This window comes from Plecotus auritus (genome assembly GCF_963455305.1).
Source record: "Plecotus auritus genome assembly, chromosome: 6".
Lineage (NCBI taxonomy): Eukaryota > Metazoa > Chordata > Mammalia > Chiroptera > Vespertilionidae > Plecotus > Plecotus auritus.
Genome location: NC_137773.1, coordinates 176,049,604 through 176,117,971, shown reverse-complemented (window position 1 = coordinate 176,117,971; position 68,368 = coordinate 176,049,604). Strand labels below are relative to the sequence as shown.

Sequence of the window (68,368 nt, the reverse complement as noted above, 5' to 3'; positions counted from 1 at the left end):
GGGGGGCAAGGGAGGGCTGCAGGGCCTGACCATGGGGGGGGCAGGGGAGGGCTGCAGGGCCTGGGGGTGACCATGGGGGGGGCAGGGGAGGGCTGTAGGGCCTGGGGGCAGTGAGGGGGGGCAGGGGAGGGCTGCAGAGCCTGGGGGTGACCATGGGGAGGAGGGGAGGGCTGCAGGGCCTGGGGGTGACCATGGGGGCAGGGAGGGCTGCAGGGCCTGGGGGTGACCATGGGGGCAGGGAGGGCCGCAGGGCCTGGCTTGAGGATCTAGGGAAAGTGTGCCTGGGCCTTTGCTGCTGCCAATCCCTCACAGGAGCCCCAGTCCCAGCCCGGGGCCAGGCTGCCGCAGCTTCAGGCTTACCTCGCTGCGGGGTGTGGTACAGGATGCGCAGGGCGCAGATTCAGGGGGGCTAGTGAGGAGGGTCTTTGGGGAGCAATGCAGGAAGGCCGAGCAGACAGTGAGAGGGAACAGACGGAGAGCAGGCCCTTCCCGCAGCCCCAGGACACAGAATCCACACTCCAACCATCCCAGACATGAGCCGGGAGCAGAGAGGGCCCCCCGCCCCCACAGGCTGCCACTGGCTCCTGGCTCCTCCTGGGACAGAACCGAGTCCCAAGGCTGAGGGCCAGGCCCCTCAGGGTCATTACTCTGTGCACATGGGGAAACTGAGGACTGAACGGGGGGGGGGGGGGCTTGTCTGAGCTCAGAGCAAGCAGCAGTGGCTGTCCCCGAGGTGCCCTCTGCAGGGGGTGGTCACAGTCCCAAGGCCTCTGCCCAGAGGAAGGCCCTGCCTCCTGCTTTCTCCCCTCAGAGCCCCGGGGCCCCCGCAGAGCGGCCGGGGAGCCGAGGCCCGAGAGCGGCCACCAGGGCCGAGCTGCCCGGGAGTCTCCAGCGGAGCGAGGACCGCAGTGCCCCGCTCCTCTCTGGGTGTTCGGCGTGTGGGTGCACAGTGAGGGGGGCAGGGGAGCGGGGACTCCCTCTCCCAGGCCAGGCTTCCGCCACGGACCCACGCACGTCCTGGCTGAGACCCGCCCTTCTGCTCGGCGCGGCGGCTGGCATTCGGGCCAGGGACCGGAGTGGGACAGCTGGGCCCCTCCCTTCACCCCACCTCATGGGCCCCACCTCCCAGGAGGCTTCAGGCCGCTGCTCCTCTGCCCCCCCACCCATCGTCCTCCTGGCCCCCTGGCCCCCTCCCTGTGCCCTGCCCTGCACACGTGTCCCCCGGACTTTCCCACGCAGCAGCAGGAGGTCTTTCTGAGACAAGCAGACCCCGGCCCGGACCACAGCCCGGCTCTCCCCGTCCAGCCCTGGTGAGGGGTCTGCTGGCTCCTGGCCTGCCGCAGGCGTGGAAGGAGCGGGCAGAGGAGATGGGTGTGGATGGCGATGGGGAGCCTGCCCGGAAGCTGCAGGGTGGGCAGCGGGGAAGGGGCTGGCTGCCTGGGCAAAGGGGTCCTGGCAGGGGCTGCATTCCCGGTCGCCTGCCTGTCGGGGCTCTGACCCCTCTCAGCCCTGGGGTGTTGCTAATGCCGGTCTTTAATGGCCTCCCTGGAGGAGATGCCCTCACCCCGCCATGCTCGGGTACCAGAGGCTGGAGTCAGAGGCAGGCGGCCCCTCCATCTGAGACCTGCTGGGTCTGTTCCATCTGAGAAATGAGGGGGCCGTGTGTGTGTGTGTGTGTGTGTGTGTGTGTGTGCACAGACACGCGTGCGCACAGAGTATCTGGTCCTTCACAGGGCCGGCGGGAGAAGCTCCCAGCCCGATGGAGGAGGCAGGATCTGGAAGGAGCGGCTCAGGCAGCAGGTGGGGAAGCCTCACTTCTACCTGGTCTCCCTCTGACCGTCTGAGCCTCTCTTTCCCGTCCGCACGGGGCTGGGGGAGCAGCAGGATTCGGAACTCTCCCAGGCTCTCGGGTCCTCCGGGTACCAGCAGTCAGAGGGGAGCGATCCAGGGGGCCTCTGGGAAGAGGTGGGAGGGCTGTGCCCAGAGGAGGCCCAGAACCCGTGGGGAAACGTGTCAAAGATCAGACCACAACCCCGCCCCACCCCCCAACCCCCCCACCCCCACCCCGCAACCCAGGCTCCTGGGTGCGGGAGGTTCATGTGAGCACCTCCCTCCGGGCGCAGCTGCTTCCTGCCAGGCCTCTGGCTTCTGAGAGGTTCGGTGTGGGGGCTGATGTTGTGGCCACATCCACCCTGACCGGAGGGCAGCCCGGTGCAGACAGGGCGGCGGGGGGTGGGGGGATGGGGAGGGGGCAGGCCTGAGGTGCCAGGCAGTGGCGGCAGCAGGGAAGGGGCTGGGGCCACATGGGCTTCCTGCCCGCCCCCTCCTGCCCCATCCATGAGGATGAATGGCTGTGTTTGCTCGCTGGGAGGGGCTGTGGGGGTGGCGGCTCTCCTGAAGCTGCCCCCCCCCCACCGCTCAGCAGACCCACCCTAAGGAAGTGCTCACGTCTGTTGTGGTCTTGTCAGACCTCCCGCAGGTGACTATGCCACATGCTACAAGCCTGTTCTTGTGTCTGGCCTTAGTCACTGCTGCTGTTGCACCTGATTCATTGTCAGAGGACAAGTGAGGGCCCCATTATCCTGCCGCCCAGCCTGACATCACTGAACCCCCTGGGGCATGTTCCCACTCCCGGGATGGCCCAGCCGGCACCGGAAATGGCTGCGGGATGAATGTGTGAGCGGGTGGGTGGCTCAGGTCCTCCTCCCGTGAGAATGCTAAGAGGTGTCTGAGCAATGGATGAGGGGTCGCTGGGAACTGGGCTGGGATGGAGAAGAAACAGGGGCCCAAAGGGAGGCAAAGGGTCAGGAAGGTCCGGAGGAAAGAGATGGGACTGAAGACACAGAGACAAAGCCAGTTCCACCCCAGAGCTGGTGTCCAGGAGCTCGGGGGACACAGGCACCCAGGGCCTCAGCCAAAGGTGGCCTGGGCTGCACAGGGCCCATGGGGGGGCGGGCGGGGCAGGAGCAGGTGGGATAACCGCTCCGAGGGGACCGTGAGTCAGAACACAGGGACCACGAAGCGAGAACCTGGGACTCAGGGTGAGCACAGAGTAAGCATGGCCTAGCCCAGTGGTCGGCAAACTCATTCGTCAACAGAGCCAGATATCAACAGGACAACGATTGAAATTTCTTTGGAGAGCCACATTTTTTAAACTTAAGCTTCTTCTAACGCCGCTTCTTCAACATAGACTTGCCCAGGCCGTGGGATTTTGTGGAAGAGCCACCCTCAAGGGGCCAAAGAGCCGCATGTGGCTCCTGAGCCACGGTTGGCCGACCACTCCCCTAGCCCCAGGTCACCAGTGAGGACCCAAGGTCACAGGTGAGCCACCCAAGCCAGGACCTGGCCCTCCATCCCCGGGCAGGCACAGGGCTGATGAGGACACTGAGGGTCAGAGCGGCCACCTGGCCTGGGGCGGGCCCTGTGGGGGAGGCCTCTCCCCTGAGGCTGCCTCCCTCCCTCCATACCGTGCTTGGGCACGCTGGCACTGCCAGGAACTTACTCAGCCTGTCGAGGGCCCAGCCCCCAGCCGGGCACCCGCGGGCTTCCCCAGCCTGGCCCAGGGCAGTGAGAACGAACAAAGGCCCAGTCTCTGCCTGCCCAGGCTCCCACCCCCTCGCCCGCCCCTGGCACAGAAGGACCAGGGCCCTGAGGAAGTGCAAGAGCTAAGGCAGCACCCACCCCTTTGCCAAGGATACAAGTCGTCCTCCCCCCCCCACCCGCCCCCAGCGGGCCTGCTGGCTGCACAGCAGCGCTCACATTCCAAGTGGGAGGGGTAGGAGCTGGACGCGGCCCAGGCCCCTTTGCTCAGAGCCGGCCCTCTACCCTGCACCATGGGTTTGCCAGTGCAACGATTCTGGGGTTCTGGTCGGTCCCTCCAGGCAGAGAGGGGGCAGGGAGAGCAAGAGCCTGGAGTGACCCCTGGGAAAGGTCACCTGGAAGGAAGGGATTAAGTCACGTGAGAGGCAGAGATGGGGAAACTGAGTCAGCGCCCAAGCCTCCTTGTCCCTGACTGGAGAGTTAGAGATGGAGACGTCAGCCCCTCTGAAGCCCCGTCTCCCCGTTTGTAACATGGGGCCGTCACCCACTGGGGCCTCACTCCCCGGCATGGAACCATCCTTCTGTGGGCCCCTCCCAGCTCCCTGCGGGCCTGTCCCTGAGCCCCAGAGGGCCTGGGGGGATGGCCAACTCCCCCCGTAGGCCCAGGCTGACCAGGAAATGGACACTGGGTGTCTGGCCCCCCTCAACAGAGATGGGAACAGGCTCAGGGAGGCTGAGGGACCTGCAGGTCACCTAGTTCCAAAGGAGCAGCAGGTGACCCATACTGCAGGGGTGGGGGAGGGTGAGCAGTGTGCACCCCGTCCCACCCACAGGGCCCGGGGCTGCAGGGCACAGAGCCCTGGGCAACGTCCCAGCGGACAGACTCAGGAGATGCTGAGCAGGGCTCAGCTGTGGGACCTCGGTCCACAAAACCTCCCCAAGCCTCCTTCTCCTGTCAGCCAATCAGCGAAAGCCGATGGCCGGCCTGCCAGTGCCCGGGGCCGTGGAATGCCCACATCCTGCTGCTCCCCGAGGCGTGGCACTCCTCCTGGCTGTGGGCACCACCGACTGAGCGGAGCAAGTGCCGGCAGACCCGAGCCACCAGTTCACACAGAACAGGCGCTGGTCCCTGGCCCTTCAGACACCGCGATTCATTTTAAAGAAAAAATAATATTTATTTGCAATATAAACAAAGTCCCGTCGCTGGCTCGGGATATGTGTGTGTGTGTGTGTGTGTGTACATACATGTAGGGTCACAAATTTTCCTTCATAAGGTCATAAAGCAAAACTGGCCCTTCTTGGCATACTCTCAATTCACACAGATCTGATGCATCTTTCGGGGTTTTCTTTTTAAAAGTAAAAAAGAGAGAGAGAACCATGTACAGCACGGAACCTTTTTGTCAATTTCTCGACTGTGGCAAGATTTGAATCTGCTGCCTTGAAGAATCCCTGAAAACAACCCCCGAGAGGTAAGATGCAGTGGGGCAGAGGGGCCACGGGGCCACGGCCCCGCTCAGGGACCCGGCCGCCCGCTCCCCACCCTGGCCCCACGCGGTCCCGACACCCGGTAGAACTGAGGCTGGAGAAGGAACAACACTGGAGAGGCTAACGGAATCCGTGGCTTTGTTCTGTGGATACTGGGGGTGGGGCCGGAGGACAGAGCCCTGCACCCCTTTCACTGTCCACCCACCCTCGCCCCTCTGCGCCTGTCCGGGACGGAAATGGGATGGGTACGAGGTTCCCGGTCGCAGAAGGCATGGGCAAGATGAGCGCTAGGCAGGCCTCCGTGGACAAAGGGGCTGGAGTGGCAGCGGACCCAAAGCAACAGCCAGGGGGAGGGACAGGCACCTGGGAGGCAGGGCGGGGCCCCCACCACCGGAGCTTCCCCCAGCCACTGGACCTCCACTGTCACCAACACACAGAGAGAAAGAGACAGAAGTAGTGGGTTTGTAGAGAAGAGGCCGGGGCCCAGGCCCTCCCAGGGGCTGAGCCCAGAGGGCTAATGCTGCTGCTTGCGTCCCCGTGGCCCCCCTCCGCAGTGGCCCCCCTCCGCAGCCGCCGCTGGCAGGGCAGCCGCAGGGCCTCCGGCTCCTGTCGGGGTTAGTCTGCAGGACCACCTGAGGGGCGGGAGGGAGGGCAGAGAATGCAGAGACCACTGGCCCAGCCCCATCGCAACCGGCAGCTGTCACCAGACCAGCGGCAGCTGTCGCCAGGCCAGCGCAGGGCCACGGGGGCGGGGCCGGGTTGGGGGACGTGGGTGCAACGGCGTCCCCCCTTGGAGACGGGCCCGCTGCAGAAACAGGCTTCACACGTGTGCAAAATGCATTTGGTCAAGGTCAACATGGGGTTCGTCTTTTCCGTTAAAAAAAATAAAACAAAAAGCCAATAACGGCAATTTGGAAATAGAAAGAAAAACAAAACTGAGAACACGTCTCTCTCTCGCAGGATCAAGAAAGGGATGAAATACTGGTTTATACAATCCACTGCTGCATGTGGCCTGAAAATAACACTTTTCATTAAAAAAGAAAAGTCAAGAAGACGTGGCCTCAGGTGCCCCGGGGCTTGGGTTCACCTGCCAAAGTAAAAAGTAAACTCGGTCCGTGGTGTCTTTAAAAAGCGCCGACTGGCTGGGCCATTCGTAGGAAGTGTCCTGCGGGCAGACAGGGCGAGGCCCTCTGGCTCCGCGGCCCTGAGTCTGAGGCAGGGCCCCTCCGGAGTCCTGCGCGGGGCGCGCGGCTGGGCTCCGTCCCCCGGGCGGTGAGCGCTCAGCACCCGCGGGCCTGGCCTCCGGGCACAGGCCATGTCCCGGCTCCTCGGGCGCCCGGGGGAGGCGGCGCCTGCCCTGGGTGCCCGGCCTCACGTGGACTCCAGGGTGTTGAGGGGGAACAGGTTGTGGTTGGTGGGCGTGGAGAAGTACAGCTGCTCGCTGGGCGTGTGGTTGTCGCACGGGCTGCTCAGCCCCAGCGTCCGCTCGAAGTCCAGCAGCTGCCCCATGAAGTTGAAGTTGGGTGAGATGTTGGACTTTTTCCTCTTGACAAAGTCGTAGGCGTCGTTGAGTGACAGGTTCATCTTCTGCATCAGGTAGGCCACCGTGACTGTCACCGAGCGGCTAATGCCCGCCAGGCAGTGCACCAGGACGCCACACTTCTTGGAGCGCGCCTCGTCTGAAACACACGGGCAAGGGTCAGGGGGCGCCTCCCCCGAGGAGCCACGGGAGGGCAGGCACCCGGGGTGGTATGGGGACTGGCTGGCGCTGCCTCTCTCTTGCGGGACCTGGTGAAGTCCCACATGGCGGGACCGCGGGGAGGGCTCTGCCAGGCGTCAGCACCAGGCCACTGGACACCGTGCCTCAGCTGCTCATCCTCAGGGCAGGCCCGTGAGCCGGGCTCTTACAGGGACCCGAGCCAAGTGAGGGCCCCACAGACAGGGCTGTGGCACGGTAATCCCTGCTGGTCCCTCTGCTGCCACAGTGAGCTGAGGGCGTCACCTGCACCCTCTCGTCACCTGCACCCACGGCTAGTGAGCTGATTTTCCAGGTGGGGGCACAGGCACAGGGACAGAGTGACAAGCCCCAGGCTGCAGAGGCTCCTCCCAAGTCGTAGCACCCACTATGGCCAGGCCATGACCCGCACCCCATGGGTACCCCCTCAGAAGGGGACTAGGGGCCCCGGCCCCGCAACTGGCTCTGGCTAGCCAGGGAGGGACGAGGGCCTCACCTGAGGCTTCACAAGTGGGGTTTGCTGAAATGGGCCCCCTTACTCCTCCTCCCCAGGCCTACAAGCCAGTGACATCTTCCACCAGCCAACCAGGTCCTGCCCCCCCCCCCACCCCCCGCCAGGCTCCTCTGCCTCGGACAGAAGGAGCTCAACAAATACCCACTCGCCCTGTGATGTCTCCTCCCCTAGACCCAGGGCAGCTGCCCCTCTCGGCGCCACAGCCGTGCCCAGTTCACAGACTAACAAGAGGCAGCCCAGGGCCCTCACGGCTCCCACTTCCCTGCCTGTGAGCTCACTGGGCACCAGGCATACAGTTGGTGCTCAATCAGTGCACACGATGACCCGGGGGTCACAGATCGCCCCTCACCTGGTGCCCACAGCCTGTGGCCTGCAGAGCTTCCCCTCCCCACCCCCAGGGCTACGCATACAGTAGGTGCTTAATGCAGACTCAGGGACTGACAGGGGGCAAGACCAGCAGGGGGAGGCAGATGCTGTGGCTTCACGTGGAGCTGTGTGGTCTGACCTTGAGATTGGGGGCAGAAGGCAGGTAGAGATGGGCCTCCAGTGGTGACATACAGGATATGGGCAACGCCTGGCCCCCAAACCCACTCCTGTGCGATCCAAAGTGAAACCACTTCCGCGCTTTATTTTTAGCCTCCAGGGTGTGGCTGAGCGGTAGGGGGCTGGTGCTGGATCCTGTCCCGCTGCGTCCTATGATGCCTGGGCCTCAATTCCCTCATCAAGTGGGAAATAACGTTCCCCCATTACAGCCTGTTCCGTCCCCTCCCCAGACACAGAGGGGCTTTCAAGAAGGAGAAAGGCATCCACAAGCCGGACTCAGCCCCTGGGAATCCGGGGTCCCTCCACTCCCCTCCCTCACTGGGGACAGCACAGACGCTGAGGCAGCACCACAGCAGGGGAGGGGGGCCCTCCTGGGCAGCCCCAGCCCCTCCCCCAGGCCTCCGCTTCCTTCCTTCCTCCCAGCCAGGCACCTAGTTCTGGTTCCCAGTAAGCGGATGAGGCGGGGAAGCCTCCCACTTCCTGTTATTAAAGCCAGCCCAGCCCAGCCCAGCCCAGCTGACACCCAAACGCCCTCACAGGACACGGCCGCCCGCAGGGAAGACTGCCCTGGCCACCCTCCCTGCCACCGGAGGCGGCACAGGCTCTGGGTCACAGGCGGGGAGAAGCCCGGGTCCCCATTCACTGGTCCCTTCCCCACTCCTGGGTGAGGGGGCCTGGGAAGACGACCCACCGTCCAGCAGCCCCCAGCTGGCCAAGGAGGAAGCCGGATGGGGGTCAGAGATAAGGCGGCCCATGGAGACCAAGTCAGCTGAGGCTGGGCTGTAGCAGGCTCTAAGCCACACAGCAGAACACGCTGCTCTGGGGGCAGCCTTCCTCAGCCTCCCCCACATTCTCTCTACACCCCATTTGCTCCAAATAAGCGCCGGGGAGCATCTGGGGCCCCACCAAGGCGCTCTGGGTCCCCACATTCGAACAGCTGCCTGTTTGGGGTAGGCCTCTGGCTCCAGAGCACCCACCCCCCCGCCCTTGATCTCACTCAGGTGTACAGTAGGGCCCACGGAGGCACCGTGACAGCCCCAGCCTGCAGACACGTGTGCTGGGGCGTGAGGCAGAGCCAGCGAGACCCGTGGGAGGCCTGAGAGCTGTGATGTTCCAGCTCATTCAGCCTGAAACAGCAGCCAGAAAGGCCAGGCTGGACAGGAGGGGCCTGAGGTGCCCGAGACCCAGGGACTGCTCAGACTAGGGGGCCTCGGTGACTCACAGCGGGCACGGGTACACCCATGGGCACACGCTGGCACATGCAGGGCGCACACAGGCCTCGGCAGGCCCAGAGGTACCCAGTCAGGCGTGGGCTACACCCAGAGTCCTGTACACATCTTGCCGCGCCTGCCCACCCTCCCCACCCAAAGCACAGCAGCACCTACCGATGAAGCTGATGGCCTCGGGGAAGAACTGGGAGAGGTTCTGGCTCCAGTGGTCGGAGATGGGGATCTGCTTGTAGGTGAACTCGCCACCGTGCTCGAAGGCGTTGGGCAGGTTGGGCGTGACGTTGAGGATGTACTTGATGCCGTACTTGCCGAGCACGTCCAGGTTGGTGGAGTCCTTGGCGCAGCCGAGGTAGAGGTAGGGCAGGATCTGGACGGGGAAGGCCGGTTGGCTGGACGGCACAGGACTGCCGTCCGACTCGGTGGCACTGCTGGGCAGCTCGCGGTCCGACTCCCCGTCGGAGCAGTCAGAGCTGATGCGCAGGCCCCCCAGGCCCAGCACGGAGGTGGGTGGCGAGCTGCTGGGCGAGGACGAGCTGTCCACGTTGGTCTCGCAGTGCTCCGAGTACTCGGTCTGGAACTTGTTGAAACCACCTGTGGCCAGGGCAAGACAAGGCCTGGGTGAGGGACTGTCCATGCCCCTGGCCAGCGCCCCGGCCCAAATGGGGGCCGCACAAGACCAACGATAGTCAGGGGCCCCCATGTCAAGCACCATCACAACAGCCAAATGGGCTGTGCCAATAAGTCACACATGTACCTTCTCCTGTTTTCCCCACATCTGTCCTATGACCCACGTCACAGATGAGGAAACTGAGGCCCCAGGAGGTGAAGTAACATGCCTGAGCGCCAAACCCTTACTCACTGGGCTTCAGGGCCCTAGCCACACCACCAGCATTAGGGCCCTGAGCACAGGCCCCAGCTCCTCCCTCCTCTGCAGCTCCTCTGCGCACCTGGCCCCGGGTATGCCCAATAATGGCTAAGTGGTAAGGAAAAGCAGACAACCCCATTGCAGGCCAGCACTGGTAGGTCTGCAAACCGCTGAGAGATGAGACTGCAGAGGCCAGAGCTGTGTCCCGGTTAGAAGCAAAGAGGCCTGAGCCTTGGATTGGGAGTCCAGAGCTGGCCCCCACCCCCAGCCAGAGTCTGTGTTGGCCAGTCATTTCCCCCTCAGGGGCAGATTCATAAGAGGCCCCAGCTCCACCTCCCCAAAACCCTCCCTCAAAACACAAGACCCCCCTAGCCTTGGACCCAGGGAGGGGGAAGGCCACCAGGGGCTTTACAGGGAGGAGAGGTGGGGAGCGCCTGCAGCTAGGCACGGGCCTGAGGGTGCCGCAGGCCTCCCCTCCCTCCCGCCTGCCCGCCTGCTGCCAGCGAGAGGCCATTTTGGAATGTTAATTGGAAACACCGGCTGCAGCCACTCGCGCTCCCCCCGCCGCCAGTGCTGCTCCCTCTTCTGCAAGCTCTGGGGCAGCAGTCTGGGTCGGGGGCCCAGAAAACTAAGGCCAGGGCTAGGAACACTACTCACAGCCCCCCGCCCCCCGCAGAGGCCTCCAAGAGGGGGTGATCCCCAAGCAGCGAGCTATGCGGGAATGCTCAGTCCCCCAACCCAAATGTCCCTGTGCCCTGGGGGCGGCGATGGTGCTGAGAGGCTCCTGTCTTGACCCTGGCCTTCCAGGGACACGCATTCCAGGCTGGAGGAGCGGAACTTGGGTGCCTCTCGCCTTTGAGGGTCCCAGGATGGTTCCCTCCCTCCTCCGAGGGGCTCAGCTGGAAGTTGGGCGCTGCTATGGCGCCAACAACAGTTAAAAGGAAAGCCCAGGCGGGGGAAAGTTTGTTCAGTCCTCTCGAATCGGACCCAGAAAGGGGTGCAGAGGCGCCCCCCGCCCCCCACCACCACCACACACACACCAGGCTAAACCTTAGGGGCCGGGCTCCGGAGAGGGGCGGATGCGGGCCGGGGGCGACGTGGCGCCTGCGGGGCAGGCTGAGCGCGAGGAGAGAAAGCCGCCTCCGGCGGCGGGGGCGTCAGGGAGCCGCGGGAGACCCCTAGCCCCGGCCGGGGGTCCCAGTGCCGCCCTCACCTTGGAGGTAGTAGGCCTGGCAGCCGTCGTCGCGCAGCTTCTGCAGGAGCAGGCCGAGCACCGAGGCAGGCGCGCCGGGCTCCGGCTGCCACTCGGCCGTGGCCTCGTCGTAGAGCAGCACGGTGGCCGCCTTGCAGCGCGTGGCGAAGCGCTCCTTGTCCGCGTGGTTCGGGATGATGGAACGGATGGGCAGGTTGCCCTTGCGCAGGCGGCGCAGCATGAGGCCGGGGATGGCCAGGTTGATGGCCGTCTCGATGTGCGACGACTCGAAGAGCTCGTGCGGACGGCAGTCGAGCAGCAGCAGGGACGCGCCGCCGCGCGCCTCTAGCTCCTCCTGAAGCCACTCGGCGCTCTTGCACGGCATGGTCCCCGCACCCGTCGCCGCGCCCGTCCCGGTGCCCGCGCCGGATCCCGCCCCGGGCTCCGACCCCGCCCCGGTGCCCCCAGCCGCCGCCGTCCCCGAGGCCGACATGTGCGCCCGCGCTGGGGGGCCGCGGACTTGGTTTTTCATGGGGAGCGCGGGTGGCCCGGGGCCGGGGCCGGGCAGCCCTGCCCAGGGACGGCGCCCCGGCCGCGCGGGCCCCAGCCGCGTCTCCCGGCGCCCGTCTCCCGCCTAGCTGCGCGCCCTCCGCCCCGGCCTCCCGGCCTCCGTCCCGCCCGGCCCTCCGCGCGCGCCGCGGCCTGACAGCCCCAATTAAACGGCGGCTCCGGCGGTCGCGCGCCGAGGCGTCCTCCAGGGGGCGGGGCCGCAGGGCCGGCGCCTGGACTTAAAGGCGCCGCGCCTCCGCCGCCCCTCCCCAAACGGTACGCGGGCGCGCACGCAGCCGGTGCGCCCTGGCCCTCGCCCTGACTCGGCGCCGCCGCTGTCTCGCCTTGCCCGGAACCCGCTCTGACCCGCCTAGAGGGCCCGGCCAAGACGCCCTCTTGGGTCCTCTATACCCGCGCTCCCAACACTACAGGGCCCTACGGTGAAGGGCTGCCTTGGGGGCGTCCTGCGCCTGGCACCCCCTCTCCACATGAACAGAAGCAGAGTCCCCCGGGGGAGGGGCGGTCACGCTGAGCCCACCTCCCCTCTTCCTGTCTGTCAATCCCACTCATTCATTCTCTCAATGAGTTCATTCTATAAGAGGAAACACCGCCTACTACGTGCCAGGCAGTGTGCTTAGCGGTCACCGTTTCAGGTGACTGCACAGTCCCTTTGATGGCCACAGGCTTCGAGACCTGAGTGAGGTCCAACCCCAGCAGGCCTGACCGGGAATTTGCATCTCGACAGCTGGCGGAGCAGGACGGCCCAGGGCCGCGCCACCCTCGGCGGGCAGAGGTGGAGAAATCCTGAAAGGACCAGTTCTAGGAGATGCGAGCCCTTTAAGAAAGCTTTCCAAGCGGAGTGGTGACAGGCGCCGAGCGAAGCGCCACGTGACTTTTGCACTGGGGCGGGTGGGCGGGGGAGCGCTCCTTTATAATCGGCTCTTCTCCGAACCCCCCCTTCCCAATGCACCAATCAGCTTTCGTGGTGGGCGGGAGTGCGTCGCGCAGATGGCCAATCGCGGCCAAGGGAGAGCGTGGTGGGAGGGAGGTAGGGCCCGCTGCGGGTTCCACCCAGCGCGGGAAGTGGGCGGGGCCTCCAAGAGCGAGCCGGACCCGTTCTCCGGCGGGCGGGGCTGGGCGGGGCGGGGCGGAGGCGGAGGCGGTGAATGGAGCCGCAGGTAGCGCTGGAACAAAGCGGCTCGACCCGAGCGGCGCGCGCGCCGGGACCGACGCGCTTTTCCTACGGAGTCGGGCTTGTCTACCCTCGTAGAAGCTCGCGGCCGGACCCCGTGGTCTGTCTACCGTCCCCTGCCTGGCAGAGCGCCCCCACCCGCTTCGGGCTCACCCCTCCCGCTCTGTCCGAGGCCAATGGGCTCACAGCCACCTGGCCTCCACCCCGAGCTGGAGGGAGTCCGGGCTGTCAGGGGTGGGGGCCGAGGCGCTGAGACTTGCCTCTGTAGCCCGGAGGGGTTGAGCTTTCCGCTGACCCGAAGGCACGAAGAGAGTGGCCCTGGAGTAGTCCCCGCTTCCTCAGTCTTCCCTGCGAAGGATGGTCGGAGGGCTTCCTCCCGGGCCACAGGGCTGTCTCGCATAGAAGCAGGGGCCTCTCCCACAGTCAGCCCCAGGAACCCACAGCATTACAGTCAGAGATGCTCTTATCACCCGGGGCTGTGCTGGGCTGCTGGGCGGACTACCTCCCTGGGGTCCTAGGCCCAGTGGGAAGAGCTTCCAGGGCCTGCGAGGCCGGGACCCAGATTCTGCCCTGCCCCTTGCTGCCCGGTTGTGTGGTTGTCACCTCCCTGGCCCTGGGTTTCCCAGCTATAGAAGGGCGCTGGCCAGGACAGCACCCAACCAGTCGGCACACACCTCTCTGTTTGGGAGATGCTTCTCCCAGGCCAGGGCAGGCGCTGGTGGTCAGGGATGGAGGCAGCACTCAAAAGGGAGTTCTGAGGACCCACGGGGCTGGAGGGACCTGCTGGCCAGAGAATCGTTCAGGACTGGCCAGTGCTCTCACTAGTGAGGGCACAACTGAAATGACCTCCCCTGCACCCCAAAGTCCCTGGCCCCGTGCATGAGGGAGAACCGCCCTGGAGAGAGGAAAGGAATTCCTACCACCCTCACATTGGCTGCCACGGCTCCTGTCTCCCCCTCTGCTCTCCTCCTGTGCAGACAGACCCTGGAGGAGAGACCTGTGTGGAGCTGGAAGAGGTCCCAGGGGCAGGATGTAAAGAGAGGTGGGGTTTGGTTATGTGCAGGAGAGCATATGGGGAGGGGTGACAATGGAAGCGCAGGCATGGAGGAGAATGAACGTGGCCACGTGCGGGGCCCCGGGCCCCCATCACAGGGTTCCTGAGCGGAAGCCCAGCCTCCAGCCTTGAACGGCGGGACAAGTGCATAGGATGGGTCAGAGGGTTGCCCCTGGGTGTGTGGGGCAGGGGTGGGGGGACCCGGAACCCTCTGATATACAAGCCTGCCCAGGGTCGGACAGCAGGAGGCTAGCGTTGTCCCCGCCCAGGGACTTGCCCCGCTGCTGGAGTGTCCCTCAGGATGCTGGGAGAGGGAACCTGGTGCCGGGGCACAGGCCTGGGGATCCGAGACAGGCCTCCTTCTCAGGACGGTGGCCTTTCCTGCCCTCAGAGGCAGGCCCTCTCTCACCTGCAGCCCCAGGAGCGGTGCCTGCTCACAGGCCCATTCCTCCTCCTGCCATCTCTGTGGCATCCCCGTTCACCCAGGTGCCAGGCCCGGACCTGAGGCATGTGAGGAGCCGCCCCGCGCACACGGTGGAGGACCGTGCCAGTGGGCGAGGCTTGGCTGCAATGGTGGGATGTTTGATGTGAGCTGAGACGTGCACCGCATCCACGTCTGCATGCTTTAGTGACCCGGCGCGGTGTCACCAAGAATGGTTTAAGCATCTTAGCAGCAGATGCGCCTTTTCCCACTGGCGTCCACGGATCTCTCAGAGACAGCACCATATTCTGAATGGCATATACTGGGGGAGGAGCAGGAAGCAGAGGAAGAGAAGTGGGAGGAGGAGGAGGAGAGGAGGGGAGAAGGGCCGGTCCGTCCTTGCCCTCCTATCCTAAGAGGCCAGCACTCATTTAGGGTGACTCCTGCTTGCTCCCCAGAGGGCAGCTTTCTGAGAGGGGCTATTTCCCATCCCACGGTGAGTGGAGAGCAGGGGCTGGGGCTGAGGCTGGGCCCCCCAGCCCATGATGCCAGCCTCTGCCCAGGGCAGCTCCATGGTGGGGGTGCCATCGGAGCCCTGCCTGAGACCCACACGGGGGGGGGGGGGGCCTGGAGAGCAGGTGGAAGAGAGGATCTCGCCAAGGAAAATCAAAGAAAAGGACCTGGCAGGAGGGTCGCCGGGGCCAGGAGATGGAGGGCTCCCCCCGGCTGCCTGGAGGAGGCAAAGGGGGAAGAATGAAGACAGCCCCCCTCCATGTGTGCAGACCTGTCCCAAGCACCTGCCCTGGGCCAGGGAGTGTGTAGGACAGGGCGTGGGCCTCAGAGCGGGACAGACCAACAGCGTTGCTCCCTCTCCCAGCTCCTCACCAGCAGTGACCCCAGGCCCTTGGTCAACCTCCCCACAGCCACTCTCCCAGCCACATACCCAGCCCCCACTCTACAAAGCTTTGTCCCTGCAGACATTACTAGTCAACCCCAGCACTTTCTCTCTTGCTGAGCCATCCGCCGGCTTCCAAAGCCTTCTAAGTAGGCATGACCAGTGGATTGACTGTGGTAGACAAGGGATTTCAGACCCAGGTGCTAAGGCCTCAATTCATAGCCAGACCAAGCCAAGGCCTCTCTGTCCTCACCCCCAGCTCACTTCACCCTGACCTGCTCCCTCCTGCGCCCCAGACTCAGCACCCGGCCTCCACCACTTCCTCATTCCCTGCCCCCACCTCTGAAATCAGCGTCAGCTTCTCAGGGGCACCACCGCACACTGCCCCACCTGACTCATGCTCCCCGTGGAGCCCCTGTGCCACCCTCTCTACCCATTTAAGGGCAGTTCCGTCTGCAGGGGGCTGGGGTGGGGCCTCGAGCCCCACCCTCCCTCCACTTCAAGCTCCTGTTGGGACAGGTTCCCTAAGGGGGCCGGGGCCCCGCTGGGTTGGGCGCCTGGCAGGTGAGTCTTGCGAGCTGTGCACGGGGCTGACTCGGGACTGATGTCAAGCGGCCTGGTTTCTGTCCTGGCGCCAAGGCCACTCCCTGCGCCGCAGTGCCCACCTCCTCCACCCTGCCTTCACCCCAGTTTCCCCAGGGAGGTGGCGGAGCGGCCCGTCAGCTCTACAGATGGGAACGCTGAGGCCCAGGAAGGGAAATTGTCTAGCCCAAGGGCCTGGCTCCAGCCCAAGCCGGTTACTCACTTACCCACGGGGCCTGGGCTGAGTCATGGTGGTGGCCCAGGTGATGGGAAGGAAACATAAACACAGCGAGTGGGAGGAGGTCTGAGGGAGGGTGGATGCGCCCGCCCCGGGTTCCCAGCTCTGAACTTCCCACCACAGGCTCTGGGCGTCCTGGGCAGGCACACACCTGACTGTCTCACGTCATGCTCCCTCTGGCCCCAGGTCCAGGCTTTGCATCGGCTCTGGGAGGGCTGTCCACACATTTGACAGATGGGGAAACGGAGGCCCCCACGGTTATAAGTCAAGCTGTGGCAGGGGGCTGAGCCCCAGACCGAGACCCCGGCGCTGGCTCTCGCTGTGGCCCCTGCAGGAGGAGGCCTGGGCATGGCCGCAGCGAGCCCCTGGCTCTACCAGCTGTTCCCATGTCTGGGCCACCACTGCAGGGGGGCACACTGGAGGTAGGGCAGCCACTCGCGCACAGTGAGAGGGGCTGGGCGTGCACAGCTTAGGTGCTGTCTGCCAAAGGCCTTCCATGTCCCCGGCCGGTCCTTCCAGGGACCAGGTGCAAACGCTGCTCCCTCTGGTCTCTACGCAGCCCAGGCCCCTGCCCTCTCCTGGACCATCTCGCAGCCTCATCTCCGCTCCCTGCTCCATCCTCACAGTCGGCCGCTCACAGCCGCCGGAGGCATCAGGGAGAATGCGAATTGGACCTGGCCCTCCCCTGCGCCAAAGCCTTACGTGGGTCCCAGCGCAGTCCCTTCTGTGGCCAACACGGCCCTTGGTCTGGCCCTGCCCCTCGCCCCACTTCGGGCACCCCCTGACCGACCGCTGCCCAGCCCCTCCATCGTCCTGCCGCTCTCTTCAGGGCCTTTGCACACAGGGGCCCCTCTTCTCGCACCCTCCTCTCCAGCTCGTCCCTCTGCCTGCCTTTGAACCCTTCCCCACACCCACCTGCCCCAGCGCTCCGGCCTCCTAGGCTCTCGTCCGCACTCGGCCCTGAGATTGAAGGTGCCCTTGGCTCTCCCCGCCACGCGGGTGGTTCTGAAGCCCCTCACTTGCGCTCCCCTGCGGGCCTCAGCCTGTCCGGCATGACCTGCAGTGAGACAGACGCCCTGTAGCCAGAAGGCCCCACCAGGCCTCCACCGGCCTCAGGCCATGGCCAGCGTCTCCGGCTCAGCGAGAGCTCTCCTCTCCCATCCCCGAGCCGCCTCCTCCCGCTCAGGCCTGGGTTCCAGTCCTGTTCACTGCCACCTGGAGGAGGGGCCGGGCCGGGTGGGGGTTCTGACTCCGCCCAGAGCCCCACTTACTGGCACTGAGGCCGTGGAGGGTCAGAGAAGCCCCCGGAGCCGGGGAGCTGGGTCCAGTTTCCCGCCCCCAGGCCCCAGGTGAAGGCCAGAGCCCTGTGATCTTACATCTGCTCCCCGCTGCAGGCCTTCTGGGCGGCACCCCATGAGCCCACACGGACTCTGAGGACGGAGGCCTGGGCATTGGGGAGCAGGGGTCCTCAGCTGCCTGCCCGTCTGGCCCCCAGGTCACCCAGGCCTCCTGTTCCAAGATTCTGATCCTCCTGAGCGCACCCCACTCGCCTCCAGAAAGGGCCTGGGTCCCGGGTCTGAAGCGGGGGTGGGGGTGGGAGAGGCTGGAGGGCATGCCAGCCAGGGAAATGGCAAGGGGCTGGGGGGAGGGCCCGTTCTGGCTTTGCCCGACCAACCTATAGTTTGGGATCAGGAGGGCCAGTGGCTCCCACAGTCAGGCCCGTCCAACTTGTGAGGCTGGGAATTCCCGGCACCTGGCGGGCGGATGTGCCAGGGCCTGGGCTGGGCCTGCTGAGGGCGGGCGAGAGGCGGGTGCGGGTAGGTCTCTGTAGCTGCCAGGCCTAATTGCCTCATTAGCGTCTGCCTGCTGCCCAGGCCTGTCTGATCCTCACCCACGGCCCACACAGCCCTGTTTTTCAGGAATCCCTCCTGGGAGGCGCTGAGGCATCGTGGTGACAGTGACGGTAACCACGTGGCCGTGATGAGGCTGAGAAACGTCCTGGGAGCGGGTGCCTGGTTCAGGGGTGAGGTCGCTGGGTTGAGGCCTCAGTGCCCGCCCCGCCCCGCCCCGTCCAGGTTTCCCGGCCAGTGCCAGCGGCCCAGTACCTGCCTGGCGTGCGGCTTTCCCGTTCCCAGGCGGGCAGCCCGCAGCACCAGGGAAGTCTGGGGACTCTCCTTCCTGGCCTGGCCCCACCCAGCCCTATTCTTGCCACAGGGGCCCCACGACCTGCGAGACCCCCTTCTTGCAAGGACAAGGGTCTCCTGGGAGCGAGGAGGGGTCCAATGAACTCTGACTCTCAGGGGTCCTGGGCCAGCTCTGCCTGAGGCCCCAGTCCTGGCTTATGCCATCTCCCATCAGAGAATAGCACTGCCCTGCCCGCCCCCCCATCTCCAGATGGGGCGGCCCCTGGCCTGAGCCCTCAGGGCAGCGCAGAGCCCAGGGCTGGAGGGGTGAGGAGAGGAGAGGGCAGTTTGGCCAGAGGTAGAGTTCTCCCTAGAAATCTTCCTGGGAACCTCAGGGCCCCCGCCCCCCGCAACCACCAGGCCCAGCCCAGGAGCTCAGGCTGGGGAGCGGGCTGGATCCCCCACAGAGCTGGGGACACAGCCGACTGCCTGCTGTGGAATCGGTGGCCCCTGGAGGTGCCTCGGCCTCTCCATCCCCAGAGGGGGGCAATACTTCTGCCCACCTAACTCCCAGGGTGCAGGGCCGCCGGCAGGGTCTACATGGGACTGTCGGGGGAAGGGGCTCCTCGGCTTAAGGTACTGGGCTCAGAGCCCCACCCCCCTGCACTGCAGGTGGCAGGTGGCCTTGGCCTGGTCACCTGCACCAGACGAGGGCAAGTGCTGCCACTTGCCAGGCCTGCACTGGACATAGCGGGACAGTCCCACGTGGCCCTCGGGTGACCAAGTGAGTGCTGGGTGTGCTGGGACAGGGCTGGGTGAGATGTGGGGGGCGGAGGTGGAGACTGGGGAGCTTGACCTAGACTTGGTGCTAATACTTACTTGATCACTGCCCCCCGCCCCCTTGGGCTTCAGTTTCCTCCTCTATATCATTCGAGAATGCCGTGATGTCCACCGTCCATGGCTCAGTGGTTGAGCATTGACCTGTGAACCAGGAGGTCATGGTTCGATTCCCGGTCAGGGCACATGCCCGGGTGGCGGGCTCAATCCCCTGTGGGGCGTGCAGGAGGCAGCCGATCCATGATTCTCTCCCATCACTGATGTTTCTCTCTCTCCCTCCCTCTCCCTTCCTCTCTGAAATGAAGACAAATATATTAAAAATAAAAACAAAAGATTTTAGTGAGGCAGGAGGAATGACACCAGGTGAGGGGCTCAGCCCTCTTGTGCCTGGACAGTGGAGAGAGGGCCTGAGGGCAGGCAATGACCCCCCCACCCCCACCACGGGCAGGCAGGGAGTGTGGGCAGAGTGGGCTCCGAGGAGAGGCTGGCCCGACGTGGAGGGACACGGAGACGGGACCGAGCGGCTGCCCATGTGTGGCTGTCGTGGTGGGGGTGGCACAGGGACACTCCCAACACCCGGGCCTGCCCGTGCAGGTCCCTCCCGTGGGGCAAGGCTCTGCTCACAGCCTCGTGCCTCTGCCTGTGCCCACGCCCGCCCGCTCCTGCGGAAGGGGAGGGAGGACCTCAGTCACCGGACCCTGCGTGGTTCAAGTGGTCCTCCCTGCACGCCGTGGCCTCACCAGCCCGGCCTTCCCTCCCTTCGCTGTCAACCCATTCAATCCGCACCCTTTGCTCAGACCCAGCAGAAACCTCCTTCTCTGACCTCAGGGAGCCCTTCCCTCCAGGCTCTGACCCAGGCCTCCTGCCTCCTCAGGGCCCTTCCTGCGGCGGCGTTGTCCAAAGTGGGATCGGTGGAACCCCTGCCCGCCAGGTGCGCCCCGATGAAAAGGCTCCTGTGGTCAGATGCCTGGGAACCGCCGTGAACGCTGTGGCCCCGGCCGCACAGCACAGGAGTGTGTTAAAGGCTCTGACAAGTACTGCAGGCACCGAGCTGCCTTTATTTTGTTCATTTGGCGTTTCCCGAACTCTGGTGACCACAGCATCGGTTTTCCCACAACCTCTACGCCCAGCTCAGCTCATGGGCTCACGCGCCCAGGGTGTCCTTCGGGAAACAGTGGCCTTACGCTGCCTGGTAGCTGTTCACACCCCATTCTCCTCTCTGGACGCCCCTCTGCGTTTTCAGGTGAGAAGCCGCTCAGAACCCCACAGCCTACAAGGGGTCCAGCTGCCCAGTGGGACCGGCTGTCCTGGCCTGGCCCCGGGGAGGGGGCGATTAACTGGGTGCTGCAGAGCAGGCTAGAGAGGGGCGAGAGGAGCCGGACGCCTGGCTGGGCGTCCCCAGCCGGCTCCTGGCCGTGCCCACCCCCGCTCTCCGCCTGGGGGCTGTGGACAGGGCCCCTCCCCATGTCCAGGCCCGAGCTGGGTTGCGAGCCCCGAGAGTCTCCTAATGAGTTCCACATGCAGCGGATGCCTCCGAGAGGAAGTGGGAAGGGGCTGGGGGGGAGAGGGGCCTGGGCCGGGATTGGAAACATGTGCTTTGGAGGAGGAGGAGGAAGACAGAGGACGAAGGGAGAGGAAAGGGCAGAGAAGGCAAGAGCCCGGAAGACTTTATCCCTAGAAGTCCACCCCCGCCCCCAAGGTTGACCCCAGCCTCCCAGGTCCCTGCAGAAGGCCCCAGGGGTCTCTTGGTGTGGGGAGACCCCTTAGAAGGCCCAGGCCACTCCTTCAGGCAGAAGAGCCCCCCCATCCCTGGCTCTGCTTGGCTGGGTTCTGGGCCATTAGGGGCAGGACTGTAGGAGCCGGGGGTGGGGGTGGGGGTGGTGGGGGGCGTGGCATGAGGAGGCCCCGGTGCAGCCAGTCAGCCAGCAGCCGTGGCTCATTCACATCCACAGCCCCCAAGCGGAGAGCGGGGGTGGGCACGGCCAAGAGCTGGCTGGGGACGCCCAGCCAGGCGTCCGGCTCCTCGCCCCTCTCTAGCTCAGGGTTTACCGAGGCCACTGACTGCCAGCCCTAACCCACACCTTTGCCTGCCCGCCCCGCTAGCTGGTGGGCAGGGAGGTCTGGCTTGTGGGTTGGCGGCCCCATCCTCCCTCCCTGTCCAGTGGGGGCTGTGCATGGGCACCCAGATTGGCCTGGCATCCGAAGCCTCCTTAGGGAAAGGCTGTGTGGGCGCCAGGCTGGTGTGTGGGGTGGGGTGCTCAGTGGCGATTAGGGAGTGGAGCCTGAGGGCCTCATGGGGTACAATGGGTCCCCCTCGCAGGAGCCCCAGGTTTCTGACATGACATCTCTGAGCCTGGAGTGGGCCTTGTAGCTGGCAGGACTCTGATGCTGGGGCCTCGCCCTTCAGCTCCACCTCAGCCCCTTCCCAGGTCGTGGTCCGGAGCCCAGCAGGGACAAAGCCTGCTCGTAGAACTTTGTGTAAATTGAGCAAATCTTCCGGCACCCCATGCTATGGAGCAAGAGGCCGAAGCACAAACTGGTGAAGTCAGAGCATTCCTGGCAGTGGGAATGGCAGGTGCAAAGGCCCTGGGGTTGGAATTGGCCTGGTGTGGCCGGAGGGACATGAGGGGAGTGACCAGTGGTAGGAGATGGGGATCCAGAGGTGTCATGACTGTGGCGGGTGCTGGAGCCACTGGAAGGCGTTGAGCAGGATGGCACGAGCTGTCCCACAAGCCTCTTTAGTGTGTGTTTTACTCTCACAGACTCGGGCTGCATGTGGAGCAGGGGGCTCACCAGGGTCAGGACAGCCACATGGAGGGGATGACAAGGCTGGCCCCACAAGCTGTGTGCCCTCAGCAGACTTGGGGTTGCCCCGACTCCCCGCGAAAGCCTCCAGGGATGGGGAGGCCATGACCTGCCCACCACACACTGGCAGGCCCCCCCCGGACTGCAGCCTCCTCCCCACCCACTGCTCGCGGGAGCACGTCCTAACAGCTGCCCGTCCTAGTGGGGCTGGTGGAGGTGGGGCCTCCCACAGCACCTGCCAGGCCGGTTAGGGCAGCACCCAGCTTGTAGCCACCTGCAGGGGGCTTATCATCACCACCACTTACCACAAGAACCTGAGGCTCAGAGAGGTCATGTCGCCTCGTGGAGGTCACACAGCGGGCCAAAGGCAGAGCCTGAGCCTGAGCCTGAGCCGAGCCAGCCTCGGCTCCCCACCCAGCTGGAGGCACAGCTGCCTCATCTTGTCACTCAGCAGGCGTCTGGCTCTGCTCCCACCTGGACTCGGGAACCTCACTAGCTCAGTGGCTCTGACACCCCCTCCCCCGCCCCCAGGACAGGTGTGTTGGAGGATGAAACCCTCCCGGGCTGGCTGGGCCCCAGCCCAGTGCCGAAGGCACGGACATCAGGCACAGGAAACTGGCCGGGCTTTCCCACGGAGGCAGAGGGCGGGGCCTCTGGAAAGCCCCGGAGCCAATGGGAATCAGATGCCTGCAGTGGGGGAGGGAAGCTGGGGGGGGGGGGGAGCAGCCAGGAAGGGGTGGTGTGTAGGGGCTCCCACTGTCCTTGCTCCCCAACACCTTGAACGGCAGCAAACAAGGGTGTCCTGGCCTCAGAGCGGACTCGTGCAGGGACGCACCAGGGCCATCTTTGCCACATGGGCCCTGGGGATGGGGCTGAGGCCTTACTCAGAATGAGCCATTTCTACGACAACCTCAGTGAAGTCTGTTTTAATTTTGATTCGTTTGCCCTGGTGAACACGGAGGGAGAAATCAAAGCCACCACAAGGCCGGCGTGCTTGTTCCTAGACCCACTGAGTCAAGTGGGCCCGCACGGGCGTCGGTCCGAGTCAGAGGACACTCAGGCTCACCCAGCCAGGAGTCCACGCCTAGGCTGATGCAGGAGCAGCGGGCACGTGGCAGAGAGAAGGACAAGGCCCCGGAAGGCGAGGGGAGCAGGGTGGCTTGGGGCCACTCCTCGGAAAGCTGGGCTCTCAGGACTCAACTCCGAAGTAGCAAGCATTTCCAAGTGGCTCCTCCACCGACCGGACGTGGTCCCTCATGCCTGTGCACTGCGCCGTGCCGACGGGCGTCCATGGCTAGGCGGGGCCGCCAGGGGCGGGCAGCAGGGTGGGCAGAGGCATGACCCCTGGGCTTGGGACGGACCGGATTCCTGCAGAGTTGAACCCCGTTTATTTACCCGAGTCCCACAGTACAAACCCCGGCCCGCCACTCCCCGAATCAACCGAGCTCCTGATTCCAGCCCCGATCACGGTGTCACTCTCTGCATGATTAGCTGCTGGTTCTCCAGACACTGCTTCAGCTTGTCCTCCGTCAGCGTCAGCCGCTGCTCCAGGATGCAGACCGTCTGCAACACAACAGGGGGCAGGCTCAGAGGGCGCGCCACCGGCTGCCCCGGGACCCCTCAGACAACCCTGCGCTGTCCCACGGCCAGCTGTCGGCTCTTCCCACCCAGGGGGCGGCCCTCATCTCTGGTGGCTGCTCGGACAGCTCCTGCCCTCCTGCCCACCCCTCCCAGCTCTGGATGGCTGTGCTCTGATGTCGTGGGCCAGGTAAGACACCGCGAGGGAAAGGAGGGGGCGGGTCCCACAGCCCTTGTCATTCCCAAGACAACCAAGGTCAGGAATCCCTGGCCTGGTGGCCTGGCGTTTAGACTGGAGTCCAGGGCAGAGCCACCTCCTCTGGGGCCAGCTGTCCATCAACAACCGGACACCAGCAACCACCTTCATGCCAAAGGTGAGGGCATGGCGCCCACAAACGAAGGCCCCCCCCCCCCGCCCCGAGGCCACCCACACCTCACGCCCGGGACCACTGCAGGAAGAGCCGCCTTGGGGAAGACTAACTCTCATCTCTGAGCCTGTTTTCTCGGTGACGCGAGGGTGGCGCCGAGCTCAGAGCAGTCCTGGAGCCCGAGGTGGCAGCACGGGGCCAGGTTGTTGGCTTGGCCCACAATGCCTGTCACCACGACGGCTCCCGGAGGCTGAGCCCTTGCTCCCAGCACGCCCGGCACAATGGCTGGCCTCCAACGCCCGCAGCTGCTGGGGCTGCACGTCCTTCGTGGGCCAATCTTGCAGACGTGGCCCGGCTGCGTGGCTCAGTGGTTGAGCATCAACTCATGAACCAGGTCGCCCATTCAATTCCTGGTCAGGGCACATGCCCAGGTTGCAGGCTCGATCCCCGGGGGGTTAGGGGAGGAAGCGTGCAGGAGGCAGCCGATGCATGTTTATATGTATGTTTCCCTTCCCATCTCTCTAGAAATAAAAAAATAAGACTCGTGGACCCGCTCTGGCTCAGGACAGTGGGTCTGGGCGCTGGTGTGCTCCCCAGAGGGGCTGGCCCACGCCCTTAGTCCTCTCCCACTGGCCTGCCCCACCTGTCACCGCACCCCAGCACTGCTCAGCCCGACCCAGGCCAGCCATGACATCTGCACCCCCCCACTAAGGGAGCCTGTGCATGCCAGGCCCACACCCAGCACTGGCCAGTCTACTGTGGGCAGGCATCGAAATGGGTCAGATAAGAAACAAACTTTCTATGAATTTTCCCCGTTTGTCTGTGGCTTTCCCGAGAGGTTCCGCCACCTTCCCCGAGGGCTCCGAGAGGCACTGGGCTTCCGTCTAGTCCCTTCGCTTAATAAAGCGCCGAGACCTCTGGGAGGGCGCTTCCCACTGAGGGGGCTGTAAATCCTCTCAGCGCCTGCACCCCGGCCGCAGGGGCCCGCACCCCGGCCGCAGGCAGGCCCGAGAAGTGCTGCGTGGACTGTGAGCAGACCCAACCCCGAGAGGCAGAGCTGAACTGGGATGTCACTCCCTCCGGCGGGGGAGGGTCTGCGTCTCAGAAAAGGTGGTGGAAACAGCCCCTGGCTGGTCCAGACCAACCAGCATTCCTGAAGTTTCCACTGCTGCTGAGACACTCACAGTGAGCCAAGCCTCAAAATCACTCTTCACCCAGACTTTTTCCCACAGCCCCGGGCTCCAGGCCACGGCGGGGAGCCAGCCTGCCTTTCCCTTCCTTACCCTCCCCCTAAACCGCTCACAGGGACCCACTTTCCAAACACGGAGGCAGTGGATGCCAGGCCACCACAGGCGTGGGGTGCTGAGGGAGGCGTTGGGGACCAAAACCAAGATCACGAGCCAGGGGTGTCCAGCATGACCCCCCAACCCCCAGGGAAATCCTCCTGGGAGAAGCTGCCAGGGCGTCTTACTGAAACCCCATGCCCTGCCGAGGGGAGACACTGTCCTCTGTCCTCTTGGGGGCGGCATTACCAGGGCCAGCGCTCCTCCCTCACGGCTCAAGGTGCGTAAGACGCTTCCTCTGACACCCTGAAGGGCCTCCGAGTGCAGCACAAAAATAACAGTTTATTTTTAGTCCTCAAAGAGCCGTAGTGAGACCCAAAGAAGCTGCCCCACGCCAGTCCCCGGTGGCTGTCCGCATTAGGTCCCGACTCCGAGTGGGGAGCACAAGGCAGGGTCCGGCAGACCCTGCTCCGAGCCTCCCGGCCTCCTCTCTCTGGGCACGGAGTTTCCAGGAGTCTGCCCAAGACGGGCTCAGGGTCCTCGGGGCTCTGGGACCCAGAACAGGGGAGCCCCACTCCCACAGTCCCCCACACCCACCGATGGCCCAAATTGGCCAATTCGGATGCCCTGTGTGGGCCAGGGCCTGGGTGTGGATCTCTGTTGGCCTCCAAGTGACAGAGGGTGAGCCTCCACTCCTGGCGTGTGTGTGCAGGGCTGTGAGGGGCTCGGGGGCGTGGCCGTGGCCAGGATTCTCCCTGGGCTCCCAGGGTGCAGGGTGGAGCCTGACCTGCAGAGGCAGCCAGGTGTGCCCCGAGGAGGAGGACCCCGGTCCGGTCGGTCGGAAGGGGGAGCGGCCCAGGCCCTTCATGCCGCTCTGTCCCTGGCCAGCCGAGCTGTGGCGCTCTCCCTGGGCTGGGCTGCTTGCCTTTGTGCCCGCCTCCTCTGGGCCTGTTTCCCAGCCCCCACCGCCTCTCGCCCGGTTTCCTCTGGAGGTGGGTCTGTCCTCATTCTCTGGCAGCTTTCTCAGTTCTCACTTCCACTTCCTTTCTGGCCTCTTTCTCACCCCCTTTTCACGTGTGGCTGTTTGGGGTGCAGGGTGTCAGTCTGGCCCACAGGGACTGAGCTCCGAGGAGAGCCTGGGCCCCTGGCAGAACCTCCTGCTCTGGGGCTGATGCCTGGCTGGCAGCCCTGGAAGGAGAGCTTCGACCATGACGGGGGCTTGGAGGCCGTTGGTCACAAGATCTCATTAAGTTTTCTGAGATATCAAACTTTTAAAAATGCTTTTAAAATAAAATTCAAATGGTAAGTTAAAAAAAAAGAAGACACTCCAAGATGAGTTGAGGGAAATGCATTCCAAATAAAACATAGCAGGTGCAAAGGCCCTGGGGCAGAGAAGAACATGACAGTCTTACAAGTGCCAGGAGGCTGGAGTGGCTGAAGAGGGAAGAGAATGTGGTGGCCACAGGAAGGTGGAAGAGGGCTCTAGGGCTCAGCCAAAAAGGGGCAGGAAAGGGGAAGCCTCTACTCCCTGGCCTGTCCCCCAACTCACAGGTCTGAGCAGGCGGAGCCAGGGAGGATGGAGTCCTGCAGGCCGGTGGCCAATTTTCGGAGCGCTGGCTCCAGAGTGAGCTCTGGGGAAGGGGCTTGGCCTGGGACTGACCAGGCTGCCCAGCCCCACCATCAGCAGTGAGCCGAGGGAGCGAACAGGCACTTCCACGCCGACCAAGGGCGCGCCCTCTGAGCCAGGTCCTTCTAGCAGCTGCTCCTCCTCCCACAGCCACTGCCACCACCTCCTGCGTGTGCCCCACGAGCTGATGTAGTGGGAAAACTGGAGCCGTTGCTTCTACAAAGCCTGAGGGGCCAAAGGCCACCCACTAGCCCCCTGACGTCACCCACTCCCACACGTCTCTCAGGTGCCTGCCACGTGCAGCAAACAAGACTGGCTCCCAGGCTCCCAGGCCTGGCGAGGCCACAGGACCGGTCCTGTCTGGGCTGGCTTTGGGCAGAGCTGCTCCCCCAGGACTGACACATTTTGGAGGAAGGAGGAAGGAATGATGATCAGACAGCCACTCTGTCTGCGTCTCTCAGATCTCTGGCCAGGGCCTTACAAAATGCTTCTGCGGGTGCAGCCTGGCTCTCGGCCCCCGCTGACCCCTAATCCCGCCATCTCGGGACTTCTCCGCGCCCACATCCCGCCCCAAGCAGGGCCCTGTGTGGGAACCACCGGGCCTCTTAGGTGAGCACTGGTTCTGTGGACCAAGTTCCCTCCCGGCCTCCTTGGAGCATGGACACGGGCGACACAAGTGGACAGGGCGGCTCGGCCAGATGACGATGGAGGCACAGGGCCGCCCTCCGTCCACATGTCACCCCCTCAAGCACCTGCTGGGCGGGGGGCACAGTGGTGAGGGGAACTGAGACTGCCTGGAGTGCCAAGGCCACGTGTGGGCAGAAGCTCAGATGGAGAGAAGTGTTGGGCGAGGCAGTCGCTGGGCAGAGGCCAGGGCGATGGGGAGCTCAGCAGGGGCTGACGGGGGTGAAAACAATACCACGGTCAGACCCCAACCCGAGACCCCCGGCTGCTGTGTCTGGTAGGACACCTCTGCCCCAGGCGCCCCCCTCAGTCCCCATCCTTACACCTCGCCTTCCTGGTGATTCCTGGGGCCTCCACGCTGCTTCTGCCACGTCCCTGCCCTTCCGACAGCTCTGGCATTCGGATGGTGTGGCATTCGCCTGACACTCAAGGCCTGTGCTGCCTGCGGCTGTGTTCTTCCTGCCCAAATCCCGGGAGCCTACACCAGTCCTCCTACCCGAGAAGTCCTCCAGGTCACAGCCGCAGCCTCAGGAGCTTGCCCCGCCACCCCGCACATCCCGGGGGTAGCGCGGCTGTGGGTCCTTGGGAAACGCTGCCAGGGTGTCTCCTAGTCCCCACCCTAGTCATGCATGGCGAGACACGGGTGCCAGAGCTGTAGCGCCAGGGTTCGAATCTGAACCTGCTGAGTGGACTCGGCTCAGATCCCTCATCTGTCCACTGCAGCTCGGAGGGCACTGTGATCCTTACTGACGGCCAGTATTTAGGTGGCACTGGTCTGTGCCAGGTTGGGCACAGGGCTGCAACATGGCTCCGCACCTCTTACCCTCACGAGGGCCATGGCTGAGCTGGGCCCCTGGGGGAGCTCTGGGCCCCGATGGGCGTGATGAGGCCCGGAACACGCCAGCCTGTGGTCAGGCCTGGGAGGGTTGGAATCACTGGGGCACGTGGTGGTCTGGCTGCTTCTGTGACGGAAAGTTCCCTTTAATCATTTCCAGGCTTGCGGTGGATCTGTGCTCCTCCGAGCCCCCCAACACAGGAGCCAGATTACTGGGGGACAGAGGGTCCCAGGTGTCCTGGGTCTCAAGGAGAGGGCACAGTCACTCAGCCGCATCACCGGGCACTGGTGCCAGGCCAGAGAAACACCCTGGGCCAGCCACTGGCTCAACGCCCGTCTCGACTGTGCCACACAGAATGCTGAACTCGCCTTTGGTTTCATTGCACAAACGGGGAAATGTGGAATTAATCTCCCTCAGCATGGTTTACTTCACTAGGATTCTAAAGATCTAAAACAGATGCAATAAAAGGGGCTCTCTGCTGGGGAGTCTAGTGAGCTATCAAAACAAAGGGGCTGCTGGGCCCAGCGCCTGCCCGGCTCCTGCTGCTCCAGCTCTGTCGCTCGCTGCATGTCTGTGCGTGTGCGCGCGCACGAGCAGGGCTGGCCCACTGCCTCTCAGCCCCGGCCGGGCCCAGACTATGGTCTCCAGCCCAGGGGCAAAGGCCAGCACTCAGGCAGCTTCCTGCCGCAGTCTGACGGCAGCAGCACGGGGACAGGTTTCCTTGCTCCCCACTGGCCTCCTGCTCTCAGCCCAGCTCCCTGCACGATAGGTGCACGCTGCGTGCCCGAGCCCTGGGGACAGAGGGCAGGCCCTGAACCCGCCGCCCAGGCCTGAAGGCAGCCCAGGCCTGAAGGCAGCCCAGGCCTGAAGGCAGCCCTCGTCGGGCGAGCCCGCCCGGCTGGGGAGGAATACGCCCCCAGCTGGGGTCTTGGACCTGGCAGGCTGGAGAGGAGACACCGGTGGGCAGGCTGGAGGGAGGAAACTCCTGGCCTCCACCGGAAGGGGGTGTACCCAGGGGGGCAGGAGTCCAGGAAGTGCTGTTCCTCCCCTCGCGTCTCAGGACTGACTTGAGGACTAAATGCTCCGAGGCCTCCACTTCCGAGGGGAGGAGTGGAGACTCCCCTCGTGCTGACGCCTGACACGCTCCCTTGCCCAGGATCCCCCACAGCTGCTGTGCACAAAGCGGAGTTTCTAACGCAATTCCTCCGCATCTCTCTGGGCTCAGCGACTCTTTTTAACCGGCCCCTTCGCCCCAGTCTGCTGCTAACAACACACAACGAGCTTGTCCCTGGAGCGCCCCCCCCCCCCGCCCCCCGCCGTGATCTCAGGGCACAGGGCTTCTCTGCGCGGCTGCGTCCCGGCCCTGCCTCTGCGGAGGTCAGCTCTGCGGGAAGCAGCCAGACACCATCTTCTGCTGTGGATTAGCCACGGGGTTAAGGAATCCTGACTAATTTACCTTCCTCGTGGCCTTATAGCAACTCCTTTGAAATAAACACAGGCTTTTCCACACTACCCCAAAGGAGAAGCTATAAAAAGTGGGTTCACTCCCCCCACACCCCCCAGAAAACTGGATGCTCCGGGACCCGTGGGGCACTGTGCACCGGGACCTGAGCCCCACGCCGCCGACACTGGCCTGCGTTCACGCTCCTCTGTGCCCCTGTGCGCAGGCCCCCAGGGAGCCACGTGCGCCACGGGCAGGCCCCAGGGTGTGGAACACTGGTCACTGCTCAGCCACGGGCTCTGCTGTGCTCTGACTCCAAGGCGAGTCCCAACAGGGCTGCGCACGGCGGGAACCTTGGCCTTGGCCACCTCTACATCGTTTCTTCACAGGCTGACCTGTCCGAGCATCCATATAAAGGATTCATTTTCCAGGACCTCATAAAACACAACTGTCCTGAGTCAGAGACGTGTGGCAGCGCCTTGGACCGGGAGACCTGGGGCAGCAGACAGGCCAGGCTGTGGCCCTGTGAACCCCCGCTGGGAAACGGCCTCCCGTGGACACACCAGCTGGGCCCAGTCGGCTCTCCCAAATGCCACGTCCTCCTACGTTCCACGCTCCCTTCTGCTGCTTCTCCTCCATCCAGCCATGGCTACTGTGGTCAGGCCAGCCTGGACAGCCCTCTGCAGAGCAGCGGGGAGGCGGCAGGCCCGCCCGAAGCTGTCCCCCACCTCCTCCAGCGGCACTCCACTCGGGAGGGGGCCATGGGGCTGCAGGGTCAGCTGTCACGTGAGCAGCTCAGAGCCATGCAGGCCCATTTGGGGCTGCCTGTCTCACCACCGCACTCACATAGCCCCTTCCCATGCCTGGGCTTCACTCTTCCTGGGGGCCACGGGGGTCCCCAGGAGAGCGAGAGCAAATCCGGAGTCCCCGCTCCCCTCCTCCCTGCGGCCTTCCCCGCTGGGGCCTCCCAGGAGAGTCTCAGACGCCTGACCATTCCCAGGCCCAGCAGGCGGGCGGGGCCTTCGCGCTGCAGCTTGTCTGGGAGGGGGGCTTTCTGTCACGGTGCAGACGATGGAAGACAGAGCTGCCCCCCAGCCCTCAGCGCTTCTGCATGTGCAAAGCCAGGGGAGCCTGCGGATCAACTGCCACGAAGAGTCAGGCTGGGGACCGCTGGCGCCAGACGCCAAGTGTGTACAGCGCAGAGCAGAGGGTGCCGAATCCTGGCTCCGGGGAGCAGCGCTAACAGAGGAGTCTCTCCTGACGGAGGCGCTGGCCCGAGGGCGGCCCTATCCGTGCGGGAGGGAGGACCGCAGACCCAGGCCCGGCCAGGTGGCCACGTGCTCATGTGGAGGGGCTGCTCCTGTGCAAACAGCACCCACCGGCCCTGCCTGTGGCACTGCCGCCTGCAAGCGAGGCAGAGTCTGCACACACGACACGGGCCCACAGGGGGCGGCGGTCTGACTCACACTATACCTTCCCAACAAGCTGGGTCGGGGCACACCTGGAGGACTGAGCTCGGCCACCTTCCCACCAGCGTGGAGCGAGACGCCTCGCCTGAGGAGCCCATCAAATAGGGAACTGCCAGGACCATGGGGCGGGGGTCACGGTGTCTCGAAGCAAACGGGCCATCCTCGCCAACTCCCCGAGCCGGCTTCTCAGTTACTACCATTCCGAATGCAGACACGGAACGAGCCTTCCATGCGCACCCAAAACAGCGACAGGAAGCATTTTTAGCGTTTTACTCCTCTGGATCCAAGGGAGCTATTTTTAATCATCTTCTTAGACTTCGGAGTTCTGAAGTCTATCCTCGGAGGTTCTAACGGAGTCCACCTCCCAGCCCCTCCCTCGCTGCAGAGAGCACGTGGCGGCGCAGCTCCCACAGGTCGGAGGGGCCTATTCAGTCTCAGCGCCTGCTCCCCTCCCATCCCCTCCCGATGCCTGAGTCTCAGCACCTGCTCCCCTCCGGGCACGGGCCTTCTCAGGCTCACAGGCTCCAGAGGTCTGACGATGAGCCGCGGGCCCGCCCACCCCCTCCGTCACTGATGTCAGCCTTTCCCTCCTGCCTTTCCTTCCGTGGGTCCAGGTGTGCAGTCCCAGCTGGGACACTGGGACACGCTGGAGGCCGTGTGACACGAGGGGGCTTCCTCCCTCGCTCCAGGCCAAGGCAGGGAGGAGGCTGTGGCCCTGTGTCCGTTTCATCACAGACCCAAGGGTCCTTTGCGTCCCTCCCACACCCTCACTCTACCCAAGCTGAACCAAGAGAGGGGTCTGCACCCGAAGCCAAGGGGGGAAGGGGCCTGAGGACGTTTAAACCTTGCCTCGTCCGCTCCCCCCCTATCTCCCCCAACTCCTGCCATGTGGGGCTTGGCTCGTGGCCTGAACATGCTCAGGGCCCCCAGGCCTGCAGGCGAGCTACTTGCTCAGCCAGGACGCTGCTCCCCAGGATGAAATGCCCTGCTGGCCCCCCGCATTGCTGGCCGCCACCTCATCGGGGCCCTTTACGGAAGCTACTGCCCTACAGGCTGTTAGGAGCTGCCGGACCCACGCACGCTCCACGGGGCGGGCCCACGTCGATCCTGTGATGAGGGTGGTCAGTGCCACAGCGCCCCAGGGCCAGGCACAGGCCAACACCTCCCACAGGCTCACCTCCTTCAAAGCTCACCACGAACACGGGGGGCAGAGCCCACGCCCACGCCCCTCGCAGACGCACACCAGGTGGCTCCGAGGATAAGGGCAGTGCCAGCTTGAACCAGAGCCTGGGCTCCCCCACCTTGACTGCAGCCGAGTGTGGGCCGGCGGCCGCGTGGCCTACCTGGGTGAGGACGTCCAGCTGGCCCACGATGTGCTCCAGCGTGCTGGTCAGCGCCTGCGGCGTGCTGGCGGGCTCCCTCGGAGCGCTCTGCACCGACTCCTGGCTCCTGGCTCTGCCCGGGATGTGGAAGTCCACTTCTGGCTAAAGACAATGAAAGGAGGGGGCCCTCAGTCCTGGCTGAGCGTGGAGGGGACACTGAGCGAGGAGTCGCCCCTATGAAGGGCTGGGAACACCAAGGGCAAGTGGAGGAAACGAATCCGAAAGTTCAGGAGGAACGGCCACAGGCGGGACCCCACCGCCGGTGCACCCTCTGCAGGCCTCCCCTTCGGAGCAGCAGGAGGGGAGCAGGAGGGCCGGAGGGCACCCTCAGGCGCTGGAGGCCCTGGGCTGCTCCTGACAGGGCTGGGTTTCTGCCGAAGATCCTTCAGACCCCAAATGTAGAAGACATTATTCCCCCAACCCCACCACCACCGCGGGCAAGTGGCTTCAGGAGACTCCTGCCGGTCCACAGTGTGGCCCCCAAGCCACCGACCCGCGGACACAGCGGTAGGTACCCCAGGTTGGTCTGGGAACCTACAGTCCCTCCTGGACTTGCCCCTGCGGGAGGGACGTGCTTCCATGGGCCCAGCTGCTCTTACACCGCCCCCCCGGCCCCCGGAATGCCTGCTGGGCACAGGGCTGAGCACAGCACAGGCCCTCCACAAACACTCACACTTCAGACAGCCAAGCCCCCCCGCCCCAGCGGCATTCCTGTGCAATGACACCTCCCAGGCGAAGGGCCCGCAGCCCCACCCGGTTCTTGATCCCGCACCTGCACTCCAGCACCGACATGCGGCATTTCCCCAAGAGCTCAGCAAATAAGCTAGGGCCGTGGTCGGCAAACTGCGGCTCACGAGCCACATGCGGCTCTTTGGCCCCTTGAGTGTGGCTCTTCCACAAAATACCACGGCCTGGGCGAGTCTATTTTGAAGAAGTGGCGTTAGAAGAAGTTTAAGTTTAAAAAATTTGGCTCTCAAAGGAAATTTCAATGGTTGTACTGTTGATATTTGGCTCTGTTGACCAATGAGTTTGCCGACCACTGGGCTGGAGCAGAGCTAAGATGGCGGGCAAGGGTGGGGAGACACCCCTATCAGGAGACACTCATCAGCGCCTCGTTGAACGTCAAAGCTAGGTAAGCGAGGCCTTGCCCAGTGGCGTCTGTCACGACTGAAATCCCACGAACCCACATGCACTCACCTGTGGAGCTGCCCCCACAGGCAGCGATAGGAAGCTGCGAGCTAATACTTGCAACAACACAGGTGAGTCTCAGACTAATCGGACTGAGTGAAAGGAAGCAGACTGAAAGGACACGTAACCGCGTGATCCCCGCGTGCCGCGTGCTGGAAGTGCGCACGGGCCTGTGACAGCAGGTGCTGCCGTGGCTGGAGAGGGGGCCGTGGGCTGGCTACAGGAGGCACGAGGGAACTTCAGGGATGGCGTCACCCTGCACCTGACATGTGGTGATTACATGCGTGTGTGGCCCCTTTTACACATGGTGGATGTTACTCTTTACATATTACGACGACTGGCTTTTTAAAAAACGGTTACAACTGAAATGCCCCTGGGAGCCTGATCTGCCGGCCACATGACGCCACCTGCTGCCACTCCGTACCCAGTGTGCCAATCCCCTCTTCAGGCGCCAGCACCGGTGGGCAGGACCCAGGCTGAAGACCCGAGGGGAGCCCACGAGGTCCACCCGGGCCTGGGGTACCGTTTCCCAATGCAGAGCCAGCGCCACACTCCAGAGCTTTTGGTCCCCAAAGCCTCGCCTCCCCAGTCGTCGGGGGAGCAGGCGTCCCCGGGCAGGACTTCCCAGCAGTGCTGTCCAGTCTGTGGACATTGGGCCTCAGCCACTTAGGGGGCCACACACCTGGCCAGCAGCCAGGAGCGGCTGGAGTTTCCCATGGAGAGGCCAGGGGCTGACCGGACAGAGCCCCCTCTGGTGGGTGGGTGGTAACTAACACCTGCCCCAGGCTCTTCTCTTAATCCCTCACCCTGGACCCTGCCCTGCCCGGCCGCTCCAGAAACAGGCTCTGTAGCAGGCCCGGGTCCACGGCTTGAGTTGGGACATGGACAGGACAGGGAGGGGCCCAGGCCCGAGATCTGGGCTCTCCCTGGTGCCACCTCCTTCGGCGACAGGCAGGGAGAGCCTGGCCTCTGCCCACTTAGAACACCAAAGCATTCACTCTTTCCAAAGCAGAACAGGAAGACAGGACACGGACACACACCCCCATGATGAGACCTTTTCAACGGCGTCTTTCGACCCGTCAGTCCAAGTGAGGGTACAGAGGCTCAAGGCCAGGCCTTTGCCAGTCGGCACCCCTGGCCCTGGCCCTGGCCCTCGCCCTCATGGAAAATTAATGGCGCCCCTGCCTGGCCGCCTCCCTGCTTGCTCCTCGGGCCCTGGCGAGGACAGCAGGGCGCAGAGCACCCACTCGGGCTCACCCTCACCTCCAGCGTCTTAAGTGGAAAACAGCACGGCTCTTTTCTCAAGTCCAAGCTCAAAACACGCTGCTGTATCCCCACATGGACTGTGGGCTAGACGCACGACAGCCTTGTCTGCCCTGTAATTTAGGGCTCCGGCCTGGAGTCCAACAAGAGGAAACTTCTGGTTCTAAACAGCCCTGAACCCAAGAGGAATTCTGGTTCTTAAAACCTTCAACTTGCTTGGCAACCTTGCCCACGTCCCCCGGAGCCAGCCTGCTGGCTGAGTGAGTGCAGATGGGCAGGGTGCTTCCCGCTGACCACCACCTGTGCCGTGAGGGCGGCCCTTGCCCGGCTCCGTTCCACACACACGACCGAGGGCACTCCCGCTGGCGCTAAGCACCTCAGTCCCCCACTCCTGCCTCTAGACAGACACACCTCGGTCCCACATCGAGACTGAGGCCGCCACACAAGGAGCTCAAGGCTTCTGATCAAGCCCAGGTATTGACTGTAGGTTTTTAAAAAAATTAGGCTGCTTTAAACTAATGTTAGGCTTAGAAAAAATCTGCAGCCCTACCTGGTCTGGCTCAATGGATAGAGCATCGGCCTGCGAACTGAAGGGTCTCACGTTCGATTCTGGCCAAGGGCACATGCCTGGGTTACGGCCTTGATCCTCAGGAGGGGGCGTGCAAGAGGCAGCCAATCAATGATTCTCTCTCATCAGTGATGTTTCTATCTCTCTCTCCCTCTACCTCCCTCTCTAAAAATCAATAAAATATATATTTAAAAAAAAAAAAGCTGCAAAAAGTGGTAAAGAATTGTCATCTATTCTTCTCCCAGATTCCCCCAGTATTTTTTTAAAATATATTTTTATCGATTTCAGAGAGAGAGGGAGAGGGAGGAAGAGATAGAAATCAATGATGAGAGAGAATCATTGATTGGCTGCCTCCTGCACGCACCCTACTGGGCATGTGTCCTGACCAGGAATCGAACCGTGACCTCCTGGTTCACAGGCTGACGCTCAGCCCCTGAGCCACGCTGTCTGGGCAGGTTTCCCCGGTATTAACATCTCACATAACCATCAGGACAACGGTCGCCCCAGGAAATCAACACTGGGTCAATGGCATCAGCCAAACCGAGGGCCCCACTGGACACCCCAGGTTTCCTGCTAACGTCCTTGGATCCCGCTGGCCCAGACCCCGGCCAGGCCCTCGGGCTCTGAGTGGTTTCGCCGCCGCCTGCTGCAATCTGTCAGTTCCTCCGCGACCTTGGCGCTTTGGGAGAGTCCTGGTCCGTTATATGGCCCGATGTCCCTTCATTTGGGTCTGGTGTTTTCTCACAAGTGGGGTGAGGTCATGCATGGTTGACAGGAACACCACAGAGGCGGCTCGTGCGAACAGGACTGGCTCTGCGTGGCGCTGACCTGACAGTGGCGCTGACCTCTGCGGGTGTCCCCCATGCCAGGTTACACGCCCCCTGTGGTTCATCTCAGGGACTGTGGCTCTGAACGGGAACGTGCGGCTGCCCCGCAGAGGCAGCATCGAAGATGAGCGGCAGAGCGACCTCTCTGGAAGACGCTGAACAGTAGCATTTATTTATAGACCCACTTGCAGACAGCTCAGTGGAACTGCTGCAGCTGAATCTTTAAAGCCCGGGAACAAAGGCTGGCTATTTTAAACTCTCCTTGCACTCAGTTCGATGGAGAGCGTTAGGGGCCCCTACCGCACCCGGGCACTGCTCCCAGGCGTGGCAATTCCTATTTTGTGCAGCATCTCAGGACGCGAGCAAAGCCGGCTGAGACAGATAACCCACTGGCCCTGCCTCCACCGCAGAGGCGTGGGCTGCAGAGGAGCCAGAGCCTCACCCCCCGCTGCCCGAGGGCATCCCCGGGTCTCACAGCGCCCTGTCCTAGAAAACCAAGCAGCATGGAGCTGGGTGAACTCAGGTTCCATCACCTCTCCATCCTCCCCTGCAGGCAGCGAAGAGAAACAGCGCCCCCAGCGGATGCTGTCCCCCGCCCCCCCCCATCAGGCAGCTGGCAGGAGCTGGCCACCTGCGAGCACATCTTCGCTAGAACAAGGGCTCCTGGGGCTCACAGTCACAACTGTCCTAGAGGACAGAGGGGTGGGCCCTGAAGCTCCCACAGCCCCCCACAGCGCATCTATGACCACCAGGACCTCGGTGGAGAGGAAGCGGGTTTTCTCGAGGTCTCCCTCGTCCTATATGACATACACAATGTGGGAAACGTGAATATGGACTAGGCACTGGTCCTAAGGAATAAGTAATTTTGTTGGAGGTGATAAGAGCACTGCAGTTATATAACCGAGGAATGCCTTTATTTGGGGTAAAACGATTTATCTGGGATCAAATGAAAATCCTCCAGCTCTCCTAAAAACGCGGGAGGTGACGAAACGCGTGGTAAAGCGCTGCAGCTAGAGATGGGTACATGGGGTTCCTAACACCGTCTCTCCACTGTGTGTGCAGCTCAGAAATCTCCACAATGTGGTTTTTTGTTTTGTTTTAATAATAATAAAGAAGGCTCCCGGGCAGTCGGAATGGTTGCAGAGCTGAGGCCACACAGTGGGACCCCCAAGGGGAAGCTGAGGCACAGGGTCACCCCCGCTCGTCCTGGCCTTTTCAAGCACAGGAGGCAGATCTGCCTGAATCCACGCGTGTTCAGAGCAGCCAGGCACCGCCACAGAGAAAGCCCCGAGGGCACCTGAGCGTCCAGTGAGCCCGCAGCAATGTCTGCACCTTCAAAGGAACTCATTTAAAGAAAATCTCCATGGAAACTGTCTGTTCTGATTTTCCCATGGTAACCACTGAGAACATAAACACGAGCATCACCCAGCACCCTACACCACATGGGCCCGGCTGCCATCCAATCTGGAAGACAGAAGCTGCAAAGGGCTTATCCCCACTGACAACGAAAAGGACGGAAACTTCGTCCAGAAACGCAGATTCCACCACCCTCCACTGCCCAGTCACTGCCCAGACCACCCCACGCCACCCCCCCTCAACAAACCAGGCAAGACAGTTCCTTCATTTGGTCAGGGGACCCTCCAAATGCCAAGGGACATTTTGCTAGAGCCGCCTCTAGCCTCACGCTCCCCCACGCTGCCCACAGGCACGTGTCCACTGAACTGACGTCCTGAGCATCCTGTTCCAGACACATGCTGGGCACCACGGGAGAGCAAGCCCCGGCCCCCAGGACACGAGGGAGGCTTCTAAGTAACTGCCTCCAGAGAGAGGGGCTGCCCCAGCAAGCAGAGTGCCGGGGGCGGGGGCGGGAGGGGGGATTCACAGCTGCTGGCATCCTGGGAAGACTGCACGGAGGAGGTGCCACCTGCAAAGGAGTGTAGCTCTGCGGGGGAACAGGAAGATGGCCTAAAGAATCAGTGAGACGTAAGCAACCGGGGCTGTTCCACTTGTGAATCCCTTCTTCCACTTACAGGTTTCTGGGATTGAAAAAGCAGCATGTAGGAAGACAGAGGAAGGAGGGAGGGAGGGAGGAGGGAAGGAGACTCAGGTGCCAGGGGCCTCAGGTTGTGCCCACCTCTGCCTCTGTGTCACACCTATGACCTCTGCTGGCTCTCCTGGAGGGGACTTGTCAGCGTGGCCTGACCAGGCTGTCAGCACCCAGGTCACCTCAAGCTCAGGTATCAGACCCTGTCACCTGCCCGCTCCCCCAAAGGCCCACAGGCTCTGGAGAGGGGAGCCGACCCAGGTACCACATCTGCCGGGCAGAGGGCAAAGGGCAGAGGGCAGGAGGAAGGTGACCTGTGGATTCAAGAACAGGTGGCTATGCAACGACCTATGAGCCAGGAGGTCATGGTTCAATCCCTGGTCAGGCCACATGCCTGGGTTGCAGGCTCGATCCCCAGTAGGAGGCGTGCAGGAGGCAGCTGAGCAATGATTCTCTCCCATCATTGATGCTTCTCTCTCTCCCTTCCTCTGAAATCAATTAAAAAATATTTTAATGAAAGAACAGGTGGCTGGACAGATGCGCAGCACTGATGACAGGACAGAAGAGGCCGCAGGCCCAGGAGGGCTGCGCTGGCCCACCCTCCCTCCGACACCCTGGGTGGAAGTAAAGCCACGCTCTCCCGCCGGCTGTACACAGAGCCGCAGGGCCTCTGGGCTTGGAGCCCGCAGCAGCACGGGCACCACACGGGGAGCAGACCCAGCACACCCCTCCTCTGGGTAGAGGCCGCCCGCAACGCCCAGGGCCTCTCCTTGCTGTCGCCCAAGAGCCTGCACACGTCCTACGATGGACAGACTCTCCTCCCACCGCGGTCCTGGGTGCCAGCGTCACAGTGGGCTGGCTGCCTCTAGCAGCATGGCTGGCAGTGGTCCCTGGGCCAGCAGCAGCATCACCTGGACGCCTGTTGGAACGCAGACTCCTTACTGCGCCGACTGGGGCTGCAGGGCGTCGGGAGGGAGGGGGGAGGGCTGGGCTCACAAGCCGCCAGGGAGACTGCACTGAAGCTCGGGAGCCACTGCTTCTCACCAGGCTCTCGTTCACAGGGACGCAGGGCACTGGGGGGCCGCTCCTCAGCCAGAGCCCAGCACATAAGAGGCCCATCTCGGCCCCACAGAGGCCGAGCCCAGGCGCAGAGGCAGGCGACATGCGGAGCCTGGGCCCTGGGCCCGTGGCACCAACAGCGCACATGGCTTCCTCTGACGCACCCGCTGCCAGGAGCCCCTTGTACAGTCCGAGAAGCTCAGAGAACAGGAATTCGGGGAGGAAGGAGCGGCTCCTCTCTAAGACATTTAAATTGGGGGTTCATTCCTGTTCCCAACACCCACCGCCCCTCATCTGCCAAGCGCTCCCTCAAATCCACATTTCTCTCCCTGGAAAGCAAACGCCAGCCAGAAACCTCCGTTGTCAGGAAGGGACCCACGTCTGCCACGTTCCCTGAGGAAGCGGATCTGCTTCCCGCACCTCAACGCCGACTCCTTGGACCCCCAAAGCCTCGGCACAGGCAAGGTCCGGGACCAAGACCCTTGGGGCCAGGAATCGGGCCCAAGAACCCCTAAGTCAGGCCCAGCCCTGTGCAGCACCCCAAAACAAACCGTGGGAGCGCAAGTGAGGGTGCAGGTGTGGCTGGGTCTCCACCCTCAGAACCAGAGGAGCCGGAAGCAGAAACAGACCATCCTCAGGGAGGCGGAGGCCTCTTCCTCAGGGGGCCGGGTCCTGAGCACCTGCCCTGAGGCCCCACCCTGAGGCCGGGGTCCTGAGCACCTGCCCTGAGGCCCCACCCTGAGGCCGGGGTCCTGAGCACCTGCCCTGAGGCTCTGCCCTGAGGCCGGGGTCCTGAGCACCTGCCCTGAGGCCCCGCCCTGAGGCCTGGATCCTGAGCACCTGCCCTGAGGCCCCGCCCTGAGGCCGGGGTCCTGAGCACCTGCCCTGAGGCCCCACCCTGAGGCCGGGGTCCTGAGCACCTGCCCTGAGGAGCAGAGGCCTGTTTCCACCCCCTCGAGGGCTGGCTTTGGACGGGAGGCAGAGGCCTGTGGGCCTCCCCTTGGGTTTGAACACACAATCGCCCTGACTGGGGGTAGGGGTCATCCAGCTCTTGATCGGACAGAGGAAGGAAAAGGAACGTTTTAAAAATAGCTAACGCTTGCTGAGCACTCGCCAGGTGCCAGGCACGGGGCCAATGCCACTGGCAGTGCCACTGGGTGGGATGTCAGCAGGGAGGGCCTGGCTCCCATGGGAGGCGAGGAGAAAGGGCCTCGGCCCTGGAAGGTGAGCTCGCTGTCTGCACTGGAGGACAGCCAGCCCCAAGAACTTACTAAGTGGGTGTTCAGCTTTACTGAGTTACCCAGAATTCTGTACTCCCCCTCCCACAGCCTGCCCTCCCAATTGCATAACAGGCTCAGAGACGTGTGGAGGGAGGGCAAGGACAAATCAGAATAGATGAGTCTTTGCTACTCGAAGTGATTTTAAAATGCTTCCGTGGTTGAGGTAGACTCAGTCCTGTGGCAGCTGGGACTTGAGGGGCAGGTGCCAAATCCAAGGTCAGCCAAGACACAGTGGTCCTTATGCCTCAGGGACAGGCCCAAAGCACAGCCAGCAGGAGGGAGGGAGCGGGCGCGGACCGGCTGCACTAATGCTCGCGGGCCTCACAGCCCCTCCTGAAGGCCTCCTGCTCGGAGCCCTCCAACCTCGCTCCAGCCTCGCAGCTTCCTGCCCACCCTCAGCCCATCCTCTGCAGCCCCCCAAGCAGAGAAAGCTCCCCAACCACAGCAAAAAACCCCCCCATCACAACTCGGCCAAGAGAAGAGAGAAAGTGGGACCCATTATTCACATTCTGAAGGGCTGGGAAATGGCTTTTGCTTTTCAACGTGGAAAGCGCCTAAAAATAAGCTGTGAATTCCCCCCGAGGCTGAAAATAGCTGCGCAGTGAACAGGGCCCGTTCAGAGCAGGCTCGGGGACGGCCTTCGTTCCAACAGGAGCTGAATGCCTCAGAGCCGGGTCCTGGGCGGGGGTGCAGGCAGGGGGGCTGTCTCGGCTCATGGGGCTGCGCGCCCTTGTCTGCCCCCGGCTTTGAACTGCCACACTCTAACAAGCCACCGTCAGGAATTCGAGACCCAGCACCTGGCCCGATGGGCTTCCTAGTCCTCAAGTGCCGGGGTGTGACTCGAGGCTTCAGGGCCAAGGCCCCTGAAGTACCTATGCAGAGCCGGGGGCGGGGTCACAGATTCGAGAGCTGGGGCGGGGTGGGGGTGGGGTGGGGGGGCGGGGCCCACAGCGCTGGTGCTCATGGGCTCCCTGAGAAGCCAAGCCCCTGGCAGCCACCACACCACGCACTAGGCCTGACCCCGTGCAGGCGAGCCCACAGGCGGGACGGGCAAGGACAGTCTCCATGGGCTGGAGCGGGATCTTCACTGAAGAAAACCAGTTGCTAGAGGTCCTTGTTATTTACCGTAAATCCAGGCCGGGGAAGCGGGGTCTTTGCCTGGAGCCACACAGCAGGGTTCAGACCCCAGAGCCCACATGCTTCCCTCCACTTGAGCCCCCGTGGAGATGCCCACCCTGCCCTGTCCTGCTGGCTTCCCGCCCACAGGCCTCTTCCCAGATGACCAGGCCCCACAGTTCTGGGAAGCAAGGGTGCCCACCCCCATCTCTGAGCCAGGACGGAAGGGCGAGAGGCCCCGCCGCTTGTCCAAGTCACTCTCCTAACAACTCCAAGAAGAGGGGTATGGGGTCCTCCCCTTGGTGTTACCAGCCTTCCCAAGAGACAGGTGGCACCCTCCCCCGGGATGGGGAAGGGCAGGAGTGTGGGGAAGAGGGGGTCCCTAGTAGAGCCCAAGGCTGGATGGACCAGGCTTCCTGGTTCTATTCTGGGCAGCCTTGGCTCGCTGGGGCCTTGGACAAGCCACTTCCTGTTGTCCGGGCCAGCTTCCGGGGGTGGGAGAGGCCACGCTGCCTCCAGGGCCAGGAGGGAGCTCCCGGCCTGCGGCCATTGGGGCCTGAGACCCTCGGCTTCGGTGTGGGTTTCAGCCAAAACTGAATGCACCCCTTATTCAGTTATCAATTTCCCCCCAATATCGTTGACTGTTTTAACTCAGGAACACGGAATGCCCTCTCACCAACCACGGTGCTGAAACGGCTTGTAGCTGAGGAACTTCCTTTCTGCGGTTTAGACAAAAGGAAGTGAGAACCGCAGGGCCCAGCTGTGGCTGCAGCCTGCACCCTCCAGGAACCGGGGCCTGGCCTCACACAGGCCCCTCGTGCCTCGGGCCTCACCCCCGCAGGAGTGGGTGCCGTGGCAACACCCTGCCACGTGGGCCGCCGGGCCCAGGCACAGCAGCCTGCCTGCTCTGCGGCCCTCCCGCCGTGGCTGCTCACCCCAAATCGGAAACAAAGCAACACCACGAGGGCCGAAGTGTATTCGCTAAATGACAAGGTCTTACTAGTCCCTTCCGTGACCAGCCCTGACCCCCACCGTCTCCGAGCCCAATGCAGTTCACCGTGACCCAGGCCGCCAGGCTCACCCCCGCCTGCAGGCCACTTACCAGGTTCCTGGAGGAGCTGGCCAGCACGGCCGGAGGCCTCTGCCCTTTCATGACGTCTCCATAATCCACATCAAAGTTGCTCTTCCAGACCATCACCTGCCGAGACAAGCAAACAGAATTGGGGGAGACGCCCTCGCCACTCCTTCATGGAGAAGATGGGCCCACAGGCCACCCCCATAGCTCAGGGCCAGAGGCAGGACAGTGATCCGCACCTGACACCCCAACTCAACTCTGGGACCTGCCCCACCTCCGCAGAACGGGCCTTTTGGACAGGTCTGGAGGGGACCTGGACAGGCCACCACCAGGCCTCTGCACTTGCTGGTCCCCTGCCTGGGCTGTCCCGGCCGCTGCACTGCCACCTTGCTCAGAGGCCTTCCTGGCCCTGCTAATTCTCACCAGGGCCCCTACTTCCTTCAGAGCACTGGGGTCACTGCCTTATCTGTCCCTTTTCCTCACTTATCATGTCGCCCCAATAAAACAGGGGTTCCAAGAGCGGTGCCTGGCCTGCGGCCATGAGAAGTGGTGGACATGTGGACTCCAGCCCAGACCACAGGAGTGAAGATCCCGGTTCCACCCAACTCTAGGCAAGGGACTCAGCCTCTCTGTGCCTCAGTTTCCTCATCTGTGAAAAGGGCACAATCCTAGTTCCCCCCCACAGGGCTGCAGGGAGGCTCACAGCTAGGCACAGACACCAGCACCAGGGAGAAGTGGGTAACACCGCCTTAGCTCACCTCCCACCGGGAGGACCTTCATGTTTGGAGGCTCCTGGGCGGCAAGAGCGCCCCCTGCTGGAGGGTGTCAGCCTCATGTGGCTGCCCTCGGGTAGGCCCACTTCCAGGACAGTGGCCACAGTATCCACACAAGATGCAAACTCAACGTGCCCCGGGCGTCCCACTGCTGGGTCAATTCCAGCAGCAAAAGGGCCCCCAGGACAGGAAGGGATGCTGGCAGAGGTCACCCGAGGCTCTCAGAACCGACTGCAGGGAGGCAGTGGGCGCTGCCGGCAGCAGCCGCCTGGGGACGGGCCTAGAAGCCCTGCGTGCTACCAGGTGCCTCCGGACCGTGTGCCCGTCTTCACCAGGACTTGCCGTGTGCTGTGAACTCGCTGGCCTGGTTTCCCTGGCTCCCACGCGAGCCAGGCCTCCCTGCCCAGGGAAGGCTCGGGGTCCCCCTGCTCTCCTCCTCCCTCATCTGGTTAGTGCAGGAGAGTGCAGGTCTGGGAAGAGCTGTGCCGGAAGTCCCCCCGGCCCCCAACCCCGATCTCCTGGCAGAGACACAACCAACACCGGTCCACGGGGCTGGAGCTGGGCTCCCTGGGAGGGTGGCCGAGCGGTCGGAGCTGAGGCCCGGCATCAGAGGAGAGGCCTCCTGGGCGGCCCACCAGGTCAGGAGTGGCTCAGAATGGCCGCCCTTCCTCCCTGGACAGAGAGCGCCACCCGGGAACCTGGAGAGGTTTCCCAGGGCAGAGTCATCAACGCCCCCGAGCCCGAGGCCTCCCAGACCCCAGGCCTCAGCTCACAGGGTGACAAGTAGGCCAGGCCCTCCTCACAAGTGTCCTCTGCAGCCTTGGAGTCCGAAAATGCTGACACCCGCCCCCCCCCCCCCCCCACAACAGCACGCAGGTGTGCCAGGAGCCAAGGGCGCTGACCACGGAGTGGGGGCTCCAGGGCACCCCAGCTCTGCTGAAACTGTTTCCTCGCCACAGAATGGGGGATGAGAGGGCTGCCCATAGACTGCCGAGTGGACTACGGGAGGCAGAGCTCCGGCCACATGGCCTACACTCGCGGCTCGCAGTAAGCACCCACTAGTTACCGCATTGTTCACACGTGATCAGGAGAAAGTAGTGGTTTAAAGCTTTGTTTTAGCTCTTCCGTGGCAGCAGCCAGGCCCCCAGGCTGGCGTGAGCGGTGAATGTTCTGAGACCCTGCCATGGGGGTCGGCACCTGCTCTGGGGAGGCAAGGACCCTGGGTCTGAGCACCCGCCCCAGCTCCTGCCTCTGTGGCCACTGAAAGCCACGAGGAACGCTGGCCCTGCCTCCCCGACCCCCTCAGCCGGCCCGTCGGTCAGCACCGTCAGCACCGGGGAGATCCAGGCCGCTCCTTACGCACCTGCTCGTCGGAGCCACCAGAAGCGAAGTACTCCCCCGTCCTGGAGAAGGCGACAGTGGTGGCCGGACCCTGCGAACAAGCGAGAAAGCACGCACACAATGGTCACCCTAGATTCCAGAGGCACGGCAGGAAACCCGGAGCTGAGCCACCGCAGCCACGGGACAAAGGGCTGAGGGCCTCATTCGGCCTCGGTCCCCAACCCGGGCATGAGCGCCACCCTGAGACCTCGGCCAGGATGAAGGCAGGTCACGGGCTGTGGAATGAGCAGGACAGCCCACCCTGGAAGCCACGCTGGGCTGGCACACTGTCCCCACTTCCCAAGGAAAGGCCAGCAGCCCGAGGCAGTGACCGATCCCGGCCTGGGCAGCGGGCGCTCTGGCCTGACCCTCACTCAGACCCTCCTCCTAGCAACCCCCCAGGAGGCTCTGGCACTCGCTCGCTCGCCAGCGTCTGCCGAGCTGCTGTGTGTCCCAGGGGTGGCCCCGTCAGCAAGGAGGACCCCTGGGCGGAGCTGCTGCCCTGGCACGCCGAGGCTCTCTCCAGACCATGGCCAGGACATCCGCTCCCAGCCCTCAACCGTGGGCTGCAGGCAAGGGACAGAGGCCAGGCCGACGGCTGGGTTATTCACGTTGAAACTAATGAGCTGTTCCCCCCCCGCTTTTTTAAATCCTCACCCGAGGATATTTTTTCCATTGATTTTTAGAGAAAGTAGAAGCGAGAGGGGATGGGGGGGGGGGGGGGGGGGGGAAGGGAAGGGGGAGAGAGGGAGAGAGAGAGGTGAGAGAGCCACATCAACTGGTTGTCTCCCACACTTGCCCTGACTGGGGCCAGGGACTGAACCTGCAACCCTTGGGTCTGTAGGCAAACCGGGCAGGGCTGTTCCCCCTCTTAATCATCAAGGCCAGGAGGTATGACCTTCCCTCCCACTGTCCCAGCCCAGCGAGGCCCCCGTATGCACAAGCTGCAGTAACATCGGTGGATCTGTATCTGAGCCTGTGATTGCACAACGACCAAGCTTCTGAGCACAGACAGCAGCCCTGGGTGGGGTTCCGGGCTCAGCAATGGCTGCCTGCCCGCACGGTGGGCCAGCTGGGGCGCGTGGAACCATATGCCAGTGGTCCCTGTGCCACTCAGTCACTCCACAGCGACACGAACACCAACTGCACAGCCACAAACACCAGATTTAACTCCCACCCACATCCCGCCCACCACCCTCTCCCGAATAGCTCTGGGACTTAAACCAAATGAGCATGGCTTGAGATGCTGCAGAAAATACAGAAAAATTAGCCTCTATTTCCAGTGCACTGCCTCCCCGCTTGCCACGCAGCTACAGGGGCCTCGCTCGGGGCACCAGGCTCTGGAGGGCAGCCGCGGTTGGTGGGAGAGCCCTTCCTCTCGGGGTTTTCCTGCTGCAGCGAGGGGAGCTGGGGGAGGAGGCTCCTGGGCAGTCCTGACCCCCAAGTCGGTCCTGGATACAGCGAGTAGCAGGGACTCCCTTTCCTCTTGCTTCTCTGGCAGGGCCTGGGCAGATGGCCCAGGAAGAATGCGGAGCTCAGAGCGGGCACTGCACCCCAGCCAGCCCAGGGCCCTCGAACCAGGCCTGGCCTCCGGGACTCAGGTCCTGGGGGAGAAGAGCCGATGGGCCGGACTACTAGGGGCACAGCAAGCAGACCTGCAGACCCCGGGCAAAGCCCCACTCAGGTGTGCAGCCGCCCCGCGCCCAGGGGTTCCCGCCCAGGGGTTCCCGCACAGCCGCCCCGCGCCCAGGGGTTCCCGCACAGCCGCCCCGCGCCCAGGGGTTCCCACACAGATGTGCAGGTCTCCCTCCCAGTCGTCGTTTGAGGCTCCCAGGACGGCGGTGCCTGCAGAGCCTGGAGACCCCAAGGCCAGCAGGACAGTGGCTCCATGGCTCCACTCCAGCGGGACCAAGAGATGCCTGAGGTCCTGAGGGGACAGGCGGCACCCAACCAGCCCAGGGGAGTCTGACAACCACGTCCAGATGCCGCCTGCCCCCTCCTACCGCACTGAGCTCCCTAGTCCCTACTCAGCTGCGGGCCGGGCCCAGCGCTCTGATGGAGGTCACAGGTCTGATGGGGGCAAACCTGTTCCTGCATCTCACCGCACTGCCCAGGCAGCGAGGGGACCAGAACCTGCCGCCTCGATGGGCCCCACTCCACGCGGCGCAGGCCGACCCTCACCTGGTGCCCGTGGAGCGTGTAGAGCAGCCGGCCCTCCATGAGGTCCACGATCTTCAGGGTCGAGTCGCTGGAGGCTGTGACCAGGTAGTTTCCCGACGGGTGGAAGGAGAGGGCGTTCACAGCGGCGCTGTGCACTGGGGAAGGGGCACCCGTCAGGCGTGGCTGGGAGGCCCCGGGGCCCTGCTGAGGCTTGAGGACGGGCCGGCAGGGCCACCCGAGGCTGGGCCGGGGTGGCCCTTGCTCAGAGGAGCTCTGGGGAGCCCCATCGGACTCCCCAGGACAGCTGCTCGATCCGTGAATGTCACGTGGGTGCCTTGCAGGGCTGGTGGGGGAGGGCCCATGAGCTGGCCGGCGCGGGGAGACCGCATTGCCTCTGAGCAGCCCCTTTGGTCTCAGAGGCCAAGCCAAGGGGCACAGCTGGCTGCACAGCTGCGGTAAAACCCCGTGACCACACCTGGGGAAGGCTGAGGCCTAGGGGACAGAGAACGGGGAGCTCTAGCTAAAGCTTCCAGCGAGACCAGGCCAAGCCCTCGGGGGCCTGGGCAAGCCAAAGACTATAATCAACTTGGCGCCAGGAGCCCAGCGTGAGATGGTGGACAGAAGCCAGACTCAGGGACCCTGAGTCGCAGACCCAGATTCTTAGCTTTGGGCTGCATGACCGTGGGCAAGCCTCAAACTGCCCCTGTGATATGGGGAGCAGCCCTGCTCTACGGACCCCCAGGCCGGCCACGGGGTGACAGACCAGCACGTGCCTGGAAGCCACAAAGCACGCTGCGGCTCGGGGCGGGGCTGCTGCCCACGTCTGAACAACTAGTGAGGCTGGACATAGGGGCCTCACCCACCTCCGCGGGACGGGCGCTCCCAGGCCCAGCACCTGCCGACTCCCTTGCTGAGCTGGGAAACCAGAGCGCCCGCAGCCAACAACCCCTCGCCTGAGACAAACAGCACCGGCTCCCTCCTGCAGCCCAGGGGCCCATCCACCCGGCGGCCAGGCGTGCCCTGCGGGGAGCACAACCACGGGGCAGCTGGCCACACAGTATGGAAACGGAATTCTCCCAGTAGAGCCAACAACCTCGCACGCCCAAAGCCCACTCAGGAGTGCCTGGGGGTCACCCCGTCACTGGGGTGACCTGGCTGTTACTGTGTCCTTGAAACCGCCCCCGGGGTTTCCTAGGGATCAGGGACAGCAGCGCACAGCTGGCTGCTGCCAGGTGCCGGGAGTCCCTCTTGGAGAACCAGCCTCGCTCTGGGCAGGGGAGAGCCTCTCGGGAGAAGGTGCTGCCACCGAGCTGTCTGGGGGCTGCGTGACCAGAGCAGACCTGGCCAGGTCCCTCCAGCAACAAAGAGGGTGGCCCCCAACCACCAGGCTCTCCTGGCGCTTAGGGTGGGGGGAGGGGCTTGCTGCCCTGTGAACACCACCACGTACCCTGCCCAAAGCTCCGAGGGAATTCAGTTGTTTGCGGGGTACCCTAAGCCTCCCGGAGCCTCTGACCTACATCGCAGCAGGGAACACGGTGCTGGGCTCACCGAGCGGCGCTGGCACAAGAGGAAAAGGCAGCAGCAAAGCCAGGCTGAAACCTCCCCACAGGGTCCCTCGGGCCTGGGCCCCTGAGGCCACCTGAGTCCCCAGCCCTGCCAGTCGTTGACCTCCCCCCACTCACACCGCCAAGCCTGCTCCCTAGGACCCCAGGGACCTCTCCACAGCACCTCCACCTTCCCCGACTGCTCTGTGCCACCCACCCCCCCCGACCGCCCACTATAGGAGACCCCGCTTTCTTCACCCCTGGCCCTCCTGCTGGGAGAGGGGCTCGCAGCCCTCCCTCTGGTTGCTTTGTGGCCTTTTTCTTCCAAGGCCCCCAGGAGGGGCCTCAGCCCTCTTCATGCTGGATCCCCGGGCCCAGCTGGCCCCCCCACCCACAGCACTGGCTCCTACCTCTGTTCCAAACCCATCCCGGGCTGGACCCTGCTCCGCTGACGCTCAGCCCCCACTCGGACATCGGGCACGGACAGCCCACCCGCCTGCCACCCAGGCTCACTGCTTCCCGCCACGCAGTTCTCGGCACTGGTCCTCACGTGCCTCTCATTCCTCACTCCAGGGATGGGCAGTCCCAGCGCTGCAGCCAGCCTGCATCTTTAGAACTGGGCCAGAGCATGGCATTCAAGGCCTTCCCCAATGGATGCCCACTGCTGTAGCCACCACCAGCAGACCAGGCTCCTGACCCATCAGGTGGGCCCGGCCTCCCCAACCATCCTCCCAGCACTGCATGACCATCCTCAGGAACCCCGTAACCAGGGGACGGGGGCAGCCTGCGCTCCTAACCCTGCACCGCCCCGGTCTCCGTCCAAGCCCTTCCGGCTGACGCCAGGGTTCCTCTGTGCCTGCCCACCTTCCCCAACGTCCAGTTCAGGCCTGGAGCAGAAGAAAGGCCTCTAAGCCTGGCGGGGGGAGAGGCGTGACCTCCAAGTAGAGGGCAGACCCCCACTGCAGCTCTAGAAGCTGCTGTTCTAGAAGCCTCTGAAATGGGCATCATCAGTGACAAACCCCAGGGCTCTGTGGAGAAAATTGGTTCCTGTGGCTGGCCCTGCCACCTGGTGGTCGTGCAGGGTACTGCAGGCCTTGACCACGGAGCCTGGCCTGCGAGGACACCAGACCTGCTGACTCCACACTGAGACCTAGCATCAGCAGCATCATTGTCACAGTCACTCAGACTTCCCTGGCTCCCGCTTCGTGCCAGACAGACACTCTCCAAGCTCTTCCATGAACCACCTCTATCCTCCCAGCACCACCTGCGAGAGGCCCCGTCGTTGCCCCAGGAAGCCCAGAGGGGTCATGATCCATCCAAGTCACGCAGCTAGGACACGGATGTGGGTGCAAAGCCCCCTCCACCATGTGCCTTTCAAGTCTACCTGCTCCCCCTTCTTGGAGGCCTGTCACTTTGTCCCCAAGAAAGTGCTGTCCTCAAGCATCTGAGAACCTACTAGGAAGGGCTTGTGGGGTATTGCTCTGAACCCCAGGCCCACACCTTGTCCAGACGTGTCCTTCCCGTGTTCACGTATGAATTTTGGAAGTGAGCCCATGAACGTTAAACTTAGTCCCCTTCGCAGGTCAAGGGCTGCCAGCGTGGCCCTGGAGGGCAGAGCCTCTACTACAGGGGGAGGCAGTGACACAGGCAGAGCCTGAGGTGAGGAGCCCTGGCCAGGGACCCAGCAAGGGCTCCCCATCTGGCCCTGCAGTGAGCATGCGCCTCTGCCACGCATAAGTGGGACAAAGGGCTTGTCCGTCTCCTGGCCAAGGCTCCCCGCCCCTGGAGATCCTGACGGACCGGGCTCCTCCCACCGACAGGGCTGTCCACAGGCTCTCCGCAGGCGGCACCAAGCCGGCGCTGGTAGCCGCCCCAGGACGCGTGGACACTCACGCTGATAGTGCTGCAGGAGCCGGTGCGTCCGCACGTCCCACAGCTTCACCGTGTTGTCCATGCCGGCGGCCGCAATGCACGTGCCGCTGGGGTGGAAGTCCACGTAGGTGACGAAGCTGGAGAGACAGGGCCAGCACGTCAGAGGCCTGTGCTGGCACCATCCCACCTCTCATCTGCTCCTGCTGCCCCAGAATGCTCCCCCCACCGCCTCTGTAGCAGGTGGCCGAGGAGAGCAAGGAGGAGCGGTGACAGCAACGACCGGAGCAAGGCCCAGCACCGACTTCTAAACACAAGGGCAGAGCCCTAGCCGGTTTGGCTCAGTGGATAGGGCATCGGCCTGTGGACTGAAGGGTCCCGGGTTCGATTCCGGTCAAGGGCATGTACCTTGGTTGCGGGCACATCCCTGGTAGGGGGTGTGCAGGAGGCAGCTGATCGATGTTTCTCTCTCATTGATGTTTCTGACTCTCTATCCCTCTCCCTTCCTCTCTGTAAAAAAAATCAATAAAATATATTTAAAAAATAAATAAATAAACACAAGGGCAGAAAGCAGTCTTCAGGCCAAGGTCAGCCGCTGCTCGGGGCTCCGAGGCAGAGACGGCGCCCTCGCCAGGGCTGGAGGCAGGCAGGCTACCCGCTGAGGCCCACGCGAAGGGCCAGAAGGGCGTGGGGCCCTCAATGTACCCAGGCAGGACACCCAGGTGGGTAGCGTAGCCAGCGCTCAGAGGGGCTCTCACTGAGAGGGCAGAAGCTCGGGTGCATTAGGAACCCAGAACAGGGGAGTCTTGCTGAGCTGCAGGCCCCTCCTGCTCCCGATGACACAGCAGTATGAAGAGCCACCGCCCGCCACAAGGTCACGATCCCTTTCACTTATAAAGCCACCACCGCACAGGGATCACACCTACGCACAGGGATCACACCTATGTGCTTTTAGGGGGTGTGGGTTCAACTGCTTTCAGAGACATCACAATTCTGAGAAGCAGAGAGGGAAAAGAGGGGCCCCAAGAATTATGTGCCCTGGGGTAGAGCCCACCCCAAGGGGTTAAACTTCCCCCTTATTGCTAGGGATGGGGCTGAACCTTCCAGCCACTAGGACAGCTGGAGCCGGAGGGGCGGGGGGCAGAGATGGCTGCCCGGCCCCTTTGTCTGAAACACCGCAGGCGGAGGCGGCCGGGGACTCACCCGCCGTGCTCGCAGTACGAGTGCACACACTCCCGGCTGGTCTTGTCCCACAGCTTGACAGTCTTGTCATCACTGGCGGACACGATGAGCCGCCCGTCGGGGGAGAACCTGAATCGGGCAAGGCAAGTCACACCACAGGCTGAGATGTCACACACCACAGGCTGAGATGTCACGGGCGCCACACCCCACCTCCCACAGCCACCCTCCTGCACTGCCCACTACCTGACCCCAGGAACCAGCAGGCTACATGCCTTGCTGTGACCCCAGTGACCCTGGGCCGCGGCTGCCCCTCTGTGAGATGGGGCAGGCACAGGAGGGCAGGCCCCGCGCATGGCCGGGAGAGGGGCGATGTGCGCACGGACTGCTGGCGCTGTTAGTGTTAAGGTGGCCTAAAGCCTGCACTGTTCCAGGTCCCAAGTCTCTGTGACTCCCAGGGGGTCAGCAACACACAAGCTGCCAGCAACAAGGTGGGGGTTCTGCGGCGCCGGATGGCAGACCTCAGAGCCTCAGGGACCTCCCAGCACAAGGGAACGGGTGTCCTGGAGAACATGTAACTTGCATGGGGTCCCCAGAACACAGCCAGTCCCTGACCTCTGACTCCCATGGTTCCCCGTGTCCCACACCCCCAACCTCCTCCACTGGATCAGAGATCTGACAGGTGAGACCTCTGGTGAAAGAAAGAAAAAGTTGGAAGCAGACACATTCATGGCCTCCGAAAGGTCCTTTGGGTCACCCCATCCCCTCAGCACTGCTCTCCACACCAAAGGGAAGGCCAGCAAGAAGCCTGGCCCCGTCCAACAGACCTGGAGCAAAATCCACCCGAGGAGCAGCACTCCGGGAGGAAAGGAGGCAACCTCGGTGCCAGGGACGGGCTGGACCCCAGCTCTGCACCCACCCTGTGCCCAGGGCAAGATACTGCCCTGTTCTGAGCCTTAGTTTCCTCATGCAAACGGAGTGACACCCTCCTCCCCCCCCGCCCCCGCCCAGGACTGCCAGGAGGAGTCAGAGGAAAGGAGAGTGGCAGTGCTGACATCATCTTATTCGCTGTTGTCTTGCCCTGGGCTGTTTAAGCCCTGGTGTCAGTCACCATGACAACCGGATAACTCACTTGTCACCCGTCAGCTCAGTGAAGTTGTTCAGCAACTTATAATGGAAGAGGTATTATTGTTCCCATTTCCTAGATAAGGAAGCCGAGGTTCTGGAAGAATAAGGAGTGGCTACCTTGCCCAAGGTCAGGATGCTGGCGCCTGGCAGGCCCTCTGTGCCCCCACCCCCGGGTGCCTCCGAGAGTCTTGGGCAGGATGCTCACCTGGCACAGCGGACCCAGTTGATGTGCTGGCTCAGGGAGAACAGGAACTTCTGGCGATGGGTCGACCACACCTTGATGGTCTTGTCGTCGGAGGCTGTCACGAGGGACTGGCCGTCGCTGCAGAAATGGACGCTCCGCACCGTGGCCGTGTGGGCACGAAATACAGTTGACTCACCTTTGCTGCGAGGACAGGCACCCAGAATCAGCGATGGAAGGGCCCTCCCCCTTGGGAGCCCTTCCCTAAGTCCACCCGGGCCTGAGCGTCCAGAGCCCCCACGTCACCCACGTGCAGCAGCAGCCGGCGCGTCGCTTCCACGATGGCCGGGGTCAGCCCCCAATTCCTCTCCCGACCCTGATGGGAGGGCCCCCCCCGGAAGCCTCAGCTTCCGATGGCGCCTCCTCGGGAGTGGGGAGATGTCCCACGATGACCCGTCCAGACCAGGATGGGGACATGGGTGGGGACAGTGCTGGCCCCAGCGCCCCAGACTCAGACAAGGACCACGAAGTCTGGAACTCACACGTTGGGTACCCAGAGGCGGACGGTCTTGTCGCGGGAGCCCGAGGCAAGCAGGTGTCCGGAAGGGGAGAAGTTCACAGAGGTGACAGCGTCCTTGTGGCCCGCGAAGCGGTAAGCACGTGACTGGGGCTTCATGTGCCAGACCATGAGGCACGAGTCCATGGAGCCGCTGGCTGAGGAGAGCGGGAACACCATGACCCCCGGCTCTGGTGGGCCTCGAGTCTCCAGCAGGGCTTTGGGGTGACAGGGACAGGAGAGCAGCAGCTCCCCTTGCCCCACGGGAACAGGCCACACCTCCAGTGAATGCTGACCAGGCCTGTAAAGCAGGCGCCGTGGGAACCAGACCAAGAGATGCCTCCTGCACCAGCCCGGGGCTGCAGGTCTCCCAGACACCCGCTGAGGGCACTGGAGAGCAAGTCCAACCCAACGGCCCTTTGCCTTTGCCCCTCCGAAGCCTAGGCGAGTCCCCAGAATGAACCAAAAATGATTTTAGTTTCCAAGACCAGCAGCCTCTGGCAGGGGACCTGGACCCTAAGATGAAGAGGGAATCTCGCCGTAGAAACAAGCAAGACACAGCCACACCCGCTGTGTGTGAACGAGCGAGCGGCCAAGTTGGGGGCTCAAGAGGGCACAGCTGCAGCACAAGGGCGGTGGGGGAGGGGTGCTGGGCCTGCTCCACATCCTGCCCTCTGGCAGGCATCCCCTAGGCGCGCCCACATCACTGTGGACAACACTCAACGGAGGCCTGAGGAGGAGGAGCCGCTGTTTAGGGCCCACTCCACAGGCCAGATCCCAGGGGGAACCACAGACCCCAGTCCCACCCTCAAAGGCCGTGTTGACTCTTAGGAGGGCGCCCAACCTCTCTGAGCCTCACACCTCGAAGCCCAGCACCCAGAGAGCGGGCTGTCCGGAGCGCGATGCAGGTCCAGAGGGAGCATGTGGGTCCTCACAGTGCCCTGCTCCCCAGGCCACACCTCCCTGGGGACACCTGGCCTTCTCAGCTCATAAGCTAGTGCCCAGACGAGATGCCTCCTCTTACCCAGGTGCTTCGTGTTGAGATTGAAGTCCACACAGGTAACTGCATCTCGGTGGCCCTTAAAATGCCTCTCCAGCGAGGGGTCCTCCTGGGGGAGACCAGGGTCAAATGTGGGACAGCTGGATGAGGAAGAGGCTTTCTGGGCGAGCCGGGGGGGCGGGGCGGGGGGGGTTACAATACTCACAGCATGACCCTGTATAAAGAAACCCTAAGGAGCCCACTAAAAGACTATTAGAACTAACAAATTTCAGTAAGGTTGTAGGATACAAAATCGATATATAAAAATCAACCGTATTTTTGTACACCAACAGGGAACAATCTGAAAAAGTCAGGTAACAACTCTATTTATGACACACTTCAAAGATGTAAAATAGGAATAATTTAACAAAAGTATAAGACGCATCCACCGAAAACTATAAAATACCATTGAAAGAAACTTTGGGAAAAAACCTAGGTAAATGGAAAGATAGCGCATGTCCACAGTTTGGGAAACCTGGTATTTTTAAGGTGTAACATCCCCCAAATTGTTCTACACGTTCAACATAATCCCGATGAAAATCCCAGGCGGCTTTTTTTGGTTTTGTTCCAGAATTTGACAAGTTGACCTAAAATTCATATGAAAATGGGAGACAGCCAGAATAGACAAAATCTTTTTTTAAATCTTTAAAAAAAGAACAAGAAAAATGAGCCCCTGTAAGCAGCAGTTTGGCAGTTCCTCAAAAAGTTATTTATCCAGTGACCCAGCAGTTCAAGGTAAACGCCTGAAAGAATGGAGAACGTGCTCACACAACAACCGGCACGCAAACGTTCCTAGCACTTCAGTCTAACAGGCAAAAAGTGGACAAGCCCCATGCCTCGCTGGGTGACTGGATCAACCAAATGGGGTCTACCCACATGACGGGACCCTCAGCCAGGGGAGGCACGAAGCACCGACACACACTACAACACGGGTGAGCCTAGAAAGCATGTTCCTAGTGAAAGAGCCAGACACACAGGCCACGTTTTGTCTGATTCCATTTACACAAAATGTGCAGAAGAGACAGAAAATAGGGTAGCGTTTACCAGGAGCTGGGGGAGAGCGCGAAACAGGAAGGGGGTGACTGCTCACGGGGTACGGGGGTTTCTGAGTTGACAAAAAAAAGTTCTGGAATGAGACAGTGATGATGGTTGCATAATAAACACTGTGAAGTCAATAAAAACCACTGAGTTTCACGCTTTAGAAGGGTGAGTTTCATGGTATGTGAATAATGTCTCATAGTTATTTTTTTGAGACGGAGAGAGAGAAAATGGGTGCCTTTCAGCAGCCCGCATCTCAGGTATTGCACCCTCTGACGCTCAATCCCACTGCACAATGGCTTGTGAACCCAAAGGTCAGCCCCAGGGGAGACCCCTGGCGGCATCGCCACCATCTCCACCCCACCCAGCGCCAGGCCCCAGGCCCCGGGCCAGGACCCGCTCAGGAAGCCGGGAGACATTGCTCCAAGAGTATTATCCGACCAGGAGTCTGGAGCAGTCCCACGTGGGAGCCTCTCCATCGAAGGGCAGCTCCCGCCTTAGCACTGAGCTCGCTCCCAGCATGCAAACACCTCCCCCTGCCCCCAAGTTATCACCAGAGAGCCCAGCAGGGCCACTGCCACCCTACAGAGCTGGTAACCAGAACAAAAGTCCCCACGGCTCCGGCCCAGCTCCGCCCCCAACACACCTGCCCGCGTTCCCCTTTCAACAACAGAGGGAGTGGCAGCTTGGGTGGGGGGAGGGGGGCAACAGAGCAGCAACGGCCCTGCCCGACTCTCTTGGAAGAACAAGAGTAAGACAGTGCCCACCTCTAGGCTCCGTGGGCAGAGACAAGTTCAGGTCCACCCCTGACCCGGGGACCCCTGACATCTCCCAACACCCTCTCCCCCAACCCCATGGACTCTGTGGTTCACCCCCCCGCCCCCCAAAGGTGGTTTGTATATACTGGGAACGAAGGGGGGGGTCTTGCGGGAAGAGCACTAGATTAGGGATCAAAATGCCTGGGCCCTCGGCTCAAGTCAGTCCCCAGGTGCCTACGGGGACCAACAGGCCACCACCCAGCCTCCCGGACTCTCGACCCAGCCGGGAGGCCTGCAAGTTCGAAACAACCCCTCAGGCCTCCGCGGGAACGTTCGCCCGGCCGCCCGCACGCACAAGGCCTGGCACGCAGGAGGCGCCCCGACCCAGCGCGCCCTGCAGACGGGAAACGGGGGCCGTGGAGACGGGCTCGGAGCCCGGAGACCCCCGTCCCCCGCAGCCAGTGCCCCGGCCAGGTACCCATGGTCCGTGCGCGGAGACTAAGGCCCGGCGGCTGCCGCCAGCAAGCACTTACCGCACAGGGCGCGGCCATGGCGGGGCCCAGGGCGCCCGAGGCGCCGCAGGAGCCCGAGGAGGCAGCCGCTGCCGTTGCGGCGCGTTCAGTTTCCGCGCCCCCAACCGCCGCCAATAGCAACGCCGGTCGCGTCCCCTCGCCCCACCCACCGCGGTTAAAGGAGACGCGGCGCCTGGGCTAGTTGCTCCCCTACCGGAAGCAGAGCTGTAGGGCCGGCTCCACGGCCTCCGCTCCAACCTTGGCCAGGCCAGGCGGCCTATGGACGGCGCCGCCCAAGGCCTCTGGCCACCGACGCTCATCCTCCCTGGGAATTTCCAAAGCCCTGTCCGAGGCGTTCGCCCCACCCGCCCGTAGCCCGATTATCGAGCCGGCGAGCACAGCTTTCTGGGAAATGCAGTTCCAAGACGGCCGCCACCTGACGTCTGGAAGGAACTGGGACTACATTTCCCAAGATGCCTTGAGGGCGGGATTGAGAGTCCGGGATTAACCAGCGGCGGCGAAAGCAGTAAGAATCCCGGAAGTGAGTTCTGGTCTGTTTACCTTCTTAAAGCGCTCGGTAGGCTTGGTTTTCGCTCAGCTCCTTATTAAGAGCCAATTCTTCGCCCTTCGGGAATTCCTTAAATGGTTCGCTCCTCCGAACGCGCTGAAAACAAATGCCGATTTAACAAACACACCGGTCACTTGGAATCTCATCCGTGGAGCGGAGAGACCCAGGTTCCATACTCAGTACGCCCCGAGCTTCGTGTGCGACCTCGGGGGAAAAATACCTCCGCTCTGTGGGCCTCGGTTCCCCCATGTGTAATGTGAGGGCGTGGGGTGCACCTGGCCCTGTCTAGACTCCTCAGCCCTGCGAAGCCCTTTGTAAATGAATCACATGCTTAAAAGCGAAGGAGACAGCCCAGGGGCCTGGCCACCGGAGGCCGCTGCTGCCCACTGTCTGCTGTGGGAAAGCCAGGCCTTTCTACCGCACCTCACTCCCCGCATCTTCCCCACCTGGAACTGACCTGGACCGGATGTTTTGCAAGATTCAGGAAACCTCTATAGGCGAGACGATGCTCAGCCGACAGAAAAGTTTTATGAGTTTATTTGAGCCACAGTGTTCCAGGACGTGCAAAATCTCAGCGGATTGAGAAAATGCTCGGAGAATGGCAGTATTGCAGCTATTTTATACATTAGAATCAAAGGAGAAGACGTTACATGAACCCCACTGGAGGTAGATTAAAGAAGCGGGAGAAAGCAAAGTGGGAAAAAACTCCAGGATTGGATCAAAAGGAAAATGGAGGAGCACGTGCTTCTTTTACATGGGTGGGTACAGGATAGTTAATTCACTTTCCCAGCAAATAGAGATGGTGTGCAGGCAACGAGATGACAGGGAGGGTGGGCCTGTGCTCTGGTACCTGCAGTGGTGCCTTCCAGAGGTCTGGAAAAGAAAATTACTCCGAAGCCCTGGCCAGGTATCTCAGTAGGTTGGAGAGCCATCCTGTGCACCAAAAGGCTGCTGTTTCCATGGCCCCAGGGCACATGCCCCGGTTGTGGGCTCAATCCCCAGTAGGGGGCGTGCAGGAGGCAGCTGACCCATGTTCCACTCGCACATGGATACTTCTCTTTCTTCCCCTCTCTCTAAAATTCAATAATAATATATATATATAAAGAAGCAACCAATGAATGCCTAAATAAGTCAACAACAAATTGATGTTTCCCTTTCTCTAAAATCAATAAAAAAAAAAAGAAAATAACTCCATTTCAAAGGTATATTATCCTAGATGCATAAAAACAATGGACGGGCCGAAACCGGTTTGGCTCAGTGGATACAGCGTCGGCTTGTGGACTGAAGGGTCCCGGGTTCGATTCCGGTCAAGGGCATGTACCTTGGTTGCGGGCACATCCCTGGTCGGGGGTGTGCAGGAGGCAGCTGATTGATGTTTCTCTCTCATCGATGTTTCTAGCTCTCTATCCCTCTCCCTTCCTCTCTGTAAAAAATCAATAAAATATATTAAAAAAAAACAAAACAAAACAAAAAAACAATGGACGGGCTCACTTAAGGTCAAGATTGACATTTGCTCAGGAAGCGATAGGCCTGGGATGTGGCTCCTGCCATGGCCTGCCCAGTTGGGAATTTATGATCAGACCATTCTGTGTGGTTACTTTCCGTCACTGAACTTGTTGGGACTTCCATGTTGCCCTTCCTGCCCCCATGGCTTGTCAGGCTCATGACATAGCCCCTTTGCTCACACTTCCATCACTTCCCCTGGGCAGGCTGACTTGGCCAGATCCCAACACTGATGAGGACAAAGCTGGGCCGTGATGTTTCTGACCACACCTGAGGTTTAAGGTGGTGTTTACTGGGCCTGCAAACCAGAGCCCGATTCAGTTCACTCAGAAACTGGCGTGTGCACGGATCTGGACTGGGGGGCAGGGGGGGATAGGTCTCCTTTGGACCTGGAAGATCTAAGGCCAGATACAAGAAACAGAGCCATAGGTGGTCCAGTCTTCACTGTGATGCGGCACGGAATTGGTGCCTTTATATTAGAAACTAGAGGCCCGGTGCACAAATTCATGCACCAGTGGGGTCCCTCAGCCCAGCCTGCACCCTCTCCAATCTGGGACCCCTTGAGGGATGTCCGACTGCCAGTTTAGGCCCGATCCCACCAGGATCGGGCCTGAACGGGCAGTCGGACATCCCTCTCACAATCCAGGACTGCTGACTCCCAACTGCTTGCCTGCCTGCCTTCCTGATTGCCCCAACCGCTTCTACCTGCCAGCCTGATCACCCCCTAACCACTGCCCTGCCAGCCTGATTGATGCTAACTGCTCCCCTGCCAGCCTGTTTGCCCCTAACTGCCCTCCCCTGCAGACCTGGGTCCCCCCCAACTGCCCTTCCCTGCAGGCCCAGTCACCCCCAACTGCCCTCCTCTGCAGACCTGGTCACCCCCAACTGCCCTCCCCTGCAGGCTTGATCGCCCCCAACTGCCCTCCCTTGCAGGCCTGGTCCCTCCCAACTGCCCTCCCCTGCTGGCCATCTTGTCATGGCCATCTTGTGTCCATATGGAGGCAGCCATCTTTGACCACATGGGGGCAGCAATCTTGTGTGTTGGAGTGATGGTCAATCTGCATATTACTCTTTTATTAGATAGGATAGAGGCCTGGTACATGGGTGTGGGCCAGCTGGTTTGCCCTGAAGGGTGTCCCAGATCAGGGTGGAGGTTCTCTTAGGGTGTGGGGCGGCCTGGGCGAGGGGCCTGTGGTGGTTTTCAGGCCAGCCATGCCCCCCAGCGACCCAAGCGGAGGCCCTGATATCTGGGATTTATTTATCTTCTACAATTGAAACGTTGTAGCTTGAAGTGGAGCCAAGCTTTCTGCTCGCTCTGTGGCGGCAGCCATTTCTGTTAAGATTTATTTATCTTCTATAATTGAAACTTTGTAGCCTTAAGCGGAGGCCACGCAGGCCAGGGCTTCAGAAGCTTGGCTTCCTCCATTGCCGGTGGCAACCCTAGCCTCCTGCTCTCTCCAGCTCTGTGGCTGCTGCCATTTTTGTTGGGATTTATTTATCTTCTATAATTGAAATTTTGTAGCCTGAAGTGCAGGCCTGGGCCAGCCAGGGTGTGCGGAAAGCTTGGCTTCCTCCATCACAGGGGAAACCCAAGCCTCCCTCCTGCTTTCTCGTGGCTGCTGCCATCTTGGTTGGATTAATTTGCATACTCGCTCCTGATTGGCTTGTGGGCGTGGCTTGTGGGTGTAGCGGAGTGATGGTTAATTTGCATATTGCTCTTTTATTAGATAGTATGTTCAGGCTCATTTTACTTAGATACGATGACATTCTCCTTAAAACAAGTTTAGCATCACTCACACCCTGAAGCTGTTCAACACTGTTCACAGGATGACGTTCAAGCCCTGGAGCACCCCTCATCTACAGGAGCTTGTAATCTGCAAGACGGAATTTGGGGAAACCCTTCTGGAAGATGCTTTTCAAAAGTCAGGCTTGCTCAAAGGGGAGGCACTGGGAGATTCTCCTCCCGCTCCCCCGTCTTTCTGTGTCCCACTATCTTCTGTCCGTGCTCACAGGGTGGAGGGGCAAGGGCCGCCCCACCCTCTCTTGCTCATTTATTCTCCAAAAAATGCAGAGGTTGACTCTGCTGACATCACACAGACAAGCGAGGATCCGCTACTGGTGCAACCTGCATAAGCCAAGATGGGTGCCTCCACTTTTTTTTTTACAAAATAATTAGCCATTTACATGCAATAAACATTAACATTTCAAGAAAAATGATTTTAAATATAATTTACATGCAGTAGACATTAATATTTCAAGAAAAAAAAGATTTTAAATATTACCAAAACTGCTAAAACCGGTTTGGCTCAGTGGATAGAGCATCGGCCTATGGACTGAGGGGTCCCAGGTTCGATTCCGGTCAAGGGCACGTAACTTGGTTGCGGGCACATCCCCAGTGGGAGGTGTGCAGGAGGCAGCTGATCGATGTTTCTCTCTCATCGATGTTTCTAACTCTCTATCCCTCTCCCTTCCTCTCTGTAAAAAAATCAATAAAATATATTTAAAAAAAATATTACCAAAACTGTACTAACATAGTATAATATCACAAAAGTTGTAGGAAATATTAAAAATCTGCAAATAACGGGATTACTTATATTCTAAAATATTTTTTTCTTCCGGCTCTATTTTTGTTCATCAGTTTATGTTGTTCATTATATTCCACAAATGAGTGAGATCATGTGATATTTATCTTCCTCTGGCTTATTTAGCTTAGCATAATGCTCTCCAGGTCCATCAATGCTGTTGCAAATGGTAAGAGATCCTTCTTTTTTACAGCAGCGTAGTATTCCATTGTGTAGGTGTACCACGTTTTCTAATCCATCTGTCCATCTGACGGGCACTTAGGCTGTTTCCAAATCTTAGCTATGGTGAATTGTGCTGCTATGAACATGGGGGTGCACATATCTTTTCTTTTTTTAAAAAAATATATTTTATTGATTTTTTTACAGAGAGGAAGGGAGAGAGGGATAGAGAGTCAGAAACATTGATGAGAGAGAAACATCGATCAGCCACCTCCTGCACACCCTCTACTGGGGATGTGCCCACAACCAAGGTACATGCCCTTGACCGGAATCGAACCTGGGACCTTTCAGTCCACAGGCCGATGCTCTATCCACTGAGCAACACCGGTTAGGGCTATGTTTTCTGACTGGTGTTTCTGATTTCTTGGGAGATATTCCTAGAAGTGGGACCACTGGGTCAAATGGGAGCTCTATTTTTAATTTTTTGAGGAGGTGCCTCCACTTTTTGACTGAGCACCCACCCCCGCCCCATGCCTCGCCCATCAGACTGGACTCCATTTCTGAGTAAGGCCTCTACGTAGGGGGGTGCTTCATGTTGGAGGAACCGCAATGTGGAGGGACCTCCATGGGGAGGGGGGCCTGGAAGACAGCTTCTTTTCAGGCGCCCTGGTGGCAGGGAGGTCTCTGCCCTGGTACAAAACCCACAGTTTCCAACATGAGAGCCTCCTTCCCTGTCCTCACTCCTAGAGCCCGCTGCCCAAGGGCCAAGACCACCGGGGAGGGGCGGGGCAGGGGGGGCCGAGAAAGCAGGAGGAAAGGCAGGGATGACACCGCCCACGTGGCCCAGCGCCACCTGCGCCTGGAAAGCCCGGCCGAGCTCTCAGGCCGCACCACCTGCAGGGGGCAGCGCAGGTGCGGGCCGGGCTCCGGCAGATCTAAGGGGGAGTCCAGGCCCTTCCTCTGGGCTGGGTGATCTAGCAGTAGTCATCCCACAGCCAGCCTCCTGTCCTCAAATGTAAAACAATCGCAATAACCCGCCCCCGCGGGGGAAGGAGGATTCCATGCTGAGCTGATGCTGGGCTGCCACTGCATCCGTGTGGCTCCTGGCGGGACCTCAGCCGCATCACACTCCTCTGCTCTGAAGACCTGGCCCCGCGCTCGGCCTCCGCTCCCACCTGCCCCGGGCGCTCTCTGTCGCAGCCACACGGTGTCCTCACTGTCCTCTGCACAGAAGGTGCCCACCCCCCCCCCCTCAGGCCTCGTGCACTGGCCATTGTCCCAGCGTCCACTCAGCTCAGCCCAGCACTTCCAGTGGGACTGTGTTCGCACATCCCCTCCTCAGGGCCCCCTTCCCCGACCCCCCTCCTAAAAATGCCAGCCGCCTCCTCCTGTCCCTGCTTTCGCCACCTGACACACTGGGCTTGTCAGTTCGCTGTCTTCTCCCTCGAGAATGCCAGCCCCGGGGGACAGATGCGAGCACACGGCTGCCCCCAGGGCAGGGCCTGGACAGAGCGGGCACAGTACACATGTGCCAAGTAAATGAGTGGGTCGTGGCAGGAGTGCCCATAGGTTGCAGTGAGGTCTGTGATGGGCAGGACTTGCTCTCAGCTGGAGGGAAGCGGGGAGGTTAAGGTCACGGGAAAAGCTTCTTTGAGGGCGCAGGGAGGTCTGACCTTCGGCACCCAAGTCGCACAGGTGTGGGCTGGCAGGAGAGAGGCAGGGAGCAGCCCCGGTGAGAAAGCAGGAGGAAAGGCAGGGATGACACCGCCCACGTGGCCCAGCGCCACCTGCGCTTGGAAAGCCCCGCCGAGCTCTCAGGCCGCACCACCTGCAGGGGGCAGCACAGGTGCGGGCCGGGCTCCGGCAGATCTAAGGGGGAGTCCAGGCCCTTCCTCTGGGCTGGGTGATCTAGCAGGAGTCACCCCACAGCCTCCTGTCCTCAAATGTAAAACATTTGAGGTGACAGGGCTAAGGTGTCATGTCTGGGGAGCAGGGTCCAAGCAGGGGGGCTCAGGAGGAAGGCTTGATGGTAAGGCCGAAGGTAGACAGCACGCATGAAGACCAGTCTCGAAGGGCAGGGGGCCCACACGTGCCCTCCTAGGACTGAGGTGAGCCATAGAGACCCCTCCCAGATGGAGCTTTGGGACCGGGTCTGCTTGCTCAGGGAGTGACCCACATAAACAAAATGCAGGTAACAATCATATGATCCTATCAATAGATGCAGAAAAAGCATTGGACAAAATCCAACATCTATTTAGGATAAAAACTCTCAGCAAGGTGGAGCTAGAGGGGACACACCTCCGCATAAGAAAGGCCGTATGTATATGGCCCTAGCCTGTGTGGCTCAGTGGATAGAGCGTCGGCTTGTGGACTGAAGGGCCCCTGATTCGATTCCAGTCAAGGGCGTATGCCGGGGTTGTGGGCTCGATCCCCAGTAGGGGGCGTGCAGGAGGCAGCCCATCAGTAATTCTCTCTCGTCATTGATGTTTCTGTCTCTCTCTCCCTCTCCCTTCCTCTCTGGAATCAATAAAAACATATTTAAAAAAAGAAGAAGAGCCCTAACCGGTGTGGCTCAGTGGATAGTGCGTCGGCCTGAGGACTGAAGGGTCCCAGGTTCAATTCCGGTCAAGGGCATGTACCTTGGTTGCGGGCACATCCCCAGTAGGGGGTGTGCAGGAGGCAGCTGATTGATGTTTCTCTCTCATCGATGTTTCTAACTCTCCCTCTCCCTTCCTCTCTGTAAAAAATCAATAAAATACGTTAAAAAAAAAAAAAAAAGAAGAAGAAGAAGAAGGGCAGGTCGGGGGAGGTTGTGGAGCTCAGGGTGGCGGACTTTTCCTGCGGGTACCCACATACATGTGCACACCTGTGCAGATGTGAGTTCACAGGAAGCCAAACCCTGCTCAAGGAGTTACACCTGGGACAGGTGACCCAGGGGCCCAGCCCGCAGCCCACCTGCCAGGCAGAGCTGCCAGAGCAAGGCCCAGGGCTCCCTGGCAGCGCCCGGGCAGGAGGACCCCAATGTCAAGGCTGTGCGCGTCAGAAAATTCCTTGGGAATGCTGAGCAAGGTCAGCCTGACGTCATGGACGTTCGCCGACAGTCCCACCCCCAAGGCTACTCAAACCCACAGCCTTGGCATGATGCGGGGAGGAGGGGTACAGCCATCACAGCCATCCTGGGGGGAAGCAGGACCCAGAATCAGGCCCGGTGACCCCAGTACGGATGCCGGCCAGCCACCCCTACCTCCCGGAGGAGGAGGTTGGAGAGGGTTTGCCACGCTCCCACCCTCCCCATAACTCCTGCGCCCCTGACAGTCAGACACGCCTGGGCTAACCCTCCTTCCCCGAGTTGCCCAGTGGGGTCACCGCTAGGCCAGGCCCTGCCACCAGACACCCTCTGAGCTCATCGGGGTCATGCGGGCAGCTGGCTGAGCCAAGTTCACCTGCACCACCATGACCTCTGGGTTTGCGTCAGCAACATCGAGTGCTCCCGGGACAGGATACAGGTCGGCACTGATAAGCCTCATGGAGCCAGGGCCAGAGCTCGCTGCTCACAGGGCTCCGCCCGATGCCCCAGCCTGGGCACCTCCCACCTCCCCACCCCACCCGGGCACCAGACCTGGCCAGAGAGCCCCACTCCGGGCCCCACTGTGTGAGGGTTCCCAGCTGCTCAGGCCTGGCTGGTTGGGAGGCCCAAGTTCCAGGCCCGCTGGAGGCCCCTGGGTGGCTCCAGGCTTCGTTCATGTAAGGCACCCCTAAACCTCCCTCTCCCATCTTTGCCAAACACTGCGGACAAGATGGCGTGGCCCTGGCCTCAGAGGTCTGGACGCAGGGCCCCCGGGAGAGCAGGGCTGGCAGGGTGGGTTGGGAAGAGAAGGGAGGGTTTAGGAGGTGGGCTTGCCCACAAGACCTGGGGCAGGGGCATCACGGGGTAGAGGGGACAGCAACCACAGGGCCGAGGTGGCGATCTGCTGGGAGGGGGTAAGGGACAGAGAAGTGAGTGTTGGGGGCCCTCTGAGTGGGTGGGCCTTGCAGACTCCCGTGGCTCCTACCCAGCGAGAGGGAGCCGCGGGAGGGCTTTGAGCAGAGGAGGAATGCCAGGCAGGTTTGCTTTAAAAACCCCCTCTGGCCCAGCCCCGGCCGGCGTGGCTCAGGGGTTGAGCATCTACCTAAGGACCAGGAGGTCACGGTTTAATTCCCGGTCAGGGCACAGGCCCGGGTTGTGGGCTTGATCCCTAGTGGGGGGCGTGCAGGAGGCAGCCGATCCACGATTCTCTCTCATCTTTGAGGTTTCTATCTCTCGTTCCTTCTCCCTTCCTCTCTGAAATCAATAAGGAAGGAAAGAAGGAAGAAAGGAAGAAAGGAAGGAAGGAAGGGAAGGAGGGAGGGAGGGAGGGAGAGAGGAAGGAGGGGAGGAAGGAAGGAAGGAAGGAAGGGAGGGAGGAAGGAAGGAAGGAAGGGAGGGAGGGAGGGAGGGAGGGAGGGAGAGAGGGAGGGAGAGGGGAGGGAGGGAGGGAGAGAGGAAGGAAGGGAGGGGGAAGGAAGGGAGGGAGGGAGAAGGAAGGGAGGGAGAGAGGAAGGAAGGGAGGAAGGGAGGGAGGGAGGGAGGAAGGAAGGAAGGGGGCGAGGGAGGGAGGGAGGGAGGGGAGCTCTCTTGCTGCTGGCGATAAGATGAACGGTTTGCTGTGTGTGGTCCCGGCAGCAGCCCTGAGAACTCGGAGAAACGCAGGTTCTCGGGGCCCTGCTGAGTCTGGAACCCTGGGGTGGAGCTCAGAGCTCTCGGGGATCGCTGGCACCCCTCCAGCAGTGTGGCTCCAGTGCCCCCACCACCGGGGGCAGGGAGGAGAGAGCTGGGTGGGATGTGGGAAATGAGCTCCTGTCGTTGGCCCTCCCCTCCCCCTGCACCCCCCAGGCCTGGCACCCCTAAAGGCCCTGGAATCACAGGGCCAGTGAAAGGCTCTGCCAGACTTGCCAGCCAGACGCAGGCTCACCTTTGCTTGCCAGCTGATTGTATAACCCGCTCCCCTTGCTCATCTGTTAATACCTGCACGACAAAGGCCGCTCCGTCACACTTCAGCTGGTTTCCTCTCCCCCACCCCGGCCCTGCCCCACCCCCAAGTACGCCTGGCAGGATGCCACCTTCCATTGCCCGCTGGGAGGTGCACGAAGCGCCAGGTGCCCCTGGCTGGACTGGGGTGATGTGTAAACCCGTTGATCTTTCCCGAGGTCTAGGGGACATACTCGCTCCTGAACTGCCCTGGGACCCCAGGAGGCTGGGGGGATCAGGAACAAGAAGGGAAGAGGGAGGGGCCCCTGAGGGCCTCCGGCCAGTTACTGGCAGTTTCTCCGGAAGGCTCTTTTGGCCAGTGTGTTGCTTGGAGGCATGGGTGGGTCCCTGGCGGTCAGTCCTGCCGGCCTGGTCTCCAAGCTGGACAGCCCCTCTTCGGGCCCTGCCCACAGCCAGGCGTCAGGGCCCCCGGGAGGCCTCAAGCAGAGCTGGGCTGGGCTTCGTTCCCAGCAAGCGGCATCCAGCCAGAACGTGGGCAGAGACTCAGGGGCCAGATGGCCTTACTCCCAGGAGCCCGGGGCCCAGGAAGTGCCAGGGAGGCCACAGGAGTATAGCTCTCCCCGTCCTAAGTGCCAGAAAAACACTTGGAGCCACGGGTCTGCGCCCCCATTAAGCAGGCGGGGAAACTGAGGCCCTGAGAGAAGAAGGGACTGTTACAGTCACACAGCTTGACTGTGAACTCTCTGGGTTCACACTGGTCCGTGGGTAGTTACAGCGGGCACCTGGAGCAGGATGGCCCAGGCCTCGTCAGGGATTCGGGGGTGCGGAGGGAAGGATTGTGAGGCCCCATCCCAGGAAGCTAGTGAACATTGGTTTCGGGGTTGGCAGTAAGGATGAGGGGTGATGCAGCGTCCACGATCCCGTGACCGTGCATGTGGGTGTGACACCGTGTGTGACCGTCCTTGTCCACCGGCAGCGCTGTGACTTCGCAGCTGCAGGCTGTGAGTGTGAGTGTTGCTGTGTTAGTGGCTCCGGCACCTTTGGGCCTGGGACCGGGTGTGAATGAGGAACATCCGGTGTGTGCCCCTGTGACTGTGAGCAGAAACTTGGCCCAAGGAACTCCTAAACCTGGGAGTCACATCGGAGCTGTCAGCAGCTTTCTGTCTGTAAGGTACGGCGGCTGGAGACAATGTTCCGCGTGCCGTTACCCAGGCAGAGTACATCCCTTGTCACCTTCCCATGGCTGCCCACCGGAGGCAGTGAGGACGGAGGGGAGGAGGGGTCTGGGGGGGCCTGGGGGGGGAGTGCCACATGTCCCGTGGTCTGTCCCGAAGCCCCCCCCAGCGCAGCTGCACGGAGCCTCCGTGGGGTGCTGACACACACCCGGTCCACAGACCAGGCCCGGGGGGAGCGCCGAGGGAGGCGTGGAGGAGGCTGTGCGGGCCGCGGGGCAGGCCCACGAGAGTTTGAACACGGAGGCGGTGCGGTGGCGGGGTGCCCGGGATGTGGGCACTCGCTGACCTCCCTGGGGCAGGCTCCCACGG

The 68,368-nt window shown here is 62.2% G+C and overlaps 2 protein-coding genes across 4 annotated transcripts; both read right to left on the bottom strand.

The window, feature by feature from the left end:
* Positions 1-4,698: 4,698 nt before the first annotated feature.
* DUSP7 (dual specificity phosphatase 7) lies at positions 4,699-11,781 on the bottom strand. Its single transcript, XM_080674019.1, has 3 exons — positions 11,125-11,781; positions 9,203-9,637; positions 4,699-6,704 (listed from the first exon to the last, which is right to left on the bottom strand). The coding sequence occupies exons 1-3, from the start codon at positions 11,633-11,635 to the stop codon at positions 6,397-6,399; spliced, it is 1,254 nt and encodes a 417-aa protein (XP_080530145.1). The 5' UTR covers positions 11,636-11,781; the 3' UTR covers positions 4,699-6,396.
* Positions 11,782-22,709: 10,928 nt separating this feature from the next.
* Positions 22,710-57,386, bottom strand: POC1A (POC1 centriolar protein A). 3 transcript variants are annotated; one of them, XM_080676658.1, is made up of 11 exons: positions 57,219-57,386; positions 54,682-54,766; positions 53,644-53,815; positions 53,126-53,305; positions 51,817-51,924; positions 50,638-50,753; positions 47,222-47,355; positions 45,024-45,092; positions 42,915-43,010; positions 32,429-32,569; positions 22,710-23,362 (listed from the first exon to the last, which is right to left on the bottom strand). In XM_080676658.1, the coding sequence occupies exons 3-11, from the start codon at positions 53,802-53,804 to the stop codon at positions 23,264-23,266; spliced, it is 1,104 nt and encodes a 367-aa protein (XP_080532784.1). In that variant the 5' UTR covers positions 53,805-53,815; positions 54,682-54,766; positions 57,219-57,386; the 3' UTR covers positions 22,710-23,263. The 3 variants fall into 3 exon arrangements, with proteins under 3 accessions (XP_080532784.1, XP_080532783.1, XP_080532785.1); XM_080676657.1 differs by having other exon boundaries at positions 57,026-57,331; XM_080676659.1 differs by lacking the exon at positions 57,219-57,386 and having other exon boundaries at positions 53,644-53,811; positions 54,682-54,700.
* Positions 57,387-68,368: the final 10,982 nt, after the last annotated feature.

Coding starts and splice junctions, on each gene's coding strand:
- DUSP7 (XM_080674019.1), bottom strand. CDS start 11,635: ATGAAAAACCAAGTCCGCGGCCCCCCAGCGCGGGCGCACATGTCGGCC. Junction 9,638..11,124: donor CCAGGCCTACTACCTCCAAG/GTGAGGGCGGCA, acceptor CCCTGGCCACAG/GTGGTTTCAACAAGTTCCAG. Junction 6,705..9,202: donor CGAGGCCATCAGCTTCATCG/GTAGGTGCTGCT, acceptor CGTGTGTTTCAG/ACGAGGCGCGCTCCAAGAAG.
- POC1A (XM_080676657.1), bottom strand. Junction 45,093..47,221: donor ACACGCTCCACGGGCACCAG/GTGAGGGTCGGC, acceptor GCTTGTTCGCAG/GGTCCGGCCACCACTGTCGC. Junction 43,011..45,023: donor CTGGTGGCTCCGACGAGCAG/GTGCGTAAGGAG, acceptor TTGTCTCGGCAG/GTGATGGTCTGGAAGAGCAA.